Source organism: Carlito syrichta, unplaced genomic scaffold (assembly GCF_000164805.1).
Source record: "Carlito syrichta isolate Samal-C Ts95f unplaced genomic scaffold, Tarsius_syrichta-2.0.1 Scaffold314304, whole genome shotgun sequence".
Taxonomy (NCBI): domain Eukaryota; kingdom Metazoa; phylum Chordata; class Mammalia; order Primates; family Tarsiidae; genus Carlito; species Carlito syrichta.
In genome coordinates, this window is record NW_007258400.1 from 532,792 (window position 1) to 604,880 (window position 72,089).

Consider the following 72,089-nt stretch of genomic DNA (forward strand, 5'->3'; position numbering starts at 1 on the left):
CGTAAAATTATAGTACTCTAAACTCTTTTTATATGAAACAAAAATTGTATCTGTAAATTGAAGATGGCTACAAAAATTTAAGTAGAATTGCATGTATATTAAAACAGAAATTGTGTGTGTGTGTGTGTGTGTGTGGGTGTAACGTTTTTTGCCATTTTAGGATTCCAAACACATATAATTCCTCAATCCTCAAGTTTTTGCCATCCAGACTTATTCTAAAAAGTGGTTTCATTTTTGATCTACTAATTTAAAATGTATAAAGTTATTTTGATCTCTAAAATCAGCAAATTCATACAGTCAAGCTAATATCTTTAATTACTCAATTATACATATTTAGTAGACCATTAAACACAAGTCTTTGCATTTTGAGTTCATTATTCTGGTTCTTTATTGAGACATCCTCATGGGTCTAAACTTTGCTGCATCAACTTGAGACAGGTGATGCTCTCTTAGAATCCTATGGGGACAAGATGATTTTAAGTGACTCAGGAGAGAAACACAAGAGCACCTCACTTACTTGCCTTTAGTTCCCTTCACTAGGTGTTTTGACTAGAGATAAACACACGTGTTTGAGAACTCATAGAGTTTCAGGCTATCTTTTGTACATCAATTCCTTTTTTGTAAAAATCTATTTTTATAAAGCAGGACTATAATAACAAAACTGACCAGCAGTGAAACTTCTTTCCCAGAATTCAAGGACTGAATTCTATGCTAACTTGACTGAACATGGAAAAGAAAACAGAACATCCAATCTTCTGATGGAGTCTTGAAGATAAAATATTAATGACAAAAAAAAGGGGTAACCGGGAAGTTCTACAGGCAGACCAGTTTAGCGTATGATCTAAGACAGTGGAATATTCTGGACTGACTATTGATCAGAATCATAGGAAAGCCATGGTGGCTCCTGTCAAAAGGGAAGGCAAGTCATGATAGGTCCTTTCACAATGTGATCGCATCCTGAAATTTTTTCTGGTATCCTTATGGTTCTTCTTCCTCCAAATGATATTAACATCCTGTTAAAGTCTTGAGAAATAAAGATGACAGTCTCAACATTTAAAACAAATTGTCTATTTCAGAATTCTGCATGTGAAAAGAAACTGAGAGTGTGAAGTTTTCTGCCTGAGGACTGTCTGTTCATTCCTTTTCTCTCTCTTTTCTGCTTACTGAAGTTGCTGTCAGAAAAATGAAGTTTAAACTTTAGTTTGAGGTTTTTATGGTCATAACATGATGTGACACCAGACTTTAATCCTGGTGAGGAAAGGAGAGGGTGAGTAGTATGGTTGAATATTTTGGAAAGGGAAATGGTGTGAGTTTAAATAGAGATAAATTAAATTCTAAAACAGTTGTTAGATGAAAGAAAAACATAGTTATCTTTCAAGGAGAAACCAAAAAAATTGAGGACAGCTTTGTTAATTTCAGAGTGAGGCATTCAAAGTGTGGAAGTATAAAATGAATTAAAGTTATTCTTTCAAAAGTGTTGAAAACCAACAAGGTTTTTAAGGTTAACATAGAAAGATACTAACAGGATAGATAAGTCTAAAAGACTTTCTTGGTTCTTATTCAAATATCAAAGTGAAAGCAGAATTAACAACATGACAGAATATGAATAGAATTTCATTCACCATGGTGAGGAAGGAGGCACCATGAATGTATTAGAAAGTAGTTTATCCCTTGGATAGAAACTTCCAGAATTTACCTTAGTTTGAATAGCTCTTCTGGATAATCTCTAAATTAGATAACTCATTAGCTATCATTTCTGATACCAAAACTGAAGACTAGAGTAAGCAAGACAAGTGTATAACTCTTTCAAGTATAAAAGTATTAAAGTTTCTGTACACACATCTGTTTTCTCGACATTGTTCCATTGTCTTAACAAGTGTTTTAATTGTTGTTAAACAAATCTTATCCTACAAAAACAAGTATACTTTTTGAAAGCAATAATTGAGTTTTATTTTTGTTGACAGTTTATGGAACACAATAGGACCTTGTTAAACTTTTCTGAAAAGAAATTTATTTTTACCTCTATTGTGTCTTCTCTAAATAGTAAGTAGTTTACTGATATTTAATATGATGCTAACATCAATTATACTTTATCTAATTGATAAATAGTAGTAAGTTTCTTAGATTGATATGGACATTTAACAAAACTTTTTGAAGCCTAATGTTTTTCCAGATCATGTCTTCATTCTAAGCCATGCAAATTATGCATCAAGATGAATATACATACTAGAGGCAATTACATGTGTCTAACCTATAAAGAGTACTCTAAATTTCACATAAATTAAGACTGTTTTCAAGCATTAATTAACTAAATGTATAAAACCTTGATTGTAATCTGGCCTCTGGTATTTGGAAAAACATTAATCCCCTTACATTATCTTCCTTTATTGCTTCTTTTTCATTGAAAGTCTCTAAATACAGTAAAATTATAAACCATACCACCAAAAAAGACAGTTTGCCTCTCCTGGATCTGAAAATTAGACTGTTTCTTTCAATTAATAGTACTTATCTTCAGAGGAAAACAGTTCATGTCTAAAAGCCAAAATATGGAGAAATAGTAAACAAGACTTTAAAAATGGACCTTTTTTCATGAAAAGAAAAGGGCTGTTTCCAATTTTACAATTATGCATTTTAATCACACTCTATGATTCAAAGAAACTGCTCAAGACAACGTTAGATTTAGAGTCATTCTTAAATGTCAAATATGCACTTAATAAAAAAGCATGAAAACTAAAACAACCTTAAAATGTTTTAAACAATAGGCTTAAAAATGGCAACTTGCAAGAATATCTTCTATATTTTATAAAGGGAGAATCTAGAAAAATAGACCCTAAAGTCTGTCCTTTACTGCTTCTTAACTCATAAGCAAGGTCATAATTATTCCTTGTTTAAATGAGAACGTGCTAAATGTGGAAAATTTGAGTTTCTTTTTCTTTTTTTGAAGAAATGGGATTTGAGTGATATGCACTGAGAGTCAATGCAGATATTAATTGCATGCTTACCATATTTCTCCCTACCTCCTCTCTATATATTGAAAGCATCTGTATAACTTTACAAATAAGTAATAGAAGATAAGGAGCCTTATTCAAATAACATCCCTTTAAATTTGCTTTTAGAAATCCATTTTCAATTCTTACATTAATTTACATTCATTGTCGACATTTTGCAACTCATGATTAGGCACATATAGAGAATGCAGACATCTTACTCATAAGATCCATCATCCAGAAACAACACCTTTAATAACTGTTATAATTTTCTCCAAAACACTATGTTAAAGTCTAAATCCCTGTACTTGTTAATGTGAATTTATTTGGAAATAGATAGGATCTGTGCATATGGGATCAAGTTACCATGAGGTCACTCAGTATTAGAATAGGTCCAAACAGACACAGAGGAAGAACAGCCAATGACAATGGAGGCAGAGATTGTAGTGGTGGATTTACAAGCCAATAAATGCCACAGCATGCTAGCAATGACCAGAAGCTAGGAAGAGGCAAGAAAATCATATTTTCTTGGACTCAGAGAAACATGGCTCTTCCAATACTTTGGTTTCAGCCTTCTAACCTCTAGAATTCTGGAAGAAAAAATCTTGTTGTTAGCCACCCAATTTGTGATTCTTAGTTAAGGCAATCCTTGGAAGCTAATACTTAATGCAAATCTTTTTGGCTGTTTATGAACACTTAGAATTTATATTATCTCATAACCTACCTAATGCATCTATTTAAACATATATCATAGATACTATTTAGGGTTATCAAATATCCTTTATTGAAATAACTATTAATGATGAGTAAGTATTAAATAAAAGAGATTGTTTTGTAGTCATCCATATGATGTTTAATTTTATGCTCAACTTGGATGTTTAATTTTATGCTCAACTTCAGTGTGTTAGGGGATGTCCAGATTAAACATCATTTCTGGATATATCTCTAAAGGTATTTCCAGGTGATATTATCATTTCAATTGCTGAACTCATTAAAATAAAATGTCCTCCCTAATGTGGATTTCTTAATCCAAATTGTTGAGGGTTTAAGTAGAGCAAAAGACGGAGAAAGGAGGGCTTCACCCCTGTTGTTGGCTGGTTGATGAACTTGGACATCAGTCTTCCGTCCTCGAGCAAGGATTTATACCATTGACTTGCTAGGTTCCCAGCCCTTGAGGCTTGAACTGAAACTCGGTCATTAGTTTTCTTGGGCTCCTGGTTTGCAGAGAGCAAATCATGGGATTTCTCAGTCTTCATAATCTTCTTCATGATAAATCTCTTCATATATATAAATACACATTATATATATCTTATGAGTGTTGTTTCTCTGGAGAACCTTGACTAATACACCCATTCATAGAATTTTAAAGTTGTTTTATTTTTCATGCCTTTTTATTAAGTGCATATTTGACATTTAAGAATGACTCTAAATATTTGGAAAATTATTTGCTTTTGGAAAGATATCATGTTGAACTAACTGAAAGATGGTAATTGTTTGATTAATGACAAACACATTTGACCTCAAAATTAAATTTAGTCATAGTTGCATGTTCAATTTTATTGTAGTTGATTAATTATACATTTTATTTTTCAATTATTTTCTTTTCTTTAGGAATTATTCCATCAATCTAATGCTGAAAGAAATGTACTAAAATATCTGACTAATTATAACTTATTAGCATTGTACATCATATTATTGCCCTCTACACATTCAGCTTTTATGTAGTTTTGTGATTTATGATGGGCTGCATAGCTTCTTTGTGAATCATACCGGTTATGGTTATAGAATACCTGTTTTGGCAATGCTCTTCACTTTAATTTTTCTTCACTATTTTATTTCATTAAATGTCTTATAAATAATGTATTCTTGAGTGTTTTTTAAACTAATATGACTTTTTTTTTACTTTTTAGAGGAATTTACTAATGAGCACCTGCATCTCACATAACATTGTTTTGCTTTTAATCTTACTTTAGATTTATTATTTATTTTACACTGTGATTTTTCTCCTGTTATTATTTTGTCTCATTGCTGATTTGATCACCTTATTGTTTATTTATTTATTTTCCATATTTATTAGTAATTTCTGCTACACCTTTCCTTCTAGTTCTGTATAATTTTCTTTCCCAGTGATCATAATCTAGATAGGCAATGATAATCTTGACTAGCTTTTACTTTATGTCTCCTCTTTTCCAATATTTTTTATTAGCACCAATTATTCAATCCCATCATTTCTATCATTGCTCATTTAAAGTATTGCTATTATAATGAATTGAATGTTTCTGCCTCCCCATCCCAAATTCATATGTTGAGGCCCTAACCCCCATTATGACTGTATTAGGAAACAAGGTCTCTAAGAAAGTAATTAATGTTAAATTAGGTCATAAAAATTGAGGTCTGATTTTTATAGGATTTTTGTCCTTATCATAAAAGCCATCTGCACTCTCTCTCTTTCTTCCCCTATCTCTCTTTCTATCTTCCTATCTTTAGCTTTTTCTCTCTCTTTGCCAATACACCAAGAAAAGCCATATGATGACACATGACACAGCAAGAAGACAGCTATCTGAAAGTCAGGAATTGAGCTCTCCCCCAGAAAACAACCCAATCAACTGTTTCCTACATACACTTGATTTGGCACTTCCAGCCTCTAAGATTGTAGAAAACACATTTCTCTTTTTTAAGCTACTCAATCTATGGTGTTTCGCTACAGCAGCAGTCTAGGAAAATAACGCATGAATGTTCTAGGCTCTGTTTAAAAATAAAAAGCAGAAAAGTTTTTACTCTCATGGAATGATGTTCTAGGTCATACTGTGAAAATTTAAAAAATCAGAGGCATTTTTTCATATAGATGTTTGAGTAACTTCTTTCTGCTACGATAATAGTTGAACAAAGATCTAATGAAAGTGGAAATATCAGAGACTTGTGCATTTCCTGGCTGAAGCGAAGTCCAGGCAGAGATAACAAGAAGTGCAAAGACCCTGAGGCAGAAGAACAACTGACCTAAGCTGGATATTAACAGAAAATAGTGAGTGAAGGCACTGCAGAAGTTGACCTCAGCAAGATGGCTCAGGACTGGAGTATGAAAGAAACTTGAAGGCATTAAAATTTGGTCTTTACATGAATAGACACTTTTCAAAAGAAGATATATGGGCAGCCAACAGACACATGAAAAAGTGCTCAGCCTCACTAATCATCAGAGAAATGTAAATCAAAACCACATTGAGATACCACCTAACCCCTGTAAGAATGGCCATCATTAATAAAACAAACAACAGGTGCTGGCAAGGATGTGGAGAAAAAGGAACGCTTCTACATTGCTGGTGGGAATGCAAACTTGTACAACCTCTCTAGAAAACAGTCTGGAGATTTCTGAAAGGACTAGAAATTGACCTTCCATATGACCCAGTAATTCTATTGGGAATATATCCGGAGGAACTCAAATTATTCTATAATAAAAATACCTGCACATGTATGTCTTCTGCAGCTCTATTCACAATAGCAAAAACACGGAACCAACCATGTTGCCCATCGAAGCTGGACTGGATAAAAAAAAATGTGGTACATATACACAATGGAATATTATTGCAGTCATAAAAAAGGACAAATATATGACTTTGCAGCAAATTGGATGGATTTGGAGTCCATCATACTCAGTGATTTATCACAGAAACAAAGAACTGAGTTTCATATGTTCTCACTCATAAGGTGACCTTAAACAATTACAATGCTATAGGAAAGCAATTGGCAGTAGTGGAAAACTGTCAGGAGAAGGGGGTGGGATTGGCAGTTGAGGGAAATTGCTAGGGGAGGGAGGGGTATACCTCATCAACAAGGGTACCTGCGTGATCAATGTTTGTATACCTAACCCTGAATTGTACCCCACATCTTTATAATAAATAAATAAATTTTTTAAAAAGAGAGAAAAAAATTTGGTTTTTATTCTGAGTAAAATGGTTTAAAAAAAATGGATGGTTTGGGGTGGAGCAATAACCTTATTTTATTTACAATTTCTAAGATCTCTAGCTGTTGTACAGAGATTATCTAGGCAGGACCCAAAGAAGAAAAATACAGAATGCTTCTGTATAATTTCTACAAATAACATATTTCTTCAAATCATATATTGGTCAAGTAATGCCTTACACTTTGCATTGCAAATGTATTATGCGATTGGCACGGGATTTTTCACATTTCATCCTTTTTTTTTTTTGAGTTGGAGTCTCACTCGGTCGCCCAGACTGGAGTGCAGTGGCCACTCCTGGCCACTGCAGCCTCAACCTGCTGGGTTCCGGAGATCCTTCCACCTCAGCCTTCCGAGTAGCCTGAATTACAGGCATGCGCTACCACGCCCGGCTGATTTTTTGATTTATTGTAGAGATGTGGTCTCGCTGCCCAGGCGGGTCTCGAACCCGCGGGCTCAGGCAATCCACTCACCTCAACCTCCCAAGACGCGGGATTACAGGCTGAGCCACGAGCCCGGCTACATTTCATCCTTTATTTCCCTTATCTCTTAGTTTAAAATCTTCCTCTCCTTTCAAATTTCCATTTGTGATGACTAATTTTATATGTCACCTCAACTGGACTATGGAAGCCCAGAAAGCTAGTAAAACATTACTCCTGAGAACGTCCACGAGGGTCTTTCCAGAAGAGACTAACATTTGAATCAATAGACTGAGTAAAGAAGACCTGCCCTCACTAACACTATCCAATCTGTTGAGTACTTGTGTAGAAAGATGAAATCCTCTCTCTCTAGAGCTGAGACACTGATCTCTACTACCCTAGGCATGGGAACTCCTGGTTCTCAGGACAAACTAAAGGACTTACAGCAGTTCCTCCCCTCACTCTCTAGGTTCTCAGGATCTCTGGTCTTCAGCCTAGGACCGGGAGTTACACCACTGACTCCCCTGGTCCTCAGACTTTCAGACTCAAACTGAATTACAATGCCAAGTTTTCTTTTCTTCTTGCAGATGGCAGATTACGCAACTTCTTGCCTCCATAGTAACGTGAGTCCATTCCCATAATAAATCTCCTCATATTTCCTCATCACATGCACTATGCTGTACAAAAAATCTCCAGATATACATACACACATACTTACATACACTCTTGATTCTGTTTCTTTTGAGAGCCCTAATACATCATTTTTATTGATAAAGTCAATCTGCATACATATGTCTCTCTTTAAAACAATATTAGATCTTGCTTTTACTCTACTTTCTGAAATATTTTATATTAGCATGTAAGATTTCTTGATTCAGGTCTCCAAAATTCTTGTGTTTTGTTTTCCTTCAGAATTTTCATGGTTTTGATACATACATTTCTCTTTTATCTAGATCAGAGGTTGGTCATCTACATCTCAACTCTAGCTCCCTGCTTATTCGGGCAAAAAAAGTTTATTAGAACACAGCCATGCTTACTCTTTTCTGTACTGTCTGACTGCTTACCTCAAAGTTGTACTGCTACGGTAGAGACCATATGGACTGCAAAGAATAAAATATTTGCTCTCTGGATCTTTACAGACAACATTTCTGACCACTGAATTAAATCACTCATTACATTTTGTACTCATAGCCTCTTCCTCTTTGTTATAAGCAATACTTAGGAAATAGGTTTCTAAATTTTCTTGAAAACTCTTTATTATTTTAATTTAATATTATTTTTCAAGCTCTATTTACCAGATATTAGTTTCTGGACGATTCACTTACAATTGATTTCTTTCTTTGTCAGCTAGGCCTCTAAATGTCTTATTTTTTCCCTTGCCTACACTTGATCCTAGTCAACTTTGAGGCTTACAGGAAACTGGTCAGATAGCTTAGCTAGCAAAAGACATTCAGGCAGAGGGAATGTTGCAAATGTTGTGGTCAGACAAAAGGTGGACGTTTCTCAATTGATTTAAGATAGTCGAAAAATTAGTAAGGGGGTTGAAGATTTCAAGAATTCAGGATTCCTTGTGGAAAAGCATGAGTTTCTATAAGTCATAAGGACTTTATCGTCTCTTTCATAAGCACAGAGTTGATTGCAGTTTCTTTCCTTCCGTTATTCTTGAACTTCCTTTGAAAAACTGAAATGCAGTGGTGGTGGCTATAAATATAGAATATTACTTACAAGGTTTTGATGTTTCCTCCTTAGTTAAAACTGGTCAAATCACTCCGAAATGTGTTGCTATTATGCATAAATTGATAATATATACGGCAAATATAATAAAAAATAAAAAATATATAATTATAAACATAAAATTATATAATATATAATATATACGGAAAATATATATATAATATATATAATATATATATATAATATATATATAATATATACAATATATATATATAATATATATATATAATATATACGGCAAATATAATAAAAAATAAAAAATAAAAAAATAAAAGATGTATTTAACCGGGTTTCATAAATTGCAAAAATGGATGGAAGTAAATGCAGGACATTCTTTTATAAAACAATTAAAGGGAGCTGACAGATTGAAAAAGGAGAATTGATTCCAGGAAGATGACTTCCCCCTCTTATGCTCCTAACTTCCATCTAAAAGTTAACTACTGAATACCTATTTTGGTAGAGGAGCTACTAGGAACAAGCAGAATCAAATGTTGTCCAAATTCTTGAACTATCTGTGTTTTTGGACAAAGAAATTGAGTTTAGGACATTATTTTTTTTGACATGAATGTGGAACTGGACCAGAGACACTTGATATCATGACCTAAGTTCCACAAGAAGAGCATTAGACCTAAAGAGATCAATAAATCCAAGACAATGAAGGTGACAACAATCTACATATTGGATTGTAGAACATCCTGCTCTCCAGAGACACATGCGTCTGAAGGAGTCTGCTAAACCTGTGGTTCAAATTTCACCCTAACCCTTAGCTTAGAATAGTGTGAGGCTTTACAAAAATATATATTGAGGATATAATTTAAGGGTAGATTTATGCTAAATATAAAGATTCAAAGAACATTTCAAAAGCTACAAATATGACCTAGTCAAGGCAGATGAGAAAGATAGACATTTAGCATCACCTCCCAATGTCCTGTAATCAGTGCTATGGTAACTATTTGCTTAGGTGTCAATGATGTGTTGAATTAGAGCTAGCTCAAGTCAGTAACTTTTCTGAGAAAAACTCAGTTGTTTCTTTTGTTTTATCTACTTCTTTAATTTTTTTGAGGGGAGGGTGTTGGGTTTGAAAGACATGATAAATTCTCAACTACACAAGACCTAATTTTATAACGAAGTGCAATCTGTACACTTCACTTGATCTTAATGGCAAACTATTTGAGGAAGGAGTCATATTCCAAATTTTTATTATAAATTCAAAAAACATAACAGAAAAATAGATCAGTTATAACCAACAAACTTATTTGTAAACTACTCTGAACAAAGAAGCCAATAAGGCTATGTATGATAGTGTTTGAAGAACTAGGGGCAAAAATGAAAACAACTTTGTTATGCCTGTTCTGGAAAGCCAAAATTCCATTTAACATTTTGTTTGTGATGTCAGATAATATCTACCATTTAAAATAAACTATGTATTTTCTCATGTCTTGATTTGTACCAACTGAAAGAAAAAGGATAAGATTATTTTTATATCTCTTTTATTTTGTCTATAAGAAATAAATCAATGGAAAGATGAGATCAAAACCAAAAATATTGAAAACAGTATCCACAAAGAACAAAAATAACAGGGCATCGTTGTTTCTATAAATGAGAGAATAACACACTCTTTAAATGTTTTAAAGTTCTGGTGGTTTTGAAAATAAAGTGAAAGCTAAATCATGTTGACTTCATAGCCTGCAGTGAAAACATTCTGAACCTTTAATATTAACATTTAGTGCCATTTCTTGTCCTATTAATGTTACAGTGAAGACCAACTTCAACTAATCTGTCTTCACATAGTTCAATTTCATAGTATAATTCCAAAAAATGGACTAAAATGAGCTAGTATTCTGTATATCATCTTCTCCTCAGCAATGGTTTATTTCCCTAATAAAAAGTAACCAGTATTCTTCATTTTGAACAAGTAAGATATAAATAATATAAACCACAGAAAATAAATGAAAAGAAAAAAGGCCAACATATTATATGTAGAAAATGACTTTGGTATTATAGGTCTAAGAATCTGAGGACCTGAAGTTCATTTCAATCTACACTTGGGTAAATTGGCCCAAGAACCCTAAAGGTAAAATAAAAACGTCTTATTACTAGAAAATAGAATTGACTGCATTATTTCATTTTAGTGAGAATCTGTTAGACATGATAAATTATACACCATAAAAAATTGTGTGATCTTGATTATTAAAACTGCTGTTTTGGTTGTTCTTTAAAACTTTAGAACAAACAATTATAGATTCCTTCAATTCAATAACATTTCTGCTACAACATCAGTATTAAACGTGGGTTCATGTCAGGTAGTTTTGCATTATTATGCATTTTGCATTGTCACACATAATATAATATAAACAAAATAGGAGTAGGATGTTTGTCAGTTTGTGTCAGTCAGCACTCATATTTTAATACTAATTAAAATACTAATTTTTCCTCTGTCTACCATTTAGGATATCATAAGTATAACATGTTGTTCATATAAATAACCTAAAAACAAGTATATTAATTTTCTATTGCTGCCATAACAAATTACTACAAATTTAGTAGCTTAAAAGAATGTATGCTTACTATCTCATAGTTCTGAAAGTATCACTTAGCTAAAATAAAAGAGCTGGCAAAGCTGCATCATTTTCTGGATGTTCTAGAGAAAAATCTATTCACTTGTTCATTCGGGTTGTTGGCAGGATATAGTTTCTTGAAGTTATAGGACTCACGTGCTTATTTCCTTGCTGGTTATTCCAGGTGGGTGCCATTCCCAGCTTCCAGAGTCCACCCTCACTCCTAGGCTGTGGTTTCCTCTTTTTTATCTTCAAACACAGCAATGGTCAGTTAAATTCTTCTCATGCTTCAAATATCTCCTACCTCTTTCTCCTTCCTTTTATTTCTCACTAAAACTTCTGCATTCCTCTTCCCGTGTTAGGGTACCATGAGATTACTAATGCTGGAGACCATCATTCTAAGTGAACCATCACAGAAACAAAAAACTGAATACTGCATGTTCTCACTCATAAGAGGGCCCTAAACATTGAGCACACAAGCACAACGGTGGGAACAAGTAATGCTGGGCACTTCTAGCAGAGAGAGGGAACGGAGTGTTGATAAGGGACACACAACAACCCACTGGGTACCATGTTCACTACCGTGGGAAGGGGGGCTCAGTAGAAGCCCAAGCCTCATCGGCATGCAATTTACTTATGTGGCAACTTTAAGATAAAAATTTTAAAAACAAATCAAGGACAATCTATTTCAAGGTAACCTTAATGCTACTGGCAAAATTCCCGCTATTTTTTTAACAAGCAATTTGAGTGACTTGTGTAATTTCTCAGAGGTTCAGTTTGTAATCTAATATAAACAGCTATCTATCACCTTGTTGCTTCCAATGTTCTCCGGTGGTCCAGGCTGACAAGCTTCCCAAGGAACAACTTTTCTCCTTCTGTCCAAATCTATCAAAGATGAGTCTTAGGCACCAACTGATATTCAGACAGTGTATTCTGGCAGTGCCCTTACAAAGTGTAAAGCAGGAAAAGTTGGTGATATGGGCCAGATATGGAGAAGTCAGGGGTTAGATAACCACCTCACTGGGAGGGTCTCAGTCTGGAGATCATTCTCAGAGATTGGGGGAACTCTTCCCTCTTTCTTATTTCTGCACGCAGTCTGGGTCAGTTAGTTACCAGGTGTTTTTTCCACAAAGAAAATTTAAGCTATTCTTCTAAAGGTAAGCTTTGCCTTAAGGTTCAAGTTGCCTCTGTGCTGAGATGGCCTTGCCTCTCAGGCAAACAAGGTTTTTACATTCATTGTCATGGAGATCTGGTAATCCTTGTGCCAGGCTTGGAAATTCCCAGGCCAGATTACATCATACTGCTAAGTGACACCGAGTGTAGACCCTGAGAAATGTTTGAGTAGGCTTTATGGTGATCATTGATCTAAATCTGTGTTATGTCTCTTGTAGTATACTAACCCATAATATGGGCTTCAATATATAAAGTATTGTAAAATTCCTGACACAATACGGCAGCAGAAACAAAAAGAAGGATGTTCATCCTCACCTTCCTGTATCCTTTCTTTTACCCATTCATTAATGCTTGTCCCCAGAAAATAGTTTTTTTCTCTCCTGTTTTTCAATCTAGCAAATCTCTCTATCAAATTCATTAATTCCCAGGGCTAGTTGACCTTTAGTAGATATCCCACAAGTGGTTAAAACATATATTTTGAACACATATTTGCAACCACTATCTTCTCATATCTACCTACCTCCTGGATTTGTTGCTTAGTGAGTGACATTTACCCCAATGACCAGAGCTAACTTTAGAGACTATAGGGACTATCCTTGAGATTTTCCTTTCCATCATTATCTTTAATCATTTGTTGAAGTCCCCTACACTCTACCAAATAAGCATTCGTAAACCTGACCATCAGTGTTGATCTTTTTATTCTGGTTCTCTAAGTATCGCTCATTAATGTGAGTCAGTTCAAAAGATGTTTTCAAATACTTGAGCTGCATGACCTCTCAGGAGTATTCAACAATTTTTACCACTTTTCCCTTCAAACACTCATTCTTAGCTTCTGTGGATTAAGATATCATGTTTCCTTCTATTATTATTGTCATGATCAAGGTTAATTTTATATGACAACTTGACTAGATTATAGTGCACAGTTGCTTGGTCAAACACCAGACTAATTGTTGTAGATATATATATTTTATATGTTACTATCCACTGACTTTAAGTTAGATTACCCTCTGTAATATGAATGGCTCTCATCCAATCAGTTGAAGACCCTAAGAACACAGAGTGAAGTTTCCCAAAGGAAAAGTAATTCTGTCTCAAGACTGCAAAATAGAAATTCTGTCTATGTTTTCAGTCTTTGAACTCAGGATTGAAACATCAACTCTTACCTGAATCTCCAACCTGCTGCCTCACTGCAGACACCAAATCTTCCAGCCTCCATAATAGTTTGAGCTGGTTTCTTGAAATCTGTTTCTGTCTGTCTCTTTCCCTTAATGTATTTTTTTTGTGTGTGTGTGTATACACTTATTTTTCTCTGGGGAACCTTTGAGGATATCTCTTCCTTAGACTTCCATATTGAAGTATTTTTTTATTATACTTCAGGGTTTGTCTGAGGCCCTGTTTCCTTGTGATTTTACATATATTACTTTTTTAATTAATCTTAACATTTACCAATAAAAGATTGTATTTATGTATCCTTCTTCTGAATTCCTATAGCTTATTTGACCCTCTGGTTCCCACGTCACTATGATTAGTTCTGCTCCTCTTCCAATACCCAACCCCAAATGACCGTAGTTAAATTTCAACCTGTTTTCATGTCAGTCAATTACCAATTTTCATGCATGTTGATTTCAATCGCAAAATAGTTTTAACCGCTTTCTATGACTTCTGACAAATTCATTGTCTAACATAGTCTAAGCTTTTTTTTTTTTTTTTTTTTTGAGTTGGAGTTTCACTCGGTCGCCCAGACTGGAGTGCAGTGGCCGCTTCCGGCCACCGCATCCTTGACCTGCTGGGCTCCGGCGATCCTTCCACCTCAGCCTTCCAAGTAGCCGGAATTACAGGCATACGCTACCATGCCCAGCTGATTTTTTGATTTATTGTAGAGATGAGGTCTCGCTGCCCAGGCGGGTCTCGAACCCACGGGCTCAGGCAATCCACTCACCTCAGCCTCCCAAGGGTGCGGGATTACAGGCTGAGCCACCGAGCCCGGCAGTCTAAGCTTTTAACAAACGACTCTACATGCATGTATTTTTCCTTCTCTAATTTAGCCTTCTTTTAATAGTATTTTTATGACTTTAGAAAAAAATCCTAAATTCTTCCCAGCCTATTTCTCCAGTCTCATTTCTTACCATTTCCCACCATCTTCCTATAATTCTGTGGATACTGCTCATTTCTGTCTCCCTTAGGTCTTTTCCTTTTCTGAACCTTTTGCCTGGGATGCTCTTCTTCCTTTCCACCTGGTTTACTTACATTTATATCTCACCGTATGTTTCTTTTGTATCTTTAGATAGGACTTCAAGTTATTCTTTTATGCTTTCATTGGTTCACTCTTTCTCTGCCTTTCTAGATGATAGACCTCATAAAGACAGAGACAGAGTTTTTCCTGTGCATACCTATATCCCTGTGCCAAGGAGATTCTTAAATTTGTCTGGTGCTCAATATACCTTTGTTTAACAATGAACTATTGGATGCATGAATGAACATTTTTCTATGTTGATTGATTCTCCTTAATTTTGTTTTTACTCAGTTGTTACATTCACTGTCCTAAAATATAAAATTGAGTATACCAATTTTATGCTTAAAATCATTTATAATTATTCATCAATTTAAGAATAAGTTCACATACCTTGCTATGGCACAGTTGAACCTTTTTTGCTTAAATTAGAAAAACCACTTGTGGCCGGATGTGGTGGCTATAGTCTGTAATTTCAGCACTTTGGAAGACCAAGGTGAGGGGATTGCCTGAGCCCACGGGTTTGAGAACAGTCTGGGTAACTTGGTGAGATCTCATCTACAATAAGTCAAACAATTCGACAGGCATGGTAACACATGCCTGTAGTTCTGGCTACTTGGAAGGCTGAGGCGGAAGTTTCGCCAGAGCCCAGCAGGTCGACACCGGGGTGGTTGTGAGTGTGCCACTGCACTCCAGCCTGGGCGATGAAGTGAGATTCCAACTCAAAAACAAAAACAAAAAACAAAAGAAAACACACATGCACACACATTTAAATAATGAAGAGCTCCATTTTTTCTGGACTCCAATAATGATAAGGCAGATATAATAGAATTAACATCGTAAGTGACATGGATTCTTAAGCAATTGTTCTGAATTCAAACTATTCCCCAGGTCATTGAAGACCTTGAAAAGTTTCCAGATCTGTGGAAACCAGAAAGCAGAGTAACTTTTATTTTTTTGTCTTATTTCCCCTGTCTTAAACATTCTACCTGTACTCTACAAAGCCATATTTATTTACCACTTATGAGAGGCAACCACAAATGAAACAGCCCTGGACATTTGCACACTATCACATTCTGTCTTCTGTTCTTTTCCTGTTGCCTGTACATGCAGAGTTAGCCTTAGTTCCTGGCACACCTACTTCCACAGTATCAACTTAATTGCAATTGCTAAAATTTACCATATTCTTTCTTTCACCCAACACATTTATTGAATGTCTATTGCATATCAGACAAGCGTCTATTCTTGAAATACTTTAGTAAATAAAAGAGATATCTACTATGTTATAAAGCTTATGCTGCAATATCTTGCATTTGTACCTTATATAGGATAGTACCTTTCAATAAAATAGTCTCCTCATTTCTGTACATACAACCCAATACTACCTTCAAACTTATTTTAAATACTATCTCTTGAGAGATCTTCCACATCTATTTCCTCAAACCTATGCAGAACATAATTACATTATATAATATGCAAAATTGTAATGTGAAATCCCTATCATCTTCAACTTTATATGTACAAGCTCTGTCTGTACTTCAGGTGAGATATTCAATGAAAATGATGGACAAGACTAACTGTATGTCATTAAATACTGCATTTAAATGTTATGTTTACACCTGATAAAGGTCATGGAGAAAAGAGAATAGTGCAGATGTTTCAGTTATGGACTACCAAGGGAAATACAAGTGAGGTATCTGGCTTGAAGAATAACAGTCATAGAAGTGTCTTTGATTAGATGAAGTATAAGTTTGACCACAGCCATGCTTGTTCTAGTCTTATTTTGGCTGCTTATGTGTTTGTACTAACAGGGATATCTCTGAGGAAGTAAGGTCTATTCCATTGGATCTCTTTGCTTTTTGATTAGAGTTAGTGATTTAGTTTCTCTTATGTCTCTTATGTCAGAATCATAATACTGTAGGTTAGGGTCCCATCTAGATTTTTATATAGATGTCCAGCAATGGAGCAAAGAGTAGCACATCCTTATGGCAAGAGAGGCAGATTATATTTTTCTCTTTATTATTCCCCAATCTTAATAAAATTGAGTATTTTGGACTCTCAGGTTACTGGATCAGAACTTATTTTTTGGCAAACAATAAAGCAGCATGTGTTCTTAATGAACCTAATTTGAACAGACCTTAATTTGAGACCATAAAGAAGAATTTGCCTCTTACCCCTCATGCTCCTGGTAGGATGCCTTTATAATCAGATTTTTTTTTCTCCTTTTCCACTGATGCCTATGTTGTTATTCTTATCATAGAAGATTAGCCCATCTGGACTGGACTTTGTTGCAACTTCTTCTCAAGTGTTTGAAGGCTGAATGAAAGGTTAACTCTCTAGACATTTCCCTAATGAGCAGGAAATATATACATAAAATTATCCTTTAGCTTATTCAGTTTTGTAAGTTCATATCTTCATTTTATGGTCTCTACTCTCAGAGGTTAAGGTATAAATGAGCATAATAGAGAAGGCGGCAAACTGGTGGGTGATTTCAAGAGTATTTCACTTTTATCTTTCCCGATGGTAAAATTTATTCATTCATCACTGGCTACATTTTCTACATTTGCTATCAAAATGTGCTTCAGCTGGTAAACCTAAGTCATAAGAGTCACATTTCAGAATCTGGGAAAACCGTATAAAGTAAAAGAACTGAACCATTTAATCATTCTTGCTAACTGTGGTTTATCAATATCCATGCTTTGAGGTTATCTTTGTCACTTTCTGTTTTTTGCAAAATGAAAAAAATTAATTGGTCAACTATTTCCCCATCACCTAGTGAAAGTAAACTGATATTGTTAGTACTTTGCCCTGGTGGATTATTCACATCAAATTAAACACATGACTGAGTGACATGGTAGACCTATTTTTACTAAGACCATATATATGGAAAAAGAACAAAATGAATAGCTGCTTACCACACACATTGTAGAATCAGACTGACTGAGTTTAAAACCTGTCTCAACAGTTCAATTGGTCTATGTGGTCAGTGGGTTTAATTGGCAATAAATTATGATCTATTACACTATGACTGGCAATCTAATATCCATAAGGAGATTCCAAATCAAATATTCAGAGTCAAAATACTTTCAACTCAGGACCTCACAATTTAAAACAAAAATTTCATTGAATTTCAAAGCTGTTCTACTAATAAGAGAATCATTTTTTTTTTTAGTACTAAAGTCCTAGTATAAAGATAGATATTTCAAAATCTCATTTCTATGATAATCAGGCTGACATATACATTTAATAGGAAAAGGCCAACATCTAGAGTTGTTGTTTTTAAATTTATGAGTTATATTGTTCTTCCTCTTCATAAAATTCTCATTTAAAAAATAAATAATTACATTATGCATTTGTATACATAAACACGTTTCATGTATTAAATTGAAGAGTAACAATTGAGAGATAGTTCTTCATGAGCCTCTTACATTTCTGCACATAATGTGAACAGAGACACTGGTAGCCTTTTTTTGGAGTATAATTCCATGAATATTGTTGCAACAAACAAGACTGTAAGACAGTGACAGACTCTCCCTTTAGACCAGAAGGCTGGTACGTTCAAGTTTAATCAAGATAACGTCTTCCCTCTGGGCAAAGTTTGGGTAGATTTACTGGCATCTTATTAGGAAAGTTTAGTGCTTCTTAATATCAGGATTCCTCAGCTGTGATGTAAATTAACAATTACAGCAACCTTCTAGGCCCACCTGCATTGCTTTCCTGGGATTTGTGGTGCATGAAGAACAAGAACGAATATGAAGCTCATGTCATCTGCTCAAACATAATAATATAGTCCTTTGTCTCTGACACAGGAGTCTTCCATCTTCTAACAGCAAATGTGAAACTGTGGCAGTCTAGCTGATTAGCTTGTAAGTCTATTAAATTGTAATAATAAACACATGAGTATCATTGATGAGAAATTAAATTTTTGTACACTGGGTTTACCTATGTCTGCCTAGGAATACACAGAGCGCAAACACATCACTGTGTGCATTTGCAATGTATACTTCAAAGTAAATTATATCACTAAAAAATAATAATTCTACTTCACAACTGCTGCAAGTAGAAAATGATGACCTCATATAAACGTAAATCTGGTTATTTTATCTGAAAAAGCCATTTTGATTAAAAAACAGCAATTTTTAAGGTCTAGGACAAGACATCTTTTGAGACAAAGGCAAAGATAAGTTGATAACAATGTTATTGGTGATTTCCTATAATGAGCTTAAAAGATAAAATATACATATATACATATATACTCAAATGTCCATCCCAACAATTCATCACCACTACTATTAATAGATAGAAAAATTATATATAACATTTTTAAAGAAAAGCAAAAAAGTAATTAAAGACGTATATTTGATAGAGGCATTTAACATGGAAGCTTGAGTTTTAATTATTACCAGAATATTTGTACTTACTAATTTTTTCTCACATGGTATACTCTGCCACCTGTAATACAAAATGTTGATATTTTTCTTTAAACTCCTATTTTTACTGTGTATCAATTCCTGAGCTAATATACACTTTTAGAAAGTCACTTTTAATCTTGACAGAAATACCTTTCTAGTATGTTAATATATAATTATTATTCTAAATATTATGATTTAACATTGCTATTAGACTTAATAAGAACAAGTAAATAAATAAGGAAGTTACTGAAGCAAGCTATTTTGCAAACGCAAAGAACATGTCCTGGATAACCTAGCTTTTTATTTTGAGCCAAAAGAAAAAAGAAGTCTTGAGAATATAGGAATACGAACATAACATCATAAAATTCAATTGACCAAATATATTCTAAATCTTCTCAACAAAGTTGAGTTGCATATTATTACCAAATTGTATAAATTTCTTCTGTTTTACTTAATATTTTCAATAATAGCTTTATTCTGAAGACAATCTGGTAAATTCAAGAGGAAAATTTGTTGCCATTTCTTCCATCAAAAGGATGGTTGTATTTCCCCTTGCTTTGAAGCTACCTGGTAATCTAATGGCCTTCCATCAACAAAAGGTATCCAAGATGAAGCTCTATAAATCTTGATGCTGGGTCTTAAGGCAACCTTTGCTTTCACCTGTCTTGAAATGTTCTTATTAAAAGGTTAAGCCCTGAGCCCGCAGGTTCGAGACCCGCCTGGACAACTTGGTGAGACCTCATCTCTACAATAAAATCAAAAATTAGTTGGGCGTGGTAGCGCGCGCCTGTAGTTCCAGCTACTTGGAAGGCTGAGGCGGAAGGATCGCCGGAGCCCAGCAGGTCGAGGCTGCGGTGGCCGGGAGTGGCCACTGCACGCCAGTCTGGGCGACAGAGTGAGACTCCAACTCAAAAAAAAAAAAAAAAAAGAAAAGAAAGAAAAGAAAAGAAAAGAAAAGAAAAGAAAAGAAAAGGAAATCCAGTCTCTGAATTCTTGGGGGATGGATTTAGGAACTATCTCCCGTATTTCTTGCTTAACCGCTTTGTGAAATGAAACTCTCTGCATAACTGCTGCATCAGTCTTGCTTTTTTTGGGCGGCAGGTATAAGAACCTAATCAGAATGTAACAATTTAAGCTACTAAAATCGGGGTAGATTTTTCTCTCACAATAGATAGCCAAAAAGACTATGTCACTTAATCTTCCGCTTATCTGATGTATTTGTTAAAATATTTGTTGTGTGAGAATTGTGTTTATTCACTTAAAGATCTTAAAAGAATTTTCAAGAAAGTAAAATATTCTCTCCTACTTTCATAATTATTCCCCCGATTTTTCCTCATTTATCCAATAAAGATAGGGAAACAATATAAACTCATTTACAAGTTAAAGATGCTTTCACCATTGCAAAGGTAATTTTTGCTAGCTAAATAAATAAAACAAGAAAATAACGTACTTTCTATTCTGAGAGACTGACTTTAAACTATAACACTGTAATTTGCTTTTCCATGTCTCCAACTGATAGTTTTCCCTTTTGATTTCAAACTTTTAGATGTATTCTCCTAAATATCAGCAGATGTCTACCACATTTGCTTGTCCTATTTTGTATGTTATCTCTGTGAGTGACATCACCTTCACTGATTTGCTCAAGCCAGAAGCAGAAATCTTCAGTGCTTTCTTTTTACTCCTCACAGCCAAGTAATAATCTTTCAGTTAAATATTATTCATGGTTATCATTTCTCTTCAACCAACTTCCATTGACTTTTTAAAAACCCTTCATTATCTGTTAACTAAACTCATGACATACATTACTGGTAAATACCTATGTAGGTACAATACAGAAATCCATGAGCAACTTTCTTACGATTTCTTATGATAATTCCAGTGCTCATTCCTTAGACATGGCTATGCATTGGCATGGCAACAGCTATACACTGATTAGATTCAGTATCCTTTGTGTGCAGGAAACTTTTTTCCCTTTTCCTTCAGTCATCTTGGTTATTATTACTTCAGTATCTGCTTGTTTAGCTATTCACATTTATTCACTGCATCCTCTAATATCACCCAAGACTTTCTCAGATATCAGACAGTGGCAACTTTTTTGTTTGTCTTTCTCTAGACAAAAATATAAGTCTCTATTGCCTTTTATTTTCTCCTTATCTGCAAATCCATCCTTTCTAATATATCCTTCTCATGTTAATTAATTGCCTTTTTAGCATATAGATAGTACCCAGTCACCACTTAAAACAAATCTCTATTGCCTAACAAATGTAATCCTGCTCTGTAGCTGGAAATGCATGTTTTTTCTTAAACTGCTCCCAATCAAGTTTCACTATGAAATCTATTACTCTTCTTCTTTAAGTCTTAAACAGCAACATGTCTTCAATATATCTCAAGTTGAACAATTTTCTTTACACTACTAACCTTGCAAACACGAATTCTTTTTTCTATGGTACTCTGTATCATTCTTTTCCCCATTTATCCTATTTTAATAATTCAGTCTAAATTCTACCTTCCCTTAAAAATCTCCAGGATACATGTCTAATTACTTGTTCCATCAGTTTTGTGTCCAAATTATTTTTTGTATTGATTTTATTCAAATAATAAAAATTTATAAATGTTTTCACATTTGATATTTACATGGAAAGTGGTAGTGTTATATTTACAGATCCTTTTGAACATATATGTTATATTATATAAATATTTTTAATTTCAACTTGACCTAGTCAAGTTTATTCATGAATAACTTTTTATTCTTATAGATGTCCTAAAATAGTAGAAATAAAAATTTTTTTTATTATAGTCAAAAGCAAAATAAGAAAATGTGGTGTGATATACTTAGGTTCTCTCTCCTCATAAAAATTCTCTATTTTTTTGCTAGAAGATGTGAAATATTTCTTTTTTCTTTCTTTTTTTGAGTTGGAGTCTCACTCTGTTGCCCAGACTGGAGTGCAGTAGCCGCTCCCGGCCACCACAGCTTCGACCTGCTGGGCTCCGGCGATCCTTCCTCCTCAGCCTTCCGAGTAGCCGGAATTACAGGCACGCGCTACCACGCGTGATTTTCTGATTTATTGTAGAGATGAGGGCTCACCAAGTTGCCCAGGCGGGTCTCGAACCCTCGGGCTCAGGCAATCCACTCAACTCAGTCTCTCAAAGCGCGGAATTAGAGGCTGAACCACCGAACCTGGCTGTGAAATATTTCTTACACTTGATTATTTTCCTTCAAATTTAATCAGTTTGTATTTGCTATTGCTAGCTAGTGTATGATGCTTGTAATTATTAGGTAACGTTTTAAAACTTATGAAATCATTATGAATCAATTGTCTCATATTCTTGCTAGCAGAAAGAAGTCTAAGATAGACCCTGATATCTATGTCTCCTGGTATAGTCTCTTGTGTGTGGGTAGAAATATGATCTCCATCCAACAACCAGCAATAGAATGCCATAAAAGTGATAGGATATCAAGCCCATGATTAAGTCTTACATTAAGCAAGACTGCGTTAGCAGAGTAGAGAAAAAGACAGTCTTGTGTTGACCTTGAAGAAGTACTCCACTAGCTATGAATTGCCAGTGGGAAAGGGCCACATGAAAAGGAACTGCAGTTGACATTTAGGAGCTGAAGGCCACAGTCATTCCGCCACAAGGAAATACAACAATTTGGGTGAGTCTGAAAACAGAGTATTTTCCAGTTGAGCCTCCAGATAAGAATGTAGCCCAGCTGACTTTACTGCAGCATTGTGTGACCCTGAGCCAAACATCTAACAAGGCTGTACCTGGATACCTAATTCATATAAACTGTGAGAAAATAAGTGTGTATTATTTGGGAGCACTAGGTTTTGTGGTAATTTATTACAAAGCTTTAGAACATTTATTCAGATCAATAATAGAACTCTAATACACACACTCATGGCTACTAAATTTAGGTGTATGATATTTAGGTAAATTCACCTAATATGTAATTATTTTAGATTAAACATCATAGTAGAAAATGTTCAGAATACAAAGAATCTTTGCCCCTATTCAGGCGTTACTTCAGTGATATTTAATTTCTCCTCAAAAACAGTTTAGATATATTTACTTTTGACCACATTTATTTCAGTTATTTGCTTGTAAGATTTCTTCCTTTTTTGTATGTCTTATTCTTCTTGAATCTTCGCATCCTGAAGTAAATGTATTGTGAAGCTAAATAATCCTAGAAATGTGGTCACAATTTATTAAAATATGGAAGTGTAAAGTATTTCAACCACAATTGTTTAAGAAAGTTGCTTCTGGCCTGCGTAGTTTCCCTCTTGTGGGTGATTTTGGAATAGCTATTTTTTTTCTTTCTTTCTTACTTTTTTTTTTTTGAGATCCAGGAATGGGAAGATGATTCAGGACACATTTTGTTAGAATTTAACATAATATATTTATGTTCCGAGTAACTTCTCTATATTTTTAAGTTTTTGTCAACCTTTCTGATGTTGTAATATCTTCCAGAAATACTTCTATTGCTTAGAGTTCTGACTCACATGAAGCCATGACACCAAGGATTAGTATAATAAGCACTTATACAGCTTATTCTCTTAATCTAATCGGTGAAAAAGCTGCCTCCACAGTTCCTAAATTTGTTGGCTCTTACTAGCTTGCAATTTCTAACATATTCTTACTTGAAGTCCATCTAGCTGCCAATTTGGATATTTTTTTCAAGTGTAATGAGATAATCTGCCCACTATAAAGCTGTTCAGGCTTTGGAATGTGATTATAAAGTCATTTTAAGCATCCTAAAACATATTTTCAAAAACCCAAACAAAAATACAATGCTAAATTTTATTCACAAAGTATATATGAATCAAATATGTCATTCAACTGCAATTTAAAAAGGTATTTGAGAATGTTTTAATAAAACATAAAAAATAACAGATGCCTGATTTGGACACTTTTGGAGGGTTTCCTTTTTGTTGGATTAATATTTGGTTATTGAAGAGCTGAGAAAATATTTAGATTAAAAATAAATGGAGGCTGGGCACGATGGCTTATTTTTGTAATCCCATCACTTTGGGAAGCAGAGGCAGGGAAATTGCTTGAACCCAGGAATTCTAGACCAGCCTGTGAAACATAGCAAAATATTGTCTCTACAAAGAAAAAAAACCACACAAAACAAAACTAACTGGGGGTGGTGGCATGTGTCTGTAGTCCCAGGTACTTGGAAGGTTGAGGTAGAAAAATTGTCTGAGCCCAGGAATTTAAGGCTGAGGTGAGCTGTGATCTTGCCACTGCATTCCAGTCTGGGCTACAGAGTAAGATATCAACTCAAAAAAAAAAAAAAAAAAGAAAAAGAAAGAAGAAGAAGAAAAGTAAAACAATAGTGATAAACACAAATACTAATGAAATCAGTAGAAAACATTGTGATGTTAAGAAACAAATTGTAACCCAAAAATTTCAAGTAAAATTCAATGTAGCATTTCTTAAGAGAGACAAATTTATGTACAAGAGAATTAATATATAAGGTCTTAGGTTTTGCTAATCCATTTAACACAAAAATTTAATCATCAGAACCTATATGAAAATGCACATTTCTTGTTACTTTGACATATAATACAATACTAGAGAAAGGGACATAAATCTAATGAAATGTTTCCATAGGGCTATTAAACACAAAGTAGTTATGAGTAAATACTTAAGGTTAGTCACTACAGAAGACATTTCCTCTATGAAGTTTCTTTTATTATTAATATCTTATCTTGGTATGGTACTTTTATTACCATTAATAAAATAACATTAACATATGCTATTTTATTGGAATTTTTGCTTTTTTATAATTGAATACAATGACTTGTTCCATTAGTTTTTTTTAAATAATAGACTATATATTTAGAGCAGTTGCAGGTTTACAGAAAAATTGAGCAAATATACAGAAAGTTGTCACATATTTCCACCTCTCCTACAAAGCTTCCTTACTTTAGTATGGGACATTCATTACTGTTAATAAAACAATATTGATACATTATTAGCTTATTAACCTAAAATTTTATACTTCATATATCAAAACTTTTGATAAAGTTTTCCTCAAATTTAACATTTCTAAAAAGTTGCATGACATTAAAATTTTGTCTTAAAGATACTTTTCTAATATTCGGTAACAGTAATAAAATATATCAACGGTATTAGAAAAAAGGCTGAAATATTTCTTTTTTAAAAAAACACAAAACATTTTACATTAGAACATGATCAGTATATATTGCAAAAAAATACCAAAAAGTCATATAGATGTTAGTTGATTAAAAAATGCTATTTTTCTAGTTTTTGAATTTGTGAATCTTTTAAAAGTAATAATATATTGTCATTTATTTTCTCGTTTTAATATATAGTCATTTTCTTTCCTTTTTTTTTTTTTTTTTTGAGTTGGAGTCTTGCTCTGTCGCCCAGACTGAAGTGCAGTGGCCGCTCCCGGCCACCGCAGCCTCCACCTGCTGGGCTCCGGCGATCCTTCCGCCTCAGCCTTCCTAGTAACCGGAATTACAGGCATGCACTACCACGCCTGGCTGATTTTTTGATTTATTGTAGAGATGAGGTCTCACTGCCCAGGTGGATCTCGAACCTGTGGGCTCAGGCAATCCACTCACCTCAGCCTCCCAAAGGCGCGGGATTACAGGCTGAGCCACCGAGCCCGGCTTATAGTCACTTTCATAATGTATCTTGTAGTTTTTTTTTTTTTTTTCTTTCTTAAAATAGAATCCTCAAATTATACAGCCTTTGAAACTATCCCAGCTTTGATGTGAGGAATGGATCAGAGTGTTTTCCTTATAACTTGTCTTTTTTTAGTGAGACCTTAGAGACATTTTACATCTAGACTTTGAGTAACTAACAATTAGCAGTAAAAACACCCAGTTTGGGATTTCTATGCTCTTTCAGACAGGTCAATTCTATTTTCTAGCCATCACATTATACAAAAACCTGAAATAACTTTTGGTTAGAGGCTTCTGAAAGGAACTGAGCAAGTTTTAATGTTCAATATCTTGCAATAATGTAAAAGAATATGGGTGACAGCATGTGATATGTGATTTCATGATTGACTTGATCATAGTGCTTCATAGTCACTGTTTGAGTTTGTCTTCTTTCTTTTCTCTCTCTGTCCCTCTTTTTTTTTTGGGGCGGGGGCGCATCAAATTCTTACTCAGTTGTCCAGACTGAAGTGCAGTGGCATGCTCACAGCCACTACAGCCTCTATCTGCTGGGCTCAGGTCATCCTTCTGCCTCAGCCATCCAAGTAGCTAGAATTAGAGTCTCATGCTACGATGCCCAAATAATTTCTTCTTAATTTTTTAATTGTAGAGACAAGGCTTCACCAAGTTTCCCAGGCTAGTCTCGAACACCCGGGCTCAGTAAATCTTATAGCTTCTGTTTCTCAAAGTGCTGGAATTACAGGCATGAGCCACCATGCTGGCTGTAGTGAATTTTACAAAAAGTCTCTTCAATCAGTGATACCCTTAATTAGTGTTAAAGTATATACTAAGAGAGAATTCTGTAAAATATACACCATCAAATGTACAAATCTCTGCAAAAGCTGTGTTCTGCATTCCTGGGGAAATGGAGAAGGCAAAGGCTCATTGTGTTTATTGACTGTGTGGTGCTCACTAGTTTGAGTCAGATTTCCATTCAACAGGAAACGTTACAATATCTTGTTTGGGGCATTTTCACTGATATGTGAATGATGTACTGTAAAGTTCACCTATTGAGGTGCACAGTTCACTAGTTTTGAGTATATTTATAGATTGATGCAACCGTCACCACAATTTAGCACTCATTCCCCATCATGCATCCTCCTTTATGCCTTAACCCTTCATCAGCCACAGGCAACCACTAATCTACTTTTGCTCTCCTCAACTCTCAACAAATTTTGGTTTTTTGGATATTTCCTATAAATAAAAACCATACTATGTGGTCTTTTATTTTACTAGCTTCTTTCACTTAGCATAATGTTCATTCTTGCTCTAGAACATATCAATAATGCCTCCTTTCTGTTGGCAAACAATATTCCAATGTGTAGATATGACACATTGTGTTTACTAATTCATTGCTTAATGAACATCTGGATTGCTTCAAATTGTTATCTATTAGGAATAATGCTGTTTGTACACTGTGTACATGTTTTTGTGTGGGCATATATTTTCTTTATATTTTGACTACTTGAGAGTAGAATTGCTAGATTATGTGATAACTACTTTTAACATTTGGAAGAATAGACAAGCAGTTTTCCAAGTAGCTACACCCATTTACTTTTCCACCTGTAATGTGTATATATTTATATACAAATTATATACAGTATATCACTGGACTATACACACACACAAACACACAAACACACACACACACACACACACACACATATATATATTCTCTACAGTCATCAACTCTTGCTATTTGTAACATGAAGTGATATCTCATTGTGGTTTTGATTTGCATCACCCTAACCAATAATGTTAAGCACCCTTTTATTTGCTTACAGGACTTTCATACAGCTTCCTTTTTATAAATGCCTATTCAAATACTTTGCCACTTATTGAACTGTTTGTTTTTTACTATTGAGTAAAATTGCTTTATTTTATAGTAGACTATATATATATTTTAGAGCAGTTGCAGATAAACATAAAAATTAAGTAGATATACAGAAAGCTTTCATATATTCTCACTTCCCCTACAAAGTGTCCTTTTTTGTTAATATCTTACTTTAGCATGGGACATTGTTAATATTAATTTTAAAATATTGGTACATTATTAAGCCCATAATATATTCATAATTTTTTAGTTTTTTACCTAATTTCTATAATTTTGTACACCAAAGTTAAATAACTTTTAAAATCTCTTCTTTCTCCTGTGACTTCCTCAAGTTCATTGCAAAGAAACAAGCAAAATTGTTTCTAAAGATAATGTCAAGAGGACTTTCTCTGTACTTCAGCTAATGATTTTTTTTACCTCCACCCTCATGCTGCAAGCCCTTTCCATTGCCCAGAGAAATGTGTTTATATATTTATGATTTTATATATATATATGTACTTATGATTATATATATATAATATTTTCTAAGTATTGCAAAAGCTTTAAACTTATATAACTTGAATAAATTCCCAAACACTATTATTCTATAATGTAAGACAATATCAAATAAGGTTGGTATCAAATTTATCATTATTCTGTAAAGATTACAATTTGTGTATATTTTAACTGTCAATAGGGCTGAGAGTTTCCAAACAGAGGATTCCCACTATTTGGGACTCAAACAAAGATAGTAGAGAAATTTCATCTTTTACCTATTAATCTTTCCTAAGGACTAATGTTAGATCTTCAGATGAAAAGAGAGGACAGGACAGAATCAAATGCACGCTGCTTGTTTGAGGTCACACAAATACTGTTTGAATATTATCACTTCTCATGATTAATACCAGTCCTCTGCAGAATAAAGTCACTTCATATTTAATATTCATCAACCCATTTTTATCATGTCTTTTGAGTACAGTTTTTCTTACATTATTCATATCTATTTGAAAATTCTTGGGAGAAATTCCTTCTGAGTCTTAAGTTTTAAAAAGTATAATGCTACAGGGCAAGCAATTTTATTTTTATCTTATGAATACGGTGAATTATATGAATTACAAAATTTTTGATATGGTTGCCAGAAACCCTAGAGCTAAAGTACAGTGCACTTGATTTCTGGATGTGCCTACATCTATATATAACACTTTTTAATTCTGAAATGTCCTTACTTTTTTTTTTTTTTTGAGTTGGAGTCTCACTCTGTCGCCCAGACTGGAGTGCAGGGCCACTCCCGGCCACCGCAGCCTCGACCTGCTGGGCTCTGGCAATCCTTCCGCCTCAGCCTTCCAAGTAGCCGGAATTACAGGCACGTGCTACCACGCCCAGCTGATTTTTTTATTTATTGTAGAGATGAGGGCTCGCTGCCCAGGCAGGTCTCGAACCCGCGGGCTCAGGTAATGCACTCACCTCAGCCTTCCAAAGGTGCGGGATTACAGGTTGAGCCACCGAGCCCGGCTGTCCTTGCTCTTACTTGCCCATCTTCTGCTCCTAAATCTAAGATAAGCCATCTTATTTTATATTATGTTTCCGCAAGTCACCTTAAAATCTGTTTTAGAATAACGAATGCTACAAATAAAAATATTATTAATAATAAAATAATGAATGCAATCAAAGTTGAGTCATGGCATAAGCCTAGCTTTATGGATATCTCTCATTAGTTTCCTGGCATAGTTTTTAAGCTGAAAAAATTTATCTGAATTTTATTCTGCTCTAAAACAAAACACACACACACACACACACACACACACACACACACACACACACACACAGCTTCTTGACCATATTTTAGTTAGAAATTTGACACTAGAGCAATTCTGGTGCTAGCTTTAAATAGTCTCCTCCATTTCACACATTAGTTTCTATGACCTAGATTTTTAAAAGCCTTTTCGATTGACTGATTGTTGCAAGTATTAAGGTCTCTTGATTACACACTCAAGATACACCTACACAGAGAACTATTCTTGAATCAATCCTGCGAAATACTTTAAGAATTTTACCTCCTACTGTAGGATGCTTGGATTTTTTTTTTTTTTTTTTTTTTAGTTGGAGTCTCACTCTGTCACCCAGACTGGAGTGCAGTGGCCGCTTCCGGCCACCGCAGCCTCGACCTGCTGGGCTCCGGCGATCCTTCCGCCTCAGCCTTCCGAGTAACCGGAATTACAGGCATGCACTACCACGCCAGGCTGATTTTTTGATTTATTGTAGAGATTAGGTCTCACTGCCCAGGCGGATCTCGAACCCTCGGGCTCAGGCAATCCACTCACCTCAGCCTCCCAAAGGCACGGGATTACAGACTCAGCCACTGAGCCCAGCTGATGCTTGGATTTAAGGTTACTATTTCAAAGATTTATTAATATCTCCAATGTTGTTAGATTAACATTCAGTATCCGTTTTCTAATCAAACTTTTGTTTAACTTTCTAACTCATTTCTGCAGAGATTACAACGATCCCCTTTAACTCAACCCTTCCTGGCATCCTGTCTATCCTTTGCTGGCCAGCCACTCTATACTAGACTATGTTTCCCATACTCCTAGCCAGTAGTTAGGTGTTTATCCTAAACAGAAGAACCACATCCTAACACATATATAACTGCAAGAGGTTCCCTATTTAGAACAGCTTGTATGCTTTGTCTGGCGGTGATTGATTGGTTTACATTGATGGACTCCCAAGAGAAGAACTCACCTAAACATAGGCTAATGCAACTAGGTCATATCTGGCTAGTCTTTTTAAATTGCCTTCCCATCTCCACTAAGTAGGTGCTGCTGAGGTTACAGCAAGCCCACAGAATGATGATACCTTCTTTGTCTTCTTTCTATGGGGAGAATGAGCAACTGTCATATTTATTCTACAATAGAAATTTCTATTTTGAAAGCAAGGACGGTGTTCCCAAGCAAGATGAGCAAGAAACATCAGTTTAGATGAACCCCATGTTTCATCTCAAAATTCTGGTTAAAGGTTTATCAAGTTACAGAGCCCATCTGATTGTCTTTTGGTCACTTTTTTTTTGTTTTAGTTGGAGCCTCACTCTATCACTCAGGCTGGAGGGCAGATGCTCCTGGCCACTACAGTCTCGACCTGCTGGGCTCAGGTGATCCTTCCACCTCAACCTTCCAAGTAGCTGGAACTACAGGCACGCACCACCATGCCCAGCTAATTCTTTTATTTATTGTAGAGATGAGGTCTGACCAAGCTGCCCAGGCTAGTCTCAAATCTGTGGACTCAGGCAGTCTTCTCACTTCAGCCTCCTAACATGTTGGAATTATAGATGTCAGCCACCACACCCAGCCAAAGGTCATTGTTTTGCTTTTCCCACAGCAGAGGACAAAAAGATGTTAAGAATTTTTTTTTTGAAAAATCTCTCTCTTTCTGTCTCTCTTTTTAAAGGATCATTTATTCTTCCAAAAAATCAAAACACAGAAGTAATGTTTGAATTCAACTTTTTCTTAAATTTCCTGTAAAAGAAGACCATTTCTTGGTAGCTCTACTTCTGAACAGTCTCTATATTTATTACAGAGGAAATCTGGAAATGCTCTCACTACCAAATATTTCCACAATTTAGTCTGTTAAATTATATATCAAACTTATTGATTTTTCAGAGAGAAAATAGCCTTGCCAGAGGCATACTTGTTACTGTCAAGCCAGATTTCTGTGTTTTTATACTAATGGCTAAAAATCAGAGGCCCTGTGCTTTAGAGACTGAACAATGAGGACTAAGAATAGAAATGCTCCTGCCTAGGATGGCTGATGTGCTCAAAGTAATGGATGACAATCTTTCAAGAGCTGAGCAAATAACGTGGAGAGGAGACTGATAGATACAAAACCTGTAACAGACAGATCTTTTAGACAGTTTATCTATTGAACATTCCATGGTACTTTTACACTACGGATCACTAAAATCATCATATTAGTCTGCTGCTATCATACATGTCTTTCATGATTAAGGATCAGAAACTATTGTAATAGACATAAGAATAGAGAAGAATATTCTGTTCAAGGTTTTGGAAGGTATTACAGATCAGTTAGTACTGGAATGGCAATAGACCTGAAAACAACTTTGTGTTGTCACTATAATTTGTCCTGGATATCTCACCATAAACGTTGTCCGTCATAACAAATGACCTTTGTGATGACTTAGCTTTGCACACTATCATTTTAGTAACAAAATTCATACTTGCTGCAGTATATTAAATCTCAACAAAATGAGGACCCAAGAGTGTGCAAGACAAATTTTAAGACTAAAATAAAACTTTTGGAATTGACCCATTTGATTGCCCAAGATAGACAAGGTTATAGTGCAGAAAAACAAATATCAGTGGATCAATTCAGCAGAGGGATATTTCTTGCTCATACCAAGTACAGGCTGAGTTTGGTAATTTTCTGGGCAGGTGCCTTCTGTGTAGTGTCTCAGTGATTCAGTTGCTTCTGCCTTGCGGCTCTTCCATCACACACATACTCTTGGACACCACCGAGAAGGGGCAGGAAGCATACACAATTCAACTTTTCTTTTAAATACCTTGTGCTGCAAATGATGTGGGTCCCTTCTGATTATAAGCCACTGGTGAATACGGGACACATATGCCCTACTAATTCCAAGAAGGCTGTGAAATGTGACCCACCTAGGTGCACAGAAAATTAAGTATTAAAAATATCGGCTTCACTGAGAGAGAGAAAACTTAGATGCTTTTCTAAATGAAGTCTTGTTGGCAATAAGAAATTGATTTTGTTTAAATTACTGCTATTTTAGCTTTCATGGTTTTGTATTTTACTTCCCATGATAACAACAGTTTCAGTTAATCCTGCCAGAGACGATACTAGTCCCTGATTGAAATTTAGGTAATTTTAAATTATGTATTAAATTTTTAGTCACTACGTTCAGAGAATTAACTTATTTGTGTTTAAAAAAATCATATAATTATATGTGATTTGCATTTAATTCTGTCTAGATATCAGATCTCCTGTTTGATTTCTTCAGTTTCCATATTTCTACATTCTATTTCCCAGTCATGTATTGCACAGAGACAGAACAGAATTAGGCTTATAATAAAGAGGCAGCGATGAACTAGATTTAGAACTCGTCTGAGGCAACTGTCTTTTCACTATGCAGTGTATTTTTCTCACACCACCCGCACCACCAGAGCAATGTAAAAACTGCGAACAACCTGCAACCCCGCAATTCTCAGTTTCAGGCATTAACGATGGATGCCATGAGGACATACACCCACGTTTACCAGCCACATTTCAGATTTCCTGACCAGCATCACCGGTCACTTATTCTCTCTGAATATAAAATGAAAAGAGATTTCACATTATTTTATCCCATCAAGGGACATATACAAAGACATTTCTATTCTTCTTAAATTAAGTACCTTTATAGTGCCCCATATTCATAATTTGAGGGGTTATTTAAACTCCATGCGATTCCTCAGGGGAAAAATGATCCACTATGTAATCCTTTTAGTTTTTCTTTCTCTTCTTTTTTCAACACTGTAATGTTAGAGTTAAATTTAATTAATAGATCCAAAGCACATAACTAAAAAAATTAATTGACACAATTACATACATTTTGGAGGTACAAAGTGATATTTCCATATATGTATGCATCGGATAATGATCAAATCAGGGTAATTAGGCTGCATGCCAGGCTGATGAATATTCTGACCGTGTGAGCAGCCAGTCTGGACATGGCTTTGCTGGGTAGGATTGATTTATTTTAGGGGGAAAAATGCCATGCTGGCTCTAACCCAGGTTGCTGGACCTATGCTCCCAGAGGCCAGGTTCAGGTAGGGCAGTACATAGGCTGTGTAAGGCATAGCACCTCCCAGGGCAGCTTATTTTCAGGGGAGAGGAAGATGTAGCAGCTCTGTAAGGGAATGGTGCCCTATCAGGTGTGAATATGCTATAATTGCAGCTTAGTCTCAGTAATAAAAAGATGTAGTGTAGCCGGAGTGGCTCAGCCTGTAATCCCGCGCCTTTGGGAGGCTGAGGTGAGTGGATTGCCTGAGCCCGTGGGTTCGAGACCCGCCTGGGCAGCGAGACCTCATCTCTACAATAAATCAAAAAATCAGCCGGGCGTGGTAGCGCATGCCTGTAATTCCGGCTCCTCGGAAGGCTGAGGCGGAAGGATCGCCGGAGCCCAGCAGGTCGAGGCTGCGGTGGCCGGGAGCTGCCACTGCACTCCAGTCTGGGCGACAGAGTGAGACTCCAACTCAAAAAAAAAAAAAGATGTAGTGGCTCTCACAGCAGAATGTGTTTATGGCTCCAGTTTCAAGATGGCATCAACTGCTGCAGCTTGGGTAACAGAGTGGGAAGGGAGGCACAATGTGGGCTCCTTCTCTGGGGCAGTGTAGCTGTGTGGGAACCCAGTAATTCCCCAAACTGAACTCAGGGCCTGTGGAGACTGCAAGATTCGCCATGAGCCAAGACTGCAGGTGTCCATAATGTTCATGAGGGTTGCTGAGGTTCTTCTGCTTACTTTTTTCTGCTGGCGGAAGTGCCTTATTTTCTGAGCTAATCCTGGCTGGTCTTCCCACCCTGTCTTCTCCATTTCCCTCTCCTCCCTGCCTCTTCCCTTCCCTTTATTTCTTTATGCTACAGGTTTTTCATCTCTCCTCTAATGTACTCCAGCCCCATTCCTTAAACACTATGTGAAACTGCATTTGATGGTTTGTTGCTTTGGTCCTTTTGGGGGCAGATAATGTTACCAACTGTGGGTTCTTAGGCTCTCACATAATAGACGTTGACATAGGTGAAACAGATTTACAGACAAGGCTTCATTGATTGGGGTCTTGTACAAGGGAGACTGCACAGGAGGAAGAGTTAGGCTGGCTCCCGAAGAGGGCAGGCCAGGATCTTTTTTTTTTTTTTTTTTTTTGAGTTGGAGCCTCACTCTGTCACCCAGACTGGAGTGCAGCGGCCGCTCCCGGCCACCGCAACCTCGACCTGCTGGGCTCCAGCGATCCTTCCGCCTCAGCCTTCCGAGTAGCCAGAATTACAGGCACGCGCTACCACGCCTGGCTAATTTTTTGATTTATTGTAGAGATGAGGTCTTGCTGCCCAGGCGGGTCTCGAACCCGCGGGCTTGGGCAATCCACTCACCTCAGCCTCCCAAAGGCGCGGGATTACAGGCTGTCACCGAGCCTGGCTGGGGATCTTTTATTAGATAAGGAAAAGGATCTAATGTCAAAGGAAGGTATATTAGCATGATTAGGGAGGAGTTCTAACTGCGCAAGCATAGTGTAGATGTGTAGATGCATTCTTCTTCATATGTCACATGTGCAAGAAAATGGAGGATAAGTTCCTCCTGGGGTTCAGATTTTAGTAACATAATGAGGCAACGGGTTGGGATTTTGAATAAGATTTGTGGCAAAATGTTGCTTACCCTGGTCTCTTCAGCTAACTTTCAGAGTCTGGCAGTCAACAGATATTTGTGAAGAGATATGTTAGTGAGGTGGAGGACAGTACTCTCCTTATTCTGTCTCAGTGCTATGTCCTTCTACAAAAATATGGAATAAAGATTTTTTTTTTTCTAGAGAAGATTCAGGCAGTGATTTTAATCGCTTTCATTTTGTGTATATTTGGTACAAAATTAATATTGAAATGCTCATATATCACATAGTTTAGTTAGAAAATGCTCATATATCATATGTTTAGTTAGAAAAAATTAACATAGTAAAAATATGGATAAAATAAAATTTGTATGTTTTTCATTATAAATGTTTTAAAATATGGGGGTGGTATTTCTGCCTTACCAAATATTTATTTTACTTTTTAAAACCTAGAATAAATACTTAGAAGAATCTGACCCATTTTGCAAATGATGGGTAATTTTCCTCAATTATAAAAACAAACTTACTTTAACTCTAAATTTTCTCAGGATTCTTACTAGGGTTTGCAAAAGATTTTCTTTTGATTTCAAATTTGGATAAAATATTTTCCTTGAAAACTGACATTTATGCTTGAATTTTAGAACATTGTTTACTTTATATGCTAAGTTCACTGAAACATATATTACATTCAGTAATCATTCTTAAGTATTGTTATATTCTATTAAATTATTTGTTGATTTAGTGCATTATATTTTTATGAAAATACATTGAAAGTAGATATACATACAGTCAAATGTTATTTTAACTGTGTGTATTTTATTTCTGTGATATTTCATTATACTGGGTAATTTTAAAAATCAGAATATTTACTAAAAACATTAATGAGGGACTATTTTAATAGCTTTCTCAAAGGTAAAAGCCTGAGATATAATTTATACTTTTATCCACAAGTTATTAACAACTATAGCAGTAGATTGTGGTTAAACCAACTATTTTTGACATAAATCAAACTGGAATATAAAGTTCTATAATTTCAGTATATAACTAAATTTAGTTTAGCATATTGTTATATTTTAAGTTGTATTTTTACATATGCTCAAGAGTGTTATTGTAGCGCAAGTTGCTTAATTCAAACTGTCTTTTCAGTTTCTGTTGTAAAGATTTGTTTCTAGCTTTAAAAAATGACAAGGAACATGATATCTCTTTTTCAACCATCTTAAATGCTTTATAAATTATTGGAATTACTTATTCCTTGAATGTTAGATAGAATTTACTGATGAAATTATCTAGGGTGTGTGTGTGTGTGTGTGTGTGTGTGTGTGTGTGTGTGTATTTGATTATTTTGATTACTGATGCAATTTCTTCTTTCATCTCTTTTTGAAGGCTAATTTTTTATAGATATGTACCTATTACATCTAGATCTGCAAATTTATGGGCATAATTTATTTATAATAATAGCTTTCTTTTGATATCTTGATACCTGTGACTTCTGTTGACTGAAATTTTCATATTTTTACCTCTGTTCTCTGTCTCTCCCAGTCTTGTTTTTTCTGCCTCTCTTTTTCTCTTGTAATCAAGATTTGACAGTTTATTATCTTTCCGTTGAATAGTGTTTCATTCTGTTGATACACACACTCTATTATGTGTTTCCTTTCTGTTTTGTACTTTCTATCAATTTATGTCATTTCCTTAGTTATAATGTATTTTTATTTTTAGGAAGATGTTTTTGCTGTTTTTTATCTAATCTCATAAAGATGGGTATCTAATTTTATAAAATTTACCTCAGTTTTTTATTTCATTTTATGTATACATATATATACATATACATATACATTTTTTTTGCAGTTGTGACTTCCTGTTACTTATGAATGTACTGGTGTCATGAAGAAGTGGCAATTGAAAAACAAGCGAAGATCGTGATTATTGTTTTCCTACACTTGAGGCTGTGAATCCAGCTTTCTGAGTTACACAAACTCACCTGTTCCTCTGATGGTCCAGACTGGGAATATCATTTTCTGTTTCACCTACTTTTGTAAAATTTAGGAGCACCTCTTCGGGTCCCCTCCCACTGTGAGAGCTTCTCTGTCCTCTCAATAAATCCTGCTTTCTCAAAAAGAAAAGAAAAATTTAGGACAGGTTGATCTGATAATAAAAAAAATTAAAAGGGAAAATATATGAACTGGATAAGCATAGGGACATACTGAAGAGTATCTACCTTGCTTTGACTATCCCTTCTATTCCTAATAATGTTTAAGTGAGTAATGTTTTTTTCTTCCTGAGCATAGAGGTAATATGTGACTTTTTCATATGCACCACAGTAATGAGAATTTGGTCAAGGAGGAAAAAAATAAATTGCTCTGGCATCTTCAAAAACCCAAAATAGCAATTTTTTTTTCTTCAGACATTGTGCTAAAATAAATTACTTAAAGGACAAAAAGAAAGATATTATATTTTCTAAAGTATTTTCTTATTGCCTCCAAATGCTGAATGCTTCCTAATTTTTTTTCTTGGAAGGCACTTTGTCATTTCACCTTAGGAAATAAAATATATTGCATATTATATGTATATAAACACAAATTTAGTTGTGCATTAAATAACTATAATAGTAAGATCTTTACATCTTGCCATTATTGTTGTCAGAGTTTGTTTGTTTTACAAGTTCTAAAATCTTCCAAGCTAGCTAAGGCAATGGGGGAATTTATTATAAATATATGGAAATATCTCACAGCAGCCAAAGACTTGAGTGCAGCTGGAGCTCAGGAATCAACCAAAATGCAGAGTGCAGACCAGTGAGAAAACTTGCCTTGCAATGTCTAGTTCACATCTGTTTGTTACTGGGATATATAAAGTTTATTTTAATTAAATTTTATTTTATTACAGAGATGTGGAGTACAAGTAAAGATACACTGCACAAGTAGGTGGCATGAAGGTGACATTGGGCCTCCAACTGGCTCTCATTCCCTCTGGTATAGGACCAGGCGCCCTTTGTATTGTTACGTGCCCTCCCCCTACTTCCTCCCCTAGCAGTTCCCAGTGACTGCTGATCCCTCCCTTGTGCTAATGTGATTGATGTTCAAGTCCCATTCATGAGTGATAACGTGTGGTATTCAATCCTTTGTTTCTATGATAGATCACTTAGTATGATGGTGTCCAGCTTCATCCAGTTTGTTGCGAAGTCCGTGATTTTTTTTCTTTAAGGCTGCATAATACACCATCATGTATTTACTACATTTTCTTTATCCAGTTCACTTCCCATGGGCAGTAGGGTTGGTTTTGTGTTTTTGCTATTGTGAATAGTGTGGCTATAAACATGTGTGTGCAGGTGTCTTTTTGGTAGAACGATTTATAATCTTCTGGGTATGTTCCCAGGCGAGGGATTTCTGGATCATATAGAAGGTTAATGTTTAGTTCTTTTAGGAATTGTCACACTACTTTCCTTGAAGTTGTATTAGCTTGCATTCCCACCACCAGTACAGAAGCGTTTCCTTTTCTCCACACCTGTGACAGCATCTGTTGTTTTTTGATATATTATTGATGACCATCCTTACTAGAATTAAGTGATATTTCATTGTAGTTTTGATTTGCATTTCTCTGATGATTAGTGAGGCTGTGCAATGTTTTCACGTGTCTGTTGGCTGATTATATGTCTTCCTTTGAAAAGTGTCTACCCGTGTCTCTTGCCCACTTTTTAATGGGGTTGTTTTTATCCTTTCACTTTGTTTGAGTTCCTTGTAGATCCTGGATGTTAGATCTTTGTCAGATATATAATTTGCAATTTTTTTTCCCCATTCTATGGGTTGTCTGCCTGCTCTGTTGATGGCTTTTTTTTTTTTGCTGCACAAAAGCTTTTCAGTTTTGTGAGGTCTCACTTGTCTATCTTGGCATTCACGTTTGTGGATTTGGTCAAGAATTTATTCCCTAATCCAATGTGCATCAGGGTGTTTCTTATATTTTCTTCTAGAATTCTTATAGTTTGAGGTTGTACATTTAGGTCTTTAATCCATTTTGAGTTGAAATTTTGTATATAGTGGTAGGTAAGGGTTCAGTTTCATTCTTCTGTATACAGTCAGCCAGTTTTCCCAGCACCATTAGCTAAATATGGTTTCCTTTCCCCAGTGGTTGTTATTGATGGTTTTTTCAAAGTTGTTTGAGAGATGAGTTTTACTTCCAGAATTTTTGTCCTGTTGCATTGGTCTATGTGCCTATTCTTATACCAATAGCAAGGTGTTTTGGTTACTGTAGCCTTGTGGCAAAGTTTAAAGTTTGAATGTGTGATACCTCCCACTTTATTCCTTTTGCTGAGATTGTTTTGACTATTCGTCCTCTTTTTTGACTTTGTTGATATGTATGCTTTATTATGTATTTCCTTTCTGTTTTGTGTTTTCTATCAACTTATGACATTTCCTTAATTATGTATTTTTGGAGGGTACTTTTGGTGTTTTATGTGTATCTCATAAGGATAGTTATCCAATTTTATAAAATTTACCTCAATTTTTATATTAAATATACATAAATATATTAACCCACATATTTTTATTTCAGATAAGGTTTTGAGAAAATAAGATTAAGGGTCAAACAAAATTTAGAAATAAAAGACACAGTCAAATTTTATGTAAAGTGTTAATCAGATAGATTGATAGATAAAACACTTTAAAATGTGATCACCTTTAAGTTTTTGGATTTTTTTTCTATTGGAATTTAATTTATTTTTTTTCTAGTATATAGTTCCTGACAATAAAAAAATTTAGTTAGCTTTATAATGTAAATATAAATGAATATCTTTATAAATTCCATTATTAATTTATGAATAAAACATTCTTTCACTAATTAATTTGGAACTACTTTCAAGTTAGTAGATGTTTCTATCAAACTTTCAGTAGAAACAGAACTAGTTTAAAAAATAAAGACTGTTTCACTTGATGACCAGGAAATTGCTGGATGTCTATTGGATCAAAGGGAGCATCTAATCTCTTAATGGGTTGTCTTTGTTTTTCTTTAAAACTTTGGACTTTATAATCCACGATAGTGAAGAGGGATGAAAACCAGCTCTCTGGTTAGTTCCTATTAATAATTTCAAATCATTTTTCTCAGCTTTCTTAGGGCATTGATATGTTTGAAATAAATGTAAGATTTCCCTGACTCCTTCCTCCATATATGAAGGGGAATTCCCAAAATGCATAATTTATTTATAAAAATTGTGTATTTGTTCTCACATGCTTAAACTTCATTCACCGTCAAAGTGTTCTCTGTTGAATGGACTACACCTATCGAGATGCTTTTTCCACTGCTCAAAACAGTTTTTGAACCTGTCAGTTTTGATGCATTTGTGTTTCTGCTGCTTTTTGTTTTACCTTTTTCGCATGGGCAAAAAGTTTCACTTTGAGGACTTTTTTTCATCCAGAGAAGCAAACAAACAAATAAACAAACAAACAAAAAAGGTGAGATTGAGTGAATAGGGAGGTTGAGGCACAGGAATCAGGCCATTTTTGTCAAAATTGCTGAACACTCAGCACAGTGTGAACAGGTGTGCTGTAAATCACCCATCATAAAATGGGCAAACAAGTTGAAAGTATCTCTCCCCACAAAATTCACTGAAACAGAACACAGCCTCTCACAACAATGCTAACTTGTACATTGATGATAATGGGTTCCCAGAACATTTACCTAGCAAGAGAAGCCTTTACTACAAGAGACCTGCTCTCCAAAAGTTAATTCCTGGTTTTTTGGGATCCCCCAGTACTTTCATTGGCAAACAGTTAAAATGATTAATAGCTCAAATGCCCTTTTAAAAATATTGTAATTAACAGCAGCAACACTTTCAAACAGACCATCTGACGACCACAAACATCACAAGAAGTCATTATCAACATAAAATGATGGTTAAGTAGAGGTAAGTCAAGTTGAGCAAGCAGAACACTTTATTTCTCAAATTTTAGTGAGAGAGAAACAACTTTTTATATGTACTTGAAAAATAGCACAAACTTTACAAGAATATATGAAAAGAAAATTTAGAGATGGTTCTCAATAAATATAGTACAGGTATGTTATATTTTATTTTATAAATATGTGTCAAATATTTTAAAATAAATTATGAAGAAAGTTTCTTTTGTTAAAATAATTTGTCTCCATCTTAAAATGCTTTTCCTTATTCTCACCTTTCTTTTTCTTTGGGATTTTCTAAGGTGTCAGATTGCCTGAAGTACCATATTAGTAAGAATCTATCAACATTTTTTTAAAAATAAATTGACTCAGACAAAACTATATTATTTCCACATAGACCTAAAATTATTAAGGTTTAGGTCGTGAACCTAATGTTTCTCAGTTTTAAAAATCTGTTTTTCTATTAGGCCAACATACTACTGAACTAAATGTTTGCATTTTCAAACTACAACTGAAATTGCACTTTTATGGACACAACTGTTTAAATGACACATGGTATTAGATGTTGGAGTTTGTTGCAAAAATGAATTGGATACTTTTAAATGTGTGATTGCTTTATCATTTTCACTCCTGTAGAAATGAGATGTTGATTTTTACTGAATCTTTCTTGATATTAAATCTTTAGCATAAACAGATAAAATTCTATGTCACCTAATAGAGCTTACTCTATAATACAAGACAATTTTTGGTGTCAAAAGGATATGATCTACTGAACTTGGCATAGACATCTCTTTTCTTTAGTGAACTATGACAAATTTACATTTTAATATAAGTGGACTTTCAATTTCTTTCTCTTCTTTTAGCATTTTGCTGTAGTTGCGGAATAGTTTCTTAGCAAGGGAAGAAAAAGGATTAACTTGACTAAAACCCAGTTAAAATGCAAATGAAATGAATTTCTGGGCAATAAAGCATGCATTAAGCTGGAACCCTAATGAACATAATAGTAAAAAGTCCCTGAAATATTTTATGCACCTCTATCTATTTCATCTTTATGCTCATTTGGATGTAAGTCTTCCAATAATTTTAGAGGCTTTGCATTTCTATTTGCCACAAACATGATTAACAGCTTTATTGCTCCATTTTTTCTAGAGATGGTTTTGAACCTACTTCATTTTACTCTCTGGAAACCACACCATAAAACCAGAAAAAAATGATATCTGGCTTCTAAGATTTATGTGCACTTCATAGGAATTATTAAACTTTAATATTTGTGGTGGTATATAAATGGACTAAGTATAGTTAAAAAGGCTTTGATATTTAGCAAATGAATTTTGCATTTGAAACAAAAGAAAATTTAATATTTACATAAATTAATGTCTTAATAATATGGGTAGAGATAAGGGAAAATGGTTTCTTTGTATAAGCAGGGACACCAATTGTTGTTAACACCCTGTAGACAGAGCATAGTCATTTGTGGGCTGAAGAGAAGGAGAGTCTTTTCATATTGCTGATGGATTTTGCTGCTAGAGAACCCTTATGAAGAGAAAAGTCACAGTTTAAGCAAACAGGATTAGGTCATTTATTTTACCTTATTAGACCTATTCACATTTTGCTCAAAGGCTTTTTAAAAATTCAGAGGATTTTAATATATTATCCTATAAAATAATTGTGTAATCTATTATTATAATAGATCATAAAAGAGTATGGTCATTATGGAGTAAGTACTACTCTAGAATCATAAAATGTTAATAAGTATTCAAGGTCAAGAAAATATAGGATAGGTTGAGAGTTAAATCTACAGAAGCTGGTACATTGTGAGTTGAACGAGCTGCAAAAGATTCATGAAGTCTATTCTATGCCAAGAACAGTATCCCTGAAACTAATTTAAATAATTAGTTTTACTCTTTTCATGTTCACCCGTTAGAAAGCATATGGTATAGCCTCAATGATTATAGCAATAAAAAAGGACCATTTGCTGGTCATAGCAATGTTGTGACTATGATATGTAAGGTCAAATAGAGCAAAAGAAAGCAGTCTTAAAACTAAAAGCCATAGAAATATATCGTTTAATGTGCATTATTCACTTTATATACAGTATGCTTTTGATAAGGAAGAAAAGATGCTTTGGCCTTGACTTTTATGTTTCCAACTATATACCAGAGAGAAAAAAAGACATTGTTGAATTGACTGGGGCAAATGAATTACTGAGTGGGTGGCCTCATCGACTTATTCAATTTGATAGACCGTCTGTGGACTCTCTCTTTCTGAAGCCAGAATATTAACTTTGCCAACTGCTTCGTGAATCAAAGATCTTTTATCAAGTATATACTCTGTCCTTTAGAAAATACAAAGTGCAGCTCTGCCTGGTGACTCAGATAGCACTTTAAATAGCTGAAGAAATGTAACTCTTTTATTTTCCTAGTTAAATTATTCTTTCTACAGTTGAAGTTGAACTGTTATTCTATCATAAAATATGTACCTATATACTCATTTATATGCATATAGCAACGGAGTGCTTAAGCTTGTCTTCTTTGGAACAATTAGTTCTGTTTTAGCTACGCTTGCCTTTACTGCTGTCTCTATCTGGCTCTGTGTCTACCTTCTTTCTTAGTTCTGCCTTATTATTCAAGATAAGAATCATAACATGAATAGGAATTTATTGTACTGATCTGAGGCAGGAGTATTTTGCCTTTGTGAAGTGTTTCTACTTTTAATGTGTAATACAGATTTTATTCTTTATGGTAATTTACTAATTCGGTTGTCAATGATGGGTGGTCAACAGGCTGCATTTTAGTGAACTGAGTGTAGATTATTGGTTTGGAGATCAGAGGTTAGAACTACTTTATTAATACAGTTTCTGTGGAAATACAGTGTGGTGATTCCTAAAAGTTCTAAAAATCGACCTTCCATATAACCCTGCAGTGCCCCTATTGGGAATCTACCTGGAAGAACTAAAATCACTCTATAAAAAAGATATCTGCACATGTATGTTTATCACAGCATTGTTCACAATAGCAAGAACATGGAACCAACCGTGCTGCCCATCAAAAGAGGTCTGGATTTTAAAAATGTGGTACAAGCTGGGTTTGGTGGCTCAGCCTGTAATCCCGTGCTTTGGGAGGCTGAGGTGAGTGAATTGCCTGAGCCCGCGTGTTCGAGACCCACCTGGGCAACTTGGCGAGACCTCATCTCTACAATAAATCAAAAAAATTAGCCGGGCGTGGTAGCACACGCCTGTAGTTTCAGCGATTTAGAAGATTAAGGCAGAAGGATCGCTGGAGCCCAGCAGGTCGAGGCTGCAGTGGCCGGGAGCAGTTACTGCACTCCAGTCTGGGTGACAGAATGAGACTCCAATTCAAAAAAAAAAAAAAAGGTGGTACATATACACAATGGAATATTACACAGCCATAAATAACAAAATCGTGAACTTTGCAGCAACCTGGATGGACTTAGAGTCTATAATACTGAATGATCTTTCACAGAAACAAAGAACTGAGTATCACATGTTCTCACTCATATGTGGACCTTGAACAACTATTCTAATACCATAAGAAAAGGAATGACAGTAGAGGGAAACTGCAGGGGTGTTGGGGGAAAGGGAGGTGGGATTGGTAGTCGTGGGAAACTGCTTGGGGAAGTTGTGGGGGCACACCTCATCAACAAGGGTACCTGCACAATGAATATTTGTGTACCTAACCCTGAATTATACCCCTCAATTTTAAAATAAAAAATTTTTTTTAAAAAGCTGCCACCATCTTTGACAGCCAAGCAGTCCTTCTTACATTCTTACATGTCTGATATCACCCTCTGTTGAAGAAAATTCTGTCCTTTATTCAGTAGGATACCCTGCTGGTAAAAGATTCAATCAGGGTACCAGTAACAAGGTCCTTGTTCCCCAGCTATTTAATCAGTTCAGGGATGATGAGCACAGAATCAGACAGTCCAATCAGACTATTCCTGGTAGGTGTTCTACTCTAAAGAGAAATCATTTTTTTTTTTTTTTGGTGTTTTGATATGTTATTTGCATAATCCAGTGTCAAAAGGTCTCTTTTGATATAGTGGTTTCTATCTGCAAACAGCATAAAACCTATATTTTTGCATCTATTTCATCTGACAGTGAACCTATTACACTTTGACATGTTGATTTTATATCTTATAACAAGTGTATAGATTATGGTATAATTATTATGTTAAAAACCTATGCACATAGTTTGAATCAAAATATAGTTCAGGGAGATTGTAGGAATGTATACTATACTATTAGAGATATTTTTCATAAAAAGATGAAACTTTGCTTAACATTAAGATATAGTTATTTCAATGATTGAAAATTGAGTCATACTTGCCACAATTTGGTAAGTTCTACAAAGGAGAAAAGTGCTGTTTTACTAATAACCTTTTCCTTGCAGCACAAGATTTTCCAGGTGTTTGAGATTTTTGATGAACACTAAATATATTTAAGTTAATTGTTTAAAAGTTCACTCTATTAGTTAAAATATGTGTTAATGGGAATAGATTAAAAATTATTATGATAACAACAAGCAACATATAAAATCCTTCTGGTGGTTTTTAAAAATTGCTAATCAGTATAATTACTCAATAGCCAATGAGAGTAAGTTGAATTTACCTCAGACATGCTATTTCAAATGTATGATACAACTTATTATAGTGTGCCAATACATAAGATATAAATTAAAGCCTAAAAATGTGTTAAACTCAAGATATTCTATGCAGAAATAGCATATGATTACCATGGAATCACATTACCATTAACAACAGGAAGTTCTTATGTACCTATCAGCTGAATATGAGAATAATTTTTGTGAGTGTTCCTATGCTGCTTATGGTCTTCTCACGCCCCTACCCCTGATTCCCTCATTCATGCACTTTTCTCCTAAAACCAACCTTGGATGATGCCTGACTCAGCCCCTTCTGTATACACCCATATAACAATACTGATGCCTGTGACAGGGGCCCTTTCCCACAATACTTACAGGGTTACAGTCTTACATTATCAAGCATTGTGGGAATCCCAGTCATTTTCACAGTTGTATTCTGCCTTCTCTTTTTTTCTAACTACCTCCTTGTCCCTTGAATTCCAGCCCTCCACACGGAAAAAGACTGCAAAAGATTTTCAGGCATCCCAAGTCTTAAGTCTTCTAGCTGAAAATCACTTGAATACGGATTAGAGTGAAAAAACAGAAAATTTCCCCCTAAAAACCACAGTGTGAAGTAGATAACAGTCCCGGACAGATGTTCACCTTCCTCAATGTGCCTGGGCTATGGGCAGGATCATTCAAATTATAGTATGCCAAGGAAGTGAGGATTGTCCAGGAAGCCTCTCATGCTAATTCCACAGGTGTAAACAAATTTGTATGCCTCCATGATCAGGGATCATAGAGGGTAGGCACATATGGACAAAAAGTGACTGTTTCTGTTCCTATGCTACAATTCTGAGAAAGAAAATTAAACTGAGGAAATGATATTGAGATGCTTCAAATGCATAATATAAGAAGGAGTATGTTGTGTAACAGTGGACATTGAGGAAATCAAATAATACTTTGAAGGAAAGACAGAAGTCAGAAGCTAAAATTATTGAAAGCACATAACAATTGTCACTATTTGTTTAAATTTTAAAATTTTCATATATGGTAATGATACTGACATGCATTGATGCACTTTAGTGTCACCTGCTTTGTCTTCCAGAGTTTGCTTTTGGAATCCCTGTGAGAATATGCCTAGTGTCCATGCATCCATGTCCTGAAATTTTCAGATTTTAATGCATTTCATACTGCCTCTTTGGGACAAAACAACACATTAAACAGTTCTAAGTTGTATCTTTGGTCCTTACTTTTTCTTGGAATTACACATAATAGCACATAAGTTCTCTGCTTCACACTCTACTTTGTAGGCAGCCTGTGTGAAGAGTGGTGAAATCAGAAATGGCCTCAGAAATCAAATTCTTGAGAAAAGCGTTTGCACCTGAATTACTAAGAAGCTGAGCATTAAATATCTCAATGAAGAAGGAAAGTGTGTGGTGATAAACTCTGCCATTTAATCAAATACAACAATCATGACTTTTACCTGTACTAAATAAGAATTGTGTAAAGAGGAAAGTAAACCATTGTGATACCCTTTGGCTGGGCACTTGACCTGTATGGGAGAAATATCTGTAAAAACTGCAGGCTGGCTGACTTTGTTTTACTAATTGAAAGTCTTGAAAAATTAAAATGTTATGTTCAGATCAGCAACACTCAACTAAATGATATTGAGAAAGACATAAAGTCTCTAAGGTAACTTTTAAGGAAATTTTCATCTTCTGTATCCATAGAGAAGTCTGTGCTGAAAAATCAAGCCTAGATTCAGAATATAAAATTGGCAAACCTGCAAGTTTTATTTTACTTTATTTTCTTCTGCAAAGAAATCTTGGCAGATCTCCCATACCAAAATCAAGATACTCTGGGAAAGGAATAAGTGAGAGTCAAACCTGGACTGAGTCATATGGGAGACAAGCCTGAAAAATTGAAAATCCAATTGTCCCTTGAAAACTTCAGGGAGTGTTCAAAGTATGCACATTTGAGATCAAAGTGATGGATAATGTTGTCCCTTGTGGGATCAATGTCTTAATATTTCTAATAGGAAAGAACCCAGACCAGATAAGTTGCTGGACAAGCCTGAGGATAATCTAAAACTTGTGGAGGAAAAGGGAGATAGTGGATATTAATTATAGTCTGTGACCTGCTGCAGTGATGGGGAATGTAGCTTGCATAAAGTCTTTTAGTTGCTGCATATGGCTATCACCTTGAAGGGAATGTTGTGGTTAATTGAGCATTTACTTCCACTCTTGTAAAATAAGTCAGAGCCTCTTGTCTCACAATAATGTGACTCCCATATTACACTGTCTATTATAATGGAGGAAGTGACTATAAATAGTAATATAGACAGTGAACTACCTCAGACCCATCAAATACAGCATTTCTTATCTACTTTATCTTAGTGTCTCTTGTTCCAACTTCCCCAGTTAGCTCTATGGACACAGGAGTAACCTGATAGTGCCTGACCTTATGGAAGTACAGTAGGTTCCTTGCCTCATTTCCTGAAACTCATTCTTGATGCCATTGTAAGAACCCTATAGGTACCCACTTATATGCATCTGGGAAGGTAGGGGATTTGATAGTAAGGAAGCATGTCTTTTACCAATGGAAGAGAAAAGTCAGGTGACGAATCCTTCACCTGTTCGTCCTTGCAATTGGTGTTATTGAGATGTACTTCTATGTCTAATATGGTACATACCTGTCACTTGGAAAATTGATAATTAGTGTTGGGCCCCATTCCTTTAGTCCTTAAGTCGCCTGGACCCTTCCATGTGTTCGCTAAGATTATATGATTAGTGAGATGATAGCACTGAAGATCTCTGTCTCAGATTTCACTTTCTGGAAAACTCAGACTAAGATCAATTAATTAAAGAAATTACATTAAGAAAGAACACTTATTTTGTGTATAGAAAATATGGTTTGGGGTATGCTTTTTTATTTTTTTGTTTTGTATACTAAAATTATTACTTCTAAATCAGATAAATATAAATAATCTGATTCCATCTGCAATACTTAATCTTAATAAATTTTTTTCAAAGCAAATGATCACTTCTTCTAATACTCTGCAGTAGACAAATATTAATGCTATTCTTTTACCAAGTGGTGTACAAATACTTTTTTCTCTTCTCAAGTAGTACTCAAAAGAGACTACGTTATAGGTATCCAAAAGCATTGTCATCTACTCTTACCAACATTTCCAGAATCAGCAATGGAAAGCAAGTGGCATACTTTAAGAAGACAACAGGTAGCTGGGACATTTGTAGAGATATTATTGCAATATTGTTAAAATGTGAGGAATAATATTAAGACATTGACACTACATTTACTTTTCACAGATATATTTGTTTGCAAAAAAAAAAAAAAAATCTAAAGGTGTATTCAAATGGTACGGGTTAGCATTCTAATGACTCCTAATTTAATTTCCCCACAATTTAATATCCTCACCATCCAGCCTTTTCATTAATCTTAAAATTGATGTCTTTGTGAATGTCAGTTTGAACTTCAAACGGTATAGATCATTTCTCCAATGTGCTTTCTCAACCCTGAGTATTTTATGTTTATTTAGTGACAAGATTAAATAACTATGTAGTAAATCAGTTGTACTATTACTTAGAAGGAAAAGAAAAAAAAGTGTAATTTTTTTGAGTTACTGAAGTCACATGTAGAAAACATTAAAACGAAGTCATAGATCTCAGCTGCCATACCTTTCATGTGACCATGACTCTGGTAGAAGAACCCTGCTTCAGCAAATACTTGAATTTCTGCTACCTAGGATAACATCTGGATGCCTTTAACTACCAAGGACAAAGTCCTGTGGTAGAATAAAGTTGGTTTCTCGATGAAAATCTAATACATTCAATTTTGTTTCCTAGCAGTTCTCTAGCTCTTTCTCAACCAATAGTACAGCCACAATTAATAGTTATGTAGATATTTTTGACATATTTTTTCTATTATTGCTGAAAATGCCATGGTCAGCAAGTAAACCTAGATAGAACATTTTCTGAAACTTCAATAGTAGGATAATTAACTACTGGCAGCTGATTTGAAAAACAATATTATGTGCTTCAAACAGCTAATGAAATGTAAATATTTGTTTTCATGCAATTATCTTCCAAAGGGACAAATCAAATGACCAGATTGGGCATTGTTTGATATTTCAATACTACCTACTTAATTAGGAGAGCCTAAAGACTTTTATTTTTTATCATAAAATTTGTAGGTCAGCTGCCTAACCAAGGATGATTAGTTATGTGAAAAATGTGTTTCAGAGGGAATATTTGACCAGAGGACCAGAAGAAATGCTCAAACCTTAGTTTTCTCTGTATGGACTAGATGTTACAATATAAATGGCATAATAATCTGATTAATGTTCTTCTGGTTTATTTGTAAAGAGTTGAGATTTTATTAACTTAAAAATAATGCCTACACACAATTCTAAAATTAGGCTTTAGATAGGCACAATATTTTTTTGAAAATATCTAATGATTAGACTAATTAGCCACCTTTCCCCAGTGATTGCAAGTAATAGTAATCATAATAATACTACTAATAACAATATGTATTTAGCTCAGTTATGAAAATATATATGCACTTTAATTCAAAAACATAATTTAAATGGCAGGAATCTATTTGTCATCTATGTAGTATATAAGTAAATGGAAAGATAGATATAGAAGAAATCTCTAAAATATAATTTACTAGAAAGTTTTTGAAATTTCACAAATATTTAAAGAATTTGTATTATATTTTAAAAATTTTGTCATTTTGTACAGAACTCTAGTTCTCTACCTACTTCTAACAATTTATCCATATTCACAACTCTCCTTTTGTTTTGATTTCCCTACTTGACAACTGAAATTTCACGGTTTACTCTTACAAAACCTTACAGTTACTACAATTATAATTGTAACTCTTGAAACTATTCCCTTTTTATCCCCAAATATTTAGTTGCTCAAAGACCTGTTTAAACATAAACGTCCTGGACATTTGCTCATTTGCTCCATTTGATTGCACTTCCTCGCTATACAGGACACAAATGAAGAAATTAAACAATTCTTCTGACAAGTTGTACTTTAAATAAGCAATTTAGTCACATCGTTCTGCACACAATTAACCTAGACTTTACGCACATGTCAATGTTGTGAAAAAAAACAAAGTTGAGGAACTGGTTTAGATTAACAGAAAGTAGAGTTATGACTAGTAAACATGATGCATAATCCTTTCTTGAATAATGGATCAAATAAGATATGTTTATAAAGTTCATGATCGGGATAGCTGGGTCACTCTGAATACCAACTGTGTATTAGATCATAGTAATGTATAGATATTATACTCTTAAGTGTGGCAACTGTATTGTAGCTATGAAGAAGAAGAACAAGTTTCTTTCAAAAATGGCATTAGACTGACAGAAGAGCCAGAGGTGAAGGACTGAGCAGAGGTGTGCACTTAGAGCAAAAAAGAAAAGTAGACCATGAGGTGAAAACAAGAGTCACTAAGAGAACGCTCACCCACAGAGCACCAGAGTTAGGAAGGGCTAGACTTTCCTCTGTACAGAACTGCAAATTCAGCTTCTGTCTTGACAATTACTTCTGTCTTGACAATTAGGTCCTGGAGATCAGCTTAAATGCAATGTACGTGGTGAGGACGTCTCACATGGGAGATTTCTTGGTGAGTCTTATAATATCTATTTGTTACAAATGGGAGGTCCTAGTGCAATTAGCAAGTTCCCAGAATTTACCTAAATGGTCTCAGTACTTTAAAACAATTAACAAATTTGTCAGAAATATTTATTTAGGAAATCCAGGAAAGGACCTAAGCACCTGAATTTTAACTAGAAAAACAGGTGATATGTCTACTATTTATATAAAGAATAAAGAAAGTTGTGACAATTCTCAACTTTTTATGATTACAATTTTTTCCATTCAGATTCAAAATCTTCATTGCTATTTTGCATTTCTGGACAATCGGTAGCATAATACTTATGTGTAGTGCTGTTCTATTATTTCTGATTAGAACTCATCACCTACATTTGTACTTGCAATTATTCTAAGTGCATTTGCATATAATAGGTAAACCACTTCTCTGAAGTGTAGCTAGTGTAATAGCAAGGCTGCCAGGTCAGAAGTCATCCTCCTTTACATATGAAAAAAAGGTAGAAATCTAAAATTACTGTGTATAACTTTGCACATTTCACTACAGAGAAATTGTCTTTAAAATATTACTGATGTTACTGAAGTTTTAGGTCTCAAATTACTGAATTCACACCAATCTTATTTGTTATTGGTTGAGAGAATACAAGCTTCTTGAAGGTAGATGCAACTATACTTCTTGCACCTGGAAGTCTGTCTGATTAAAAAGAAAGAATAAAAATAAGGACAAAGAAGAAGGAAAGGAAAGGGAGGAAAAGAGAGGGTAAGGGGAAAAGGATGGGGAAAAAGAAAGGAAAGGAGAAAAGGAGGAAAAAATGATTACCAGTGTAGCTAAATGTGTAATTCATGAAACTATAATATTCCTGGAATGGTTTTTCCCAGCGGGAAAAAGATATATAGTATGACTCATGTGTTTAAGTATAGTTTTATCTTATCTCGATGTCTTTTCCTGCACTTTAAGAACCCTAGACAGCTATTCATTTTCCATAATACTCTGTTGTGAAGTGCTTTCCTCACCCTGCAGTGAATTTGAATTAAATGCCATATGCTATTTTGAAGAGATTGTTTCTATAAAGTGTTCATTACAATTATGGGCACCCCTTTCAATTTTTATTGCTGCTGTGTGGTAGAGCAGGAGGTAAGCCAAATAATATGAGATTGTGTGTGCATGAGTGTGTGTGTGTGGGTGTGAGTGTGCATGGGTGTGTGTGTGCATGCATGTGTGTGCGTTTTATTGACCAATAGTTGTACCTTTCCATATGATTATTGTCTTACTGGTTTCAAAGTTGTATTACTAAATACATCCATTTATTTAATTCGAATCAATGATCAAAATGAAATGTAATACAAATGTACAAAACTTTTAAGAATGAGACGTACAGCTGTAGAACTATAAATCTAACTCTTCTTTTTTGCCCACACTCTTCCCTCCCCTTAAATCCAACCATTTATGTGTAAAAGAACAATGTAAAATATATATTTGTATGTATATAACATCTTCTTTGACTATCACCTTCTGCAGTAATAAATTAGATTTCATTTGACTTGTAAAACATTCTTTGTGTGTGTGTTGAATGAATCATTTCTGTTTTGATCTCAAAGAAACAACATTTTGCATGTTTTAATTTGTTACTAAATGATCCCAAATCACCCTGAGTTTTTCCCCTTTTCTTTAAAAAATTTAGCTGTGCTCCTCCTTAGTAAAATGAGTTATAGTAACATCATTATGTCTAGAAATTATTTATGAATCTTGGAAAGCATTTATTTAGGGTAGAGAAAATGGCTTTGAAATTTTATTTCATTGAACTTGTACAAAAATATTTTGTAACTCACATAATCCAAATGTTCTAAAACTTTGTGATTCAAAGCTTTTTAAAGAACTTCTATGAGTGTTTTTCTCAGAGTATAAATACTTTGGTATAGCAGATAGTAAATGTGCAGGGCAATTGAATAAATCTATTTTATCTGTAGACTGTATGAAGCTGCAAATACATTTCTAGTGATGAACTGAACTGAAGTTGTGGATGGAGTGGGTAGGGAAAAGGCAAATGACTTTGTACACTTCTACAGTAGATGGGTGGTCTGTTGTATTTATCTCTATGCCCTTTAACAATCATAAACTACTCTTCCAACTCTTAATCTGTAGCTAAGGAATTAGGCACTACCTTATCTCAGTGTATGAATTATTCCCTCCACTCCAAATAACACTAGAGTATTTTCTTCTTTAGGAGTAATCAAAGTTGTTAATCCCAAAGACCTGTCACTTAAAACAGGAAGAGGATTATTCTATTTACAGAAAATACTATGTTCTTTTCATGTGGTCCTGATAAGTCCCAAATCAACTCCAAAAGCATTTTCCTGTAATTTTTATTGTGTCTAACAAAAAAGAATTTTTCTGGTACGAAAAAGCTGTGGTTATATAGTCAATAGATAGACTATTCTTCCAATGACTTACAAAAAGCTACTGGTAAACGTAACTTTGTATAAACATAAAATAGAATGTAAATTTTTGTACTAGCCGAAGTCTTGACAATATGAGTATTTATTTAACCAGTTAAACAGTGATGTAAAAGATGAAAAAGTAGAATGTTTATTCCCCTCTGTGTCTCTCTCTGAAAACATCTAAAACAAAATGAAATTGGAACACAGTTAAAATAACCTATATATTTTGGATAACTAATATAAATTTTAAAGGAAAATGCTGTAGTTTAATACATTCCTATCACAATCTGCATGGAATTAATACACTGTGCATATATAAGACAAAGAAATGAAGTAGAAATAATTAAAAAAAATATATACGACAATATTTACAAGAACTTTTATTTTAAGAAGTAGAAAATATTGCCGGGCTTGGTGGCTCAGCCTGTAATCCCGCGCCTTTGGGAGGCTGAGGTGAGTGGATTGCGTGAGCCCGCGGGTTCGAGACCCGCCTGGGCAGTGAGACCTCATCTCTACAATAAATCAAAAAATCAGCCAGGCATGGTAGCATGCGCCTGTAATTCTGGCTACTGGGAAGGCTGAGGCGGAAGGATCGCCGGAGCCCAGCAGGTCGAGGCTGCGGTGGCTGGGAGTGGCCACTGCACTCCAGTCTGGGCGACGAGAGTGAGACTCCAACTCAAAAAAAAAAAAGAAAAGAAAAAAAGAAAGAAAGAAAACTGAGTGCAATGCCAATGATTCCAATCTCTAAATGCAAATTATGGCCAGTGGTGTGCAATTGATTATTGTCTTGTCTACACTGACAAATGTTGTATGTATTTTAAAATTTATTTCAGCACCACTAACGGTCGGTGTGTGTGTGTGTATGTGTGTGTGTGTGTGTGTGTGTGTGTGTGTGTGTGTGTGTGTGTGTGTGTATGTGTGTGTGTGTGTGTGTTTTGAGTTAGCACCTCACACTGTCGCCCAAGCTGAAGTGCAGTGGCACGCTGATGGCTACCCCAATGTTGACCTGCTGGGCTCCAGCGATCCTTCCTCCTCAGCCTTCCAAGTAGCCGGAACTACAGGCGCGTACTACAACCCCCAGCTAAATTTTTATTTATTGTAGAGACAAAGATCTCGCCAAGTTGCCCTGGCTGGTTTCGAACCCGAGGAGTTCTGGCAATCCACTCGCCTCGGCTTCTCAAAGTTCTGGGACCACAGATTGGTGTGGGGTGTGTGTGTGTGTGTGTGTGTGTGTGTGTGTGTTTTAAAATCTCTTTTGAACCAGTTATAACATCTTACTGGTTCCCTTACTAATTAATAAGTTAACTAAAATTTTTGATACTTATTTAATATATATTCTTATAAATGTCAGGATTTTACTTTAAACAAAATATATCCTTTAACAGCTATCTGTTCATACAGACCACATAAATACTGTAAAGTAATTTTAATTTTGATAAAACCACTAAAGGACATGACAAATGAACTAAGAGGGTATAGAAAATAAGTTAAATAAGAATAAAAATTAGTAGTGATTTAAACTGCATTGGAGGCACTCATAATTAAATCATAGTACCAAAGCCCATGGTCAGTGAAGTGAAAAACAGCTTAAGAAATAAGAATTCAGAAAAAAAACATTAAATAGAATAATGAATTAAATATTTGGAGTGGAATAATTTAGGTAAAATACAGAGATACCACTGAATTTTAGAAGAATTAAAGAAATCAGTCAAATAATTTAAAATATATTAATGAAAGGGAAATTTTCTTGCTCTCAGGTATAAAAATCATGTCTCTCATGAGACAGAAAAAATTAGGAGCAGCCTCAGATTTCATACAAACAAAAAATCACCTCAAAAGACTGTAAAGGAGAAATTAGACGAGAGGTATAAAATCTGAATTACTAAATATCAGAAGAAAATGACAACAATTTTCCCAATAAAACTAATGACTTGAGGATACTGAGCAGATGGTAGTGGCATCGGCCTAGATTTTTCGTCTTTTAATCTCCTTGTTTTTTCCCTTCTTCCAAATAGTGTAACTAAGATAGTAAAACACACAAGCAAAATAAACCACTGACAAATGACTGCACATGTCCACCAATATCAGCAGCTGTGAGACCTGCATGATGCCAGCATCTGTGCATAACAAAGAAGACCAAAGCAAGTAGGCAACTCAAATACCTGCAAGTGGGAAAATTCCAGAAGACCTAACAAACACTGGAAAGTGGGGAGACCAATTTAAGACCTGCAGTTTATATGCTGAGGTATTTTGCACACTAATCCATGAGTGAATGCAAACGACATACAGGGATTTAGTAAATCCAACAGCCAAATGAAATTTTTAGAAGAATCCTATTCTGAAAAAAAGGAAAATTTAACATGAGCAGGAAAGGGACTACAGGGACAAAGGAAATAAATTCTTCAGATGAAAATGGCGAAAGGAAGGAGAAGAAACACTTTCACAGTGCAGTAAGTAATATTTTTTAAATTATTAAAGAAAGTAACAGAAATTGTATCATTGCAAAATTGCAAATATCTCATTACCTGTGTTTCCCATTCAACCTACTTCCTTCTAAAATTTGGGAACACTAATTTCATGTAAAACAAACAAAAGAAAAATGTTGCACTTAAATTCCATAAAGACTTTCTTTTGTTAGGAACCTTAATTTAAAAAAACAAATTAACAAACAAACAAACAAAAATTCACAACTTTTTTGAACCCAGAAGACCTCTCTAAAAGCAGAAGAGATTGCAAAAGACAGAAAGAAATCTCATGCTTTTATATAGCAAAGTAGATACAACATATTACATACATATTCTCAAGGCAAACAATAACCAGTCTGCAACTAAGAAGACCGGACAGCAAAATTCATCACAAAGAGTTCATCATTAGTTCACTCAGTGGTTGAGATGACCACATGTATTAGCTAATTGGCATCATACAATGGAAAAATAAACTTTTTATGTTTTTATGACAAAATGTAGTCCTGCAACTTGTAGCAAGGAGCCCGCTGAAATTAAGCTATTACTCTCCCACAGGAACTGAAAGATTGACACTATCTTCCTGGATGACTCCATTTTAAAGGAAAGATTGACTTTCTTAAGAAAGATATTTCTGGGTCTTAAAGTTGGCAGGAGATTTATTTAGCTTTTTAATAAAGGTTTACATTTCAAATAGAGAAAGAGCTTATAGTAACTACAAGTTTTAGAAAGTAAATAATCTAAGGAAAAAAAAGGGAAGTCTCCTCTCTTATTTTCAATGGAAATAATTGTCTTTTTGCTTAATTATATAGTTTTATTTCTCTTATTACTTTTAAATCCAAATGAAAGCATTTTTACACATAGAATAAAAAATAAATGGGTGCCATCTTACATCTTTTTTTGTAAAAATTATTACATTTTCCAAAAAGAAAAAATTAAATGAATAGAATATCACTGTCAGATTTTAGCAATTATTTTTAAATACTTACCCTTATAGAAGTATTCTGGATTGTCATATTTGCTTCTACATTCAATCTGTAGCAAAATGTTATTATGATTAATATACATGAAGAAAACTTAGCCATATGTGTGTGTTTATAATGCCCTCTCAGATAATTGTGGATATCCTTTTTGGGTGCTGTACTGAAAATGTGACAAGTGGTTTGTGTCAAAACCATATCAATAAAATTTATGTATTCTGCTCAATTAAAATCCATTAGTTTATCCTGCATTTTGAATGGAAATTTTTTCCTTGCATTGTTTTGTAATATCATGCATTGGTCATTTGAAAATACTGGTTCACTGAATGATACATATCTTCCAAATGTTGACATACTTCACTATATAATCTTTAAAAAATCATACGTGTTAATATTATTACTGATCTCATCAGAGCATTCTTAAAATATTGGAGAAACTTTCAAGCTCCAGGTAGCAGATACAAGTTTTCCAAAATGGTAATTTTCACTTGCAAGTTCAAATTTTATCATTGGTAACAAATATGGTCCATCCTTTTCCTTAAAGTGACAATACCTCTCAGTTCATTTTTAAGAAACTACCAAATATCCCAGTATGCATTGTCATAGTTTGTCTATTAGTTATTCTTTCAAATAAAAATTGTATTTCAATGAAGAAGCAGCTAGATCAGCTTACAATTCAACAATAATGTAATTTTTCTCAAGGCAATTATCATACTTTTTCTCTGTGGTTGCCTCATGTGTACCTCCCAAGCTTCTTTATTTTTAATTGATGTTTTACTTTATGCTTGCTATAAGAAAAAAAGAACAATGAGTAGATAACATCCTTATAGTTTAAAAAAATACTAAACAGATATTTCACAAAATATCCTAAGACTATAACCATATTTCTCCATAAGCTAAAAAATTTTAAAAAGATAAAAGATAAAAAAAGAATCTTTTCAGAGTTAAAAAGTTTAGGAAAGAGGAGATGAATGCCAAAAACAATGTACAAGAAGTTATTTGAGAAGAGAAAACGCTAAAGAAACATAAAAGTTATACTTTAAAAATCAAAAAGTATAAGACAAATGGGTGATAATTAAATTTTTTAAAATATTATGTTAAAAAAAACTTAAAAAAAAATAAAATTTTAAAAGATAGTCAAAGATAATTTAAAAATAGAAGGTCCTAAAAGGGAAAAACAATGGATCACTGTTTTAATAAATTATTAAACACTACAATTTAAGGAAATTTTGTGATTAAAAAAGTTTTAAAGCTAGGTATCACAATGATATACTACACACTTGGAAAAATTCAACCCAAGGGACCAACTTTGAAATAGAGTCTAGTAAAATCACATGGCTTTAAAGAACAAGAAAAGGAGGAGAGAAAGAGGATTCAGGCAGAGATCAAGACATTCAAAAGAAAAGAAAATCAAATTGGCATCAGACATTTTGAGACCAATGCTTTTGTTAGGATCAATATAAGATATCTAGCATATGTAAGATACCTAAAAAAATTATTCCAGTAATATTTTTGAGTAATTTATTTGCTATCCAAACTGATTTCCAAGTTTAATATAACTGCTTAACATGTAAAATCTCAAGGAACATTACTTCCATCTGACTTTCCTTTTGTATTTACCATGATTGTACTCTATCCAACCAATGATCAGGTAAACATTAACATAAACTTTGACACTAATCATTCAATATATATTTATTGTAGAACCAAGATCAAATCATGGCATCAAAATTTAAAATGTAGAAAGTTGTATGAATAAAAAACTTAAAAGTTATATTAAAATCACTAGTGAGTAATTTAGATAATTATCCTTCTAATTCTCAGTGACAATACAATTTTTAGCAAAATTTCAATATAACTTTTAAGTTATTTTTAGTTTTAAGTTTTTTTAGGAGGCAGAGGGTAAAGAGAAATTTGGGCAAATTTCAGTATCTAAGTGGTAAACTAATAAACAACAACCAAAAATAGATTTATGTAATATATAACAGCAGCAGAGTAGCATGAGTAAAACCACTAGAATAAAACTATAAACAATTATAAAATTTTGTAATAGATAAAACTTGAAATTATCGTGCTAAGTAAAATAAGTCAACCACAAAAGACCACATATTGCATAATTCTGTTTATATGAAATGTCAGAATAGATAAATGTGTAGAGACAGAAAGTAAATTAATGGTTACCTGAAGATGAAGCGTTATAGGAGAAGCAGTTTTGATACCTAAGGGCTGTGAGATTTCGTTTTGGAGTAATTAAAGTATTTTAAAACTGAGTATGATGAAGGATGCATAAACCTGTAACAACTTTAAATGTCATTGAATTGTTCACTTTAAATATGTAAATAGCTATTGTGAATAATGCTGCAATAAACATGTGAAGGCATCTTTTTATAGAGTGATTTGAGTTTCTCTGGTTATATCTGCAGAAGGGGGATCACTGGGTTATAAGGGAGGTCGATTTTTAGATCTTTTAGAAATTGCAACAGTTTCCCACAGAGGTTGTAGTAGTTAAAACTCCTACCAACAGTGTAAAAGTTTTCTCTTTTCTCTGCATCTTCTTCAGCATTTATTGTCTTTTGAGTTCTTCATGATGATCATCCTGACTAGAGTTAGGTGATGTCTCAATGTGGTTTAATTTTCAATTCTTTCATGATTAGTGAAGCTGAACATTTTTTCATGTATCTGTTGGCTGCTCATATAACTGGATAAAGAAAATGTGGTACATATACATGATGAAATATTGTACAGCCATAAAGAAAAACAAAATGGAGGACTTTGCAGAAACTTGGATGCATTTAAAGTCTATAGTACTCAGTAACTTGTCACAGAAACACCTATCTAAGTATTACATGTATGGACCTAAACATTTATAAAAAAGGGATTGGCAGTAGTGGGACACTTCCAGGGGAGTGGGGGAGAGCACACAACATCAATAAGGGTAACTTTACCTGCATTATGACCACTTGTGTGCCTAACCCTGAATTGTACCCCACATCTTTAAAATCAAAAAAAATAATAGATTCAATAAATGAAAAAATAAGCAAATAGCATTCTATGTGAATATAAGGTAATTTTAATATACTTCTGTAGCATGATCTATTCTAATGATTTAAAAAACTGTTACAAATTTTAAAATTATTTTGCTGACAAAAGTTTTTCTATTTTTTATTCTCTGTTTATATTATAGGGTAAGATAAAACAAATGAGAAACTATGTGATACTCTAGCTGTATTGTTTTTGTTGTCTTTGAATACACTTGCTATATAGTCTGTGCTGTCCCTCAGAATGAGACAAAATAGTTAAAAAGGAAAAGTTGAAAAAGGTTGCAAAATCTTGATGTCTCAAACTTGAATTGGAAGTAACAGAATCAAAGTATGAATTTGTGAAGTCTTTTATCTTGAAAAATATTTTCTGAAGACTAGAAATAATGACAAAATCAGCAGCAATTAACAACCCAACCACCAATATGTGGAAATACCATTTCCCACTAAAAAAAAAAAAAATGCAGATCCTTGTTGAAATGAATAACTCCGTGTTTGCAGTCAGAAATGTACAAGATGAGACTAGAGTATCTACTAACACCAAAGCTAACCAATGCTATAGGAACATGTCCAAAAAACTCTAGGACAATTTAAGGCTCACTTTGACCAAAGATGGACTATTTGAGCACCAGTAAGAATAATAACTGTGATTCATTTAAATGTATCAAATATTTAAATACAACAGTTCATAAGAAAAAATCCTGGTGAATAAATCACTAATGGAGTATTCTCCATTCTCATTTTCAATTATATAAGTCATTATTTTGAAAACTAGTGATAAAAAGGAGTTAAATTTTTAATTTTCTCTTTTTTTAAACTGTAATTTAAAATATGCTATGTAAGCTGGGTACTTGTATGTACTATAACTTGAGTGCCCAAATAGTAAATTAGTAGTCATTTGTCTTTATAAATGATTTCAAATGAGTAAGAAATAAAGAATACAGTCTTCTGGAATGAAATCCAGAGGAAATAATATAAATATTATCACCTTGCTATCTCAAATGAATAATAATATCTAAAAGTAGAGGTTTAATGACTGTTAGCATCACAAAACACAAAACAGAGAGAAAGCTAGAGAGGATGTATCTCCTGAACACATTACTCATGTAATCTTGGAGAAAAAAATTATACATACATTGGTTCAAAGTTTGTTTGTTTTATAAATCAATGTTTCAGTCTGCTAGAACAAAATATATTTGACTTGATAACTCTAAAACAACATAAATTTATTTTTGACACTTGTTAATGCTGAGAAGTTCAAGATCAAGGCACTAATAAATTCACTATTTGATGAGGGCACCCTTCTTTCATAGAACGATCCCTTCTTGTTGTAACCACACGTGGTACAAGGGAAAAATAAGCTTCCTTAGGATTCTTTTGTAAGGACGCTAAACCCATTCACCTAATCACCTCCTAAAACACACACACACACACACACACACACACACACACACACACACACACACACACACTTTCTAAAACCATAGAATTAGGGAATGTATTTCAACATAAGAACTTAGGGGAGACAAAATCATTCAGACCACACAAAACAAATTACCAGTTTACTAGAAATACTGAGGACACAGAAACATTGTTAAACATATCACAGAGACCCAGTGAACAAAATCCAGATTATGAGATCTTATATAGAAAAAGCAACTCTATTTATAACACAGAGATATCCGAGTAGGAAAGATAATTTATAGATTAGGAAGATTTATAAGATATGTAATGTGTAGAACTTATTTGGAATAATTTTGCAAACTAAAATATATGTAAATTTTTTGAGACAATTGTAAATTTGAACACCTCCTCAATACTTGAGAATTTTAGAGTTCTGAATTGTTTCTCAGCCACTCTAGTGGCAAGTGACCTTAATGTATGCAAAGTTTCTGCTTCTGTCTGAAGACAGGGAAAAAAAAAAAAATATATATATATATATATATATATATATATATATATCCTATCTTGCATGTAGTCAGATAGAAGACATTTTTATTCTCACTCATGTGAGGATCACTGGCCTTTTCCTTCTCTCCAGGACTTCAATTGATTGAATAAAGTCCACCCATTAAGGAGAGCAATCTGTTTTATTCAGTGTACCCATTGATTGATTTTTGTTTTTAAAGCTTTCTATTTTGAGGTAGTTGTAAATTCACGTGTAGATATAAGAAATAATACAAAGAGGTTTCATCTACACCTGACCCAGTTTCCCCGAATGGTAATGTCTTGCAATGGTGAAATCTTCACATCAAGATGCAGGACAGTTTCATTACAAAGTTCTCTCCTGCTTTTCTTTTGCAAACACAGCATCTCACTTACTACTCCTCTACTTCCTAAACCAACTACCTGGCAACCATGAATGTGTTTTTTATAATTTCTTTTTAATTTCAGGAATGATATGTAAATGGCATCATACAGCAAGTAATCTTTAGAGACTGACTTTTTCCACTTAAAATAATTTCCTTGAGATGTATTCACATTGTCACATGTGTCAGTAATTCATTCATTTTTATTGTTGGATACCATCCCACAGTATAGATGGACTAAATTGATTTTATCTATCACCTGTTGAAGGTCAAATGTTAATCTCATCCAGAAACAACCGGACAGATACACCCAGAATTATATTTACCCAAATGTCTGGGTACTCAAACTGACAGTTAAAATTAACTATCAAAGCAGCTAAAGATCCATTCATAAGATTCACCAAGAGAATTCTACCTAACCAAGCAAAAAATAATTGCTAATTTATAGCAACTGATCAGGAACATAGGACATTTTTTGGAAACTACTAAACTGACTTTACAAACTAGCTGTATCTTGAAGAAAAAAATCAGTTTGAATGGTGATATCTTTTTATTTATTTATTTGAGTTGGAGTTTCACTCATTTGTTCAGGCTGGAGTGCAGTGGCACTTTATGGCCACCACACCCTTAACCTGCTGGGCTCAGGTGATCCTTCTGCCTCAGCCTTCCAAGTTGCTGGAAACACAGACAAGCACTACCATGCCTCGCTAATTTTTTAATTTATTGTAGAGATGAGGTCTCGTCATGTTGCTCAGGCTGGTCTCAAACCCTGGACTCAGGCAATTCTCTCACCTCTGCTTCCCAAAATACTGGGATTACAGGCGTGAGTTACCATGCCCAACTGAATGGTGATATCATTAACACATTTTTACATATATATGCAATATATATACATATATTATAATGAATATATATCATTATATATATAAAAAATCAATGTGACACACTATTCATCCTATTATGCAGATAATTAACAGTTACATTCATTTTATTATCCTTGCCTATGAGATTCATTCAGTAAATGTTTGATGACTAAATTAATTTTTAAAACTGTTATCTTAATAGCTGCTAGAAGTATTCAAAACTTTTTCATCTAAAACAATCAACAGTGTATATGTATATACATATATATGTATATAGATAAAGAATTTCTTATTCTAGAATAATCTTGATGAAGAATATTTACCAAATAAAGTCCTGACATAATTAATAGTGAGCTATTAGTGGTACTCCCTGCAAAATGAATTAAAACAAAACAAAACAAAACAAAGTTACTCACTATTATCATATCTCTACACATTAGGAAATCAATGGGGTGAAGAAAAAAATACAATGATCTGTGTATATTAAAGCAAAGGAAATATCTCTAATTATTTAGAGAATAAATGATTATATATAACATTTAGAAAAATCTAACGCACAATATTAAGAGAGTTTCAAAATTCAAGATAAATAATGTATAATACAAAGAGTTAATATTCAATAATTTAGGTAAATAGAATGAAGTCTTTGGTGTGGTAGTCAGCCTCCAAGACAGCCCCTAATCATCTCTTGGTGTTCAAGTCCTGTGTGATCCTTTCTGATGAGTGTGAGATGGACGTAGCAATTAACTTTAGTATAAGACAGGTGATGTTTGATTAAAAAACCAGAGCTTAAAAGACAGTGTGGTCTTCAGCTCTCTTTGTCTCTCTTTGTCCGTCTCTGACCCTTTCTCTCTCTCTCTCTCTCTCTCTCTCTCTCTCTCTCTATCTCATTACTTACTCTGAAAAGCCCACATGTTAAGAAGTTGAGGCATCTTTACAAACAACTGCATGAGTGAGTTTAGAAGTTGATCCTCCAGCTTCAATCGGGTCTTCAATTCATTACAATCAACATCTTGGCTGAAATCTCTAGAGAATCCCAAGCTCTAATCACGTAGTTAAATTGTATCTACATAATTCTTCCCATTGCGAAACTCTTAGTGAATGTAAAGATTAACTAGTTTAATCCTAGTTTCCAGGTACAATCATTATTAATAGTTTTTCTTCTTTAATTAAATTCATTAGCAGTGTCAGTTACATTTTATGAGTTGATTAATTTGCATTAGTATGTTATAAAATATCAATCACGTATCTAGGTACACAATTTGAATTAATGTGAATTCTCCACAAATTAAAATTTTGTCAAGCCCAACAAATTGCACATTTTCATGTGGTTGTCACATAATACTGCTACTTAACCCAAAAGAGAGAAATATCGGCCAGACTTTATTAGGATTAGCCTTGATTTATAAAAGATTTGACCTAAGGCAAGTATCCAGGCTTGCATTTCTCACAAAAATGCCATGGTCTGGGATGTATTTCTGTCGGTTTGTTTACACAGACAATCAGCCTTCTGTATCCATGGATTCTGCATCTGGGGATTCAACCAACTATGGAGGGAAAATATTTGGGGAAAAAAAAAAAAAGAAGATTATGTCTTTTGTTCTAGGCATTATTCCCTAAACAATATAACAACTGTTTACATAACATTTACATTGAATTAGATATTATAAGTAATTTAGAAATGAGTTAAAGTACAAAGGAGAAAGACTCCTTGAGTCTTACTAATTGTCTATTTGTTTTTAGTATAGAAGAAGTTATTTACAACTGTGAATATTATCCACGTTTACACAAAGAACCATTACACATATTTTAATGAGGGTAGATATTATCAAGTGTTTCTAAGATTCCCTTGTTATTTACTCATAGTACTTGTGAATTTAAAATACCCTGTCCATTGAACTTGCTGCAAGTGATATAATTGTGATATTGGATGAGACTACAGTGCACTGTTATGTCCCACTGGAAGTAATAGTCTCAGAACAACATTACAGAAACTACCTATGTGAGCAAAGGGATTAGCTATGGATTCCTAGTAAACTTTTTTAAAAAGTGAGCTAATCTTTGTGTGCTAAATTCATATGAACAAATCTTATCATTAACCCATAGAGAGAAATGATCATGTTGGTTGACATTTTTCTTAATAGACGAATAAAAGTGATCTCTCACTCTCTCTCTCTCTCTCTCTCTCTCTCACACACAAACACACATCTCAAACCATTCAATCAGACTTTCTTTCTGTATTCTGAAATAATGTTCCTTTCATTATGTCCTAAAAGCATAGATAAATAGATGGATAGATAATTCTTAAAGAGGAAAATCTTACTGAATTTTGGAAAAGTCTTTATCTGTTGCATAATTCTTTTTTCATTAAATATTATGTCATGAGCATTTTACTTTGTCATTAAATAGTAAGTGATGATCTGATATAATCAGATTATATAAACACTATGGAGCTATTTGGGAAACATTGTTAGGATAATTATGAGTGAAATTTTCTTGTATGAGATAATAGTAAAATCTGGGATTTGCTACATATGTAATACATAATATATAGTATATTGATTACATAATCTGAATAACTTTATTATATCACTTCAGGCAAGTTCAATGAACTGATTACCCTGTATCCTTCTGTATAAATGGTAATAACTAGAAAGTAGAATTTCCAGACGAAAGTGAATTTTCACAGTAGTTTTTATAGCGAATACCCCTACTACTTCTATCACCATCTGCAACAGTGTGTACTTTTCTCCTTCCTTTTAGGTGAAAGACATTGTCGAGGTGACATACTTAGTAGCAAATCTTAGATTTCAGTCTGTGTTATCTCACTCCAGAAACACTCACAATCACTGTAAAGGTGTCTCACACATCATGAAATTCTGCCATGAAGGGATACCAAAATTAAGAGATACTTAATGGGTATTGAAATAGGTTTTTAAACTAAGCTTTTGTGTATAACAATCTACTAAATATGTATGTATATATTTCTTAGTGCATAAGAAATAAACTAAGTTAATGTAGATTTATATTTCAGCATTAGTTTTTAATCTCCATTGTAGTTTTTATATATTTTGCTCCATATATCATTTATTTAAAGTAATTAAAGTTTACCTTATGTTGAAATATTTTATAATTTTAAATTTTAATTTAATATGTTTGGGGACTGTGTGTGATTTTTTTTTTTTTTTTTTTTTTTTTTTTTAGTAGGAGTCTCACTCTGTCGCCCAGACTGGAATGCAGTGGCTGCTCCCGGCCTGTATGTGATTTTTATTGAATTATATTCAGGTGGGTTTATTTTACATAATTGTTGAAATGACATTGATTTAAGAATAAACATGTTAAAGGATACAAATTTTCTACTGTAAAAACGAAAATTGTGGTGGCAAAATATTTCACAACGAAAACCTATAAAAGAAGTTACAAATGGAATAGGCAGAAAATTAATATGTTTTAGACGTTAGATTTTTGAGCCTACATTGTACTTGTGGTATCTTCGTATTACCAAAACACCTTTTTGACATTGTTTTTTAATGTAGTAAAGGAGAATTTATTATTAGAAACAGTTCTAAACAGTAACCTTACTATGTTTAAATTCTCATTGCTCAAAAGATAGAAGGGCATAAAAAATCTAAAGACATAGATAATAAGAATAAAAATGTATAACTGTAACCTCACTGGTTTTAATAATAATTTAACATTTTTTTCTGTACACACACATGTAAGCTGGGCATAATTTATAATTTGTAAGATCTAGCCTTTCTTCTGTCCATGTACTCTCAAATATTTCTCATTGTTCATATATTCATTTATCTTGTACATGTTACTTTCCTGGTTCCTGGGCTATCAAACACCAGACTCTACCTGATTATTGGGCATTTTCCCTCCCTTATTCACCCCTTCAATTTCTGCACTTAATTTTTCTTTAATTTTATCATGCTAAATTATGTAAACATTGTAAGCGTCTTTGAATTCTTTCATCACAGGCAGAGTATAAATCAATATTTAACTCTCATAGCAATGTCACCAACCACTTTGAAAAGTTTCAATTCCACTGCATCTATCTCATTAGATTCTCAGGATCCAATTCCCTCTTCCTTGAAATAAAGGGACACTGGACCATTGTGTTTAAAAACATGTATTCCAATGGCAAGAAAAATGATAGCACAGGTATTATTCATACTTTGTACTCCTAGTGACATGCTGATTATTAGGATGGAAGCAATAATGCAAGAAATAGCTAGCCTCATCCTTGCATTCGGGTAATGGGTTGTTCAGGTTGTAGTAAAGTTTGTGAGATTTATATGTGCTGACTCAACCACCACATTGCTCCTGGTCTGTCAAAGACCAGGCTCTGCCTGATTATTGGGCACTCTTTCTTCTTGTGACGACTTCCTATTTTCTTGGTGATAAACCCTCCACAACATCTCTCCTCTGTTTCTTACACCATTTAAAATATCCTTCCAGGTCCTCAGGATGTTTTTACTCCATTCTTCACATTTCAAGTTCTCTGTGATAATAGCACTTTGATTTTTTTGCCAAAGTTAATTCTTCCATTCTTCTCCATTGGAGAACTCAAGATGTGTGTAATATGAATCCCTCAAGTGAGAAAACACAACAACCAGTTCAGAGAGAGTCCAATTGGTCAAAGTGACTGATTTGCCTCAGATTGGCATAAAGAGTTCTTTCCAACAAATTTGAATTCCCAAAACCTGCTTCAAAACAAACTCAGAATTTTTGAAGGCAGACTTTGAGTCCCTTTATTTTTTATAATAGTTCCTCAAGGGATTGCGATTTGCAGCAGAGATTAAGAAACATATATTTAAGCTAAATGATTTAGGTTCAATTCCCTTTGCCATGGACTGTCCCGTTTCTCTTGCTAGTGATTGATTTGGGTCAGGGAATATGCACACTTCATAATTCAAAACAATAATACACTGGGGTAAGTATTCCAGAGGACTTCTGGGAAATGTTTACTCAATCTTCAAAGTTAAAGACGGCAAAAGTATACTTCATTTTAACATTCTCATGTCAAGAGTTGAGCCCTGCAGTTTCTGTAGTCATCTTTTGGTTATAAAGTAAGAATGAATAAGGATAAATCCAAAAAGTTGAACAGTGCTAAGCATAAGATAGAAAATATAATTTGATCGCTAAATATATTTGACCTAATTAATTGGTCATTCTAGTGGACAGTTTTTTCTTATACTAAGTAATTAATTGTTTAAGACTTTTAAAAATATTTTATTTTAAATATGTGTGATGCAGTTCAGGGTTAGGTATACAAATGTTAATTATGCAGGTGCCCTTGTTAATGAGGTGTACCCCCACCTCCTCTGACAGTTTCCTACTATCTCAGATTTGGGAGAGGTGTCTAAAAAAACCTCATATCTATATCCATGACAACAAGCTTATTTATCTTAATATTTACATGTTAGAAGTTATCAAGAAAAATGTGTACATTCATTTATCTACAGAAACAAATAATTGAAAAAAATGACATTTAAGTCTTTTGTATTAATGCAACCTGAATGTTCTATATTTTACTTAGATTCCGTATGTTCTTTAAAACAATTGTCTTCCAATGGCATCTCATGTTAATTTTCCACCTAAACTTGCATATTGAGAAATTCATGGGCTATATGGAATCTTTGCTATGGGTATTAGAAAAAATAAGACACTATTTTGTGAATAAACATTTTTTCTTTATTCTTTTTCATGTTCTTTATAGCTCTGAAAACCTTTAAAGTTAGCATTTCCTGTGCCTAGCATAACTCTCATTTACTTTGTAATAAATCAGAACACAATTTAACATTCCATAAATCTTTAAATTACATTCCCTTTAGGTGAGAAAATAAAGGGTGTTGGCTGGATACTTATGCTTTAAGAAATGTAAACACTGTAGTAGTAGCATTTCATATGCTCAGTGGATTTGACTTGAGTGATGACAGCAAACCAGGGATCTGAAACTTACAATAAATATCTTTGCAAATTGTATTAAAGTGATTTGTTCTCATGACTGCTTCATTGATCACATATTATCACTCACCCATCAAGTGACAAGGCAGAGTCACTAACTACAAGGTTCCTTAACACAAAATTTTTCTTGCTTATGAAAACTTTCCAGGATTTGTTATGTGCAAAGAATGAGATGCAGTAGAATTCCACAGATCTGCATTGTGATATTCATGACTGAGAGGCAAGCTGAGAACACAGAACACAAAACTGTAATAACACAAGTATGTAGCTCTTTAGTTAATGTTGAATGTCATTTTCTTCTGCCCCTACACTCCCATATAGATACTTGGGCAAAACTTTCCATTTCATTAGTGTTCATAGATAAATAAAAAATGGCTCAGGCACTGGATTGAATTTTCCTTCCACTTTATCTATTACACTTTTGAAAAAGCAAGATCTACCATTAAACTGAGAAATTACAAAATAGCAGTGAAAGTAATTTAAAAAATCAGCATAACATTGCATAGGGCAATATAAAGTATATTAATCAACTATTGCTCTTGTCTTTAACCACAATACATCTAAAATACAAAAACACAACTGAGTTTAATTATCTATATGAAGAATATTGAAACCTCTCTGCTGTAGCCCAAATATAGAATATTAGAGTTGGCAGATTTTTCCCTAGGAAGTTACATAATGATGATATTCTAGATCCCTATAATAACAATTTCAGAAAGCTCAGTTTTAGCATTATGTTTTTTGCTTAATGTTGAGAAATAATCCTGACACCGTTGTCTTTATCCACATTTTGACATGGTGCTTTCGAAGACACTATAAATTTCGTTGTTTCATGTCCCTGTATGAAAATTTCACTCAGACTTTATGACACTATGAAAAACTCTGTCTTTCCCTAACGGTTTGGTAAGCATCCTTTTATAGGATAATTAGACTCATGAAACTCATCATGTTTATCTACTTGCCTTAGCTGTCAACCAGCCTAGCACAAAAATCAGTACTCATTTCTAGTTGTTCCCCTCAGGCTCTGTTCTCTGAAAGAAACAATTCTCCTCATTTTATTCCTTTTTCTTTTTTCCCCATTCTTTAGATATTTTAAGGTGTACCACTTAATTATTTGATATACCCATGTGCTGTGTAAGTTACCACATGCATGTGAATTAACATATCTGTCACCTCACATAGCTACCTTGTTTGTTTGTGTGTGCTGAGAGGACTTAAGGTTTTGGCAATTTTCAAATTTCAAGTATACAATATAATACTATTAACTATACTTACATTGTTGTACACTCAATCTCCAGAACTTATTTATCTTGAATAACGAAAATATTATATCTTTGACCAACATCTTCCCATCTGCTTCTTTCCCCAACCTGGGTGAGATATAGTAGTTCCAGCTCTGGGGATGGCACTGTAACAGAATTTCCTTGCAACAAAGAGTGACCTTCAGTGGTCCTTCAGTGACCTAAATTATGAGCGTCTATACTGGTAGGGGGAATTGTTGGGCCTCTGGGTAGTGAACACTGCTGAAATCATTCTGTTCTCTTTTTCCTCCCAGGTGGAAGTCATGGCCAAGGAGATTCCTCTTGGTGTTGGGTCCTTCATGCAGGGTGCACTTGCAGTGGCAGTGGCACTGATGTCTCATGCACGGGCACAATGACTAGGAAATGTGGAGCTAGTGTTGGGAATATGGAACCAGGGGTCTGGGTCATGGGCGTGACTACTTTGGCCATGAAGCTGGTATACAAGGCATAGTGTGCCCACCGAGGCTGTACCCTAGTTTCTGAGGCATGGTGCTTGCCATGTGACCATGAAATCAGGGTTTGGACCACAGGAACATGCAGAGTGATGGAGGATCCAGGGCCTGGGCATCTGCACGTCACAGTGAGGAAGAGGGTTGGTTCAAGCTTAGGGTCGCATAGTAGCAGCTCCCTTTCTGGGGAAACAGCAGCTGTGATGACTGTTGAGGTCCTCAGAGGCAAGGCCTGCTGGGATCCTTTGCACTGCAGGCTACTGGAGACTGCAGTAAAACTGGCCACATAAGCCAGGCTCGGTGTCTCAGCCTGTAATCCCGCGCCTTTGGGAGGCTGAGGTGAGCGGATTGCCTGAGCCCGCGGGTGCGAGACCCGCCTGGGCAGCAAGACCTCATCTGTACCATAAATCAAAAAATCAGCCGGGCATGGTAGCACATGCCTGTAATTCCGGCTACTCGGAAGGCTGAGGCGGAAGGATCGCCAGAGCCCAGGAGGTCGAGGTTGCGATGGCCGGGAACGGCCACTGCACTCCAGTCTGGGCGACAGAGTGAGACTCCAACTCAAAAAACAAACAAACAAACAAACAAAAAAAAACTGGCCATATGACTGACACTGAAGACCACCATACTTCTTTGTTCTTAGCCATCTAGGGAAGTCAGTTGCTCACCCTACTTGACTTTTCCTGCAAAATAAACTTGCAAGTCGGGAAGCTTCGTTTTAGTGTTGATCTGTGACAATCATGTGTATGAAATGATGCAGACACAAAGAAACTCTTCTTTCTAATCTTTTT